The sequence below is a fragment of the Photinus pyralis genome, unplaced genomic scaffold (genome assembly GCF_008802855.1).
Source record: "Photinus pyralis isolate 1611_PpyrPB1 unplaced genomic scaffold, Ppyr1.3 Ppyr1.4_LG1, whole genome shotgun sequence".
Lineage (NCBI taxonomy): Eukaryota > Metazoa > Arthropoda > Insecta > Coleoptera > Lampyridae > Photinus > Photinus pyralis.
In genome coordinates, this window is record NW_022170249.1 from 43,826,725 (window position 1) to 43,898,813 (window position 72,089).

Consider the following 72,089-nt stretch of genomic DNA (forward strand, 5'->3'; position numbering starts at 1 on the left):
AATTGATGTTATAAGTCATCTTTACAAAATTAAAACTAAAGCTGTGGGACTAGACGGTGTTAGCTTAAAAATGATAATCCTATGTAGTTCCGTAATATTACCTCATATCACTTTCATAATAAACTTTTGCTTAAAGAATAACGTTTTTCCCAAGGTCTGGAAAAGTGCCAAGATAATACCCCTATCTAAAGTCAACCGACCACAATCATATACTGACCTTCGGTCAATAAGTATTCTGCCTGTACTATCAAAAGTCTTGGAGAAAATTATGGCGGAGCAAATAAAGCATCACCTGAAACATTTTGATATTCTACCACCAACACAATCCGGTTTTAGACAAGGTTATAGCTGTACGACATCTTTGTTAACCGATTACATTTTTAAGGCTTTAGATTCGAGGAACCTTTCGCTATTAGTTTTGTTGGATTTCTCCAAGGCTTTTGATACTATAAACCACCAAATTTTACTCAGCATTGTAAGCTACGTCTACGGGTCTTGATGATGAATCTTGTACCTTATTGGACGGGTAGATCGCAACGGGTAAGTCTAAATGGTCTAACATCTAATGCGGCGACAGTAACCTCTGGAGTACCACAAGGTTCAATACTGGGGCCATTGCTTTTCATTATTTATACGTGCAATTTTGGTAAGTCACTCAAGCATACTATATGTTCCATCAGTACGCAGATGATACTCATCTGCAATATAATTTTAGTTCAGGTGATGCAATAAATGCAAATATGCGTATAAATGAGGATGTTGAACGATTAGTTAAGACCTCCGAAGAGCATGGTTTGCGTATAAATCCTCTGAAGTCACCAACCATTCTTTTTGGAAGAACTAAAGCCAGAAACACTGTGGCTAATGACATTAAGATAACTGTGAAAGATGTTACACTTTCCCCAAGGCCATGTGTCAAAAATTTAGGTCTGCATATTGATGTAGATCTAAGATTTAGAACCCATGTAGCCCATATTGTTCAAAGAGCTTTCAGCAATCTAAAGATCATATATAATAATAGGCACATATTTAATAAAAGGATAAAAATAATGTTGTGTGAGGCTTTAGTTCTTTCACAATTTAGCTACTGTGATGTTATATACGGAGCTTGTATAGATAGTGTAGATATTCGGCGTATACAGAGAATACAAAACTCGTGTATGCGTTTAATTTTCGGAATTCGAAAGTACGAACATATATCTCACAAGCTAGAGGCATTGGGTTGGTTAAATATGGCAAATAGACGAAAGTTTCATTCATCTGTACTATTTCACAAAATAGTTGTAAGTAAAGAACCTGCATATCTATTTGACAAGATCCAATTTTGTACAAATTCAAGATAATATACCTCTCTAATAAAGCCTCCTTTTCACAGAAGTGCATTGTTTGAAAGATGTTTTTCCTATAACATTGCCAAGCTCTATAACGATTTACCTGGTGTCTTAAAAAATATGGCTATCAACATCTTAAAAAAAACTTGTACACTTTCCTGCTAAAATGTCAAAGTTCCTCGTAGCGTGTGATGAAGTCGTTATTTATTTCTTATCTAATACTTTACTTCTTTACTTCTACTATTACTCTTCCACTTACTTATTTACTTGTTATTTTCCTTTGTCGTTCTTCTTACATAAGATTAATAAGAATCCCAAATTGTTTCAAATTTTCTTCAGAATACATTTTATAAGTTTATATATACCTATAATGGTCAACACTATATAAGCAAGCACGCTTATACTAGTTATAATTGTAAATTCTTTTCTTTTTTTATATTCACATAATTAACTTCACGTATAATTTAATTTAATTTCTACAATGCAAAGGGTTAAGTGGAAGATTTCCCGTTAGCACCTGAACTTCGCCCTTTTAAATTGCGCACTTGTACATATTATTATTAAGATATTCTTGTTACCTTATATGATTAGCGTGATTTAATAAACGACATGATTATTATTATTGATTATTATTATAGAACAATTAAATACCAAAACGTTTCATGGCTGAAACCACTGCGATCTATTTTTCGATTATTATTGAAAAACTTATACAGGGTGACAATTTGAAAACTTACCACCCCCCATATCTTAGTAAATAAACGAGATATTTAAAAAAATCAAAATCCGTTTCGGTAATTCGGAGGGGGAATCACAATATTCACAATGACATAGTTGGCGACGCACCCCCTCCAACCCCCTGCGCCCCAGCCACCCCAACTTTTAAATCTTAAATAGTGACCCCCCATGTGTGATACGTCGTTGGAAAGCTCTGAAAAAATGCTTTCCAACCATACCAAATAGCATCACATTTAGGTTAGTAATTATCGTGCAAATCAAAAAATAAACTAATATGATACATTTGAAATCTGTCGTATTTTTAACGCAACCGGCAAACATAGACGAACTAAGACAGAGAATAATTCAAGAATGTCGAAATATTGCAAAACCAACATTTGAAAACCTAAATGTAATGCTATTTGGTTTAGTTGGAAAGCATTTTTTCAGAGCTTTCCAATGACGTATCACACATGGGGAGTCACTATTTAAGATTTAAAAGTTGGGGTGGCTAGGGCGCAGGGGGTGTGAGGGGGTGCGTCGCCAACTATGTCATTGTGATTCGCCCTCCGAATTACCGAAACGGATTTTGATTTTTTTAAATATCTCGTTTATTTACTAAGATATGGGGGGTGGTAAGTTTTCAAATTGTCACCCTGTATATGCCAATTTTGCTTTCTATCAAATGTAATAGAAAGAAAATGGTAATTTCATTTAAAAAAACTGAGTTTTTAATCTAAGCCAAGTGTCATAATTTTGAAAATACACATCGAAAAAAAATTTACATCGATTCGGCATTTAGAGTAACTTCTAAATACAAATATTTAAAAACCTACCTATTTCACTTTCCCAGGAACGTTTAATTAAAGTTCCCAAAAAACACCCTGTATAGGCAACAATGGGTTATTTGATTTTAGCGCTCAATCAACTTTATTTCGCGAAAACGAGTGCCTAGCATTGATGCCTATTAATATACATATACCTACGCCGAAAAAAAAACATAATTTTTACAGTACGTATGTGCTCTTATTAATGAGCTAAGTGAAAAAACAGTGTTTTTGGGTCTGTCAAGATGTCAAGAGGTTGTTATTGTATTATATTTTTGAAAGGACAATATTATAAGTGGACTATATATCGTGATTAAATAAAAATAACGTTTAGAAAATAAAAATAATTAAAAACTGCTAGGTGATGATTTACAATAGACGTTACTTGAAACCCTCTGTATATTTTAGTTCTAATCTACTTATATTTTGTACTGCCCTATGAAAACATATCGCGTGTGTCCAATTACTTGTGCTAGAACGAATCGATATTGTCTTGCAAGTTTTTAATATAGATGTCTACCGCCAATATTTGCACTTGCAGAAGGATACATAATAGTAAATTAAAAAAAAAGAGAGAATGCCGCGCGTCTGAATCTTTTGATATTCTCTGTCGGTCGGTGAGATCGCCTTGGGGTGTCGAAGGAACTCGAAATAAATGTGGAAGGTATATTGAAATCGATTGACTGGTGAATGCATCGCCGTTTTATATGTTTATATAAATTCTTGAGGACCCTCGCGCTATTGCTCTACACGTATTGCTTCCTGCCTTTGGGACCGCTTTACATAGCTGGAATTTTATATACGACGTGCACTCGAGTGTATTTTCTATTTAACTAACTACTACTTCAAGTATAAAGCGCTGACATTTACAAATTTTACCGTTTCGGTTTTGGAACGGCGTCATTGTTACCAAAGTTGTGTTTACTTTTCAGACGTGGGTGCGCTTCGATGGTTCACTCGTTATTAGAAGACACGATAATTTATTTCCGGTTATACTTAGCTTGGGAGTCATTATTTAGTTTGAAGGGGCTTATTTGCTTTACTCTTTACTAGTTCTCTGTGGTTAAATGATCAAACTTGTCGTGAAAGAATGTCCTTGTGACATTAGTTTCTTATTTCAAAACAGACGATTTGACGGCACATGATTCTGTGCACCTGAACAATACCTACCCTAGAAAAAAGCAGAATCTTCAAGTGTCTGCAGATAAGGTTAGACTGCCCATTAGCTTAATAGCGCCTATTTGGACCCTACAGTCATAAAATACAATAAACCTCATCAGAAGATGTATCTCACCTATGAAGTTGCTACCTGCAGTCTGCAGCTCGTCTCCGTCCACCGTTGCCAGAGTAAGTCCAAGTTAGACCAAAGTAATCATTTTAACCAGAAACTGAGAGAAGAAGGAAATATTGGAAGGGTTCGTTTTGCTAAGAAAGTGAGTAATTTCGAATCAAGCAAAGTCTTGATGCGAGGGGTTGTTACATTGAAGTTTCGGTGTACAAATGAATTCCGATGGCAATGACTTCCTATGAATACCTGTGATTTCCTGTGAATACCTACTGACTTCTTACTGAATACCGATTGCATGTACACAAGAATTCCTAATGTATTAACCCCTCGTCTTGATGTGATAATTAAAACGTGCCAATTGCTATCCGGTCGGTTGCCGTTGGTATTTGCAGCATGAGAAGATGTTAACTGACTGACTAGCGGAGGGCATGCACGATAGAAAGACTTGTTGGTTACCGAAACGTCGGTATAAAAAATAGGAACAAAAATGTGTACACAAGAATTCCATCAGACTTCCAAAAGACTTCTAAAACTGCATAATAATTTGAATTCCAAAAAATTACATTGACCTATAAAGAATTCCATTGCATTGCAGTAATTTCCAAAAAGAATTCCAATGAATTCCAGTGAGAATTTTAAGTTGTCAATAGTTACAAAGAATTGATATTTATCTCGATATTTATAATATGCGCCTACATTTTACGATGTATAATGTTTTAAGGAAAAAGCGAGGAAATTTTTATGATCGTGAAGGATGCAGTAATGTACTACAAACCTACTTCTTTAACTCTCACACTCCTTAGCTCCCTTCTTTTTGCAGAGATGTATTATAGAAATATGTGGATAAGTTACGTAAATTATACTTGAATCGTCTCGTGACCGATGAGATGAATTTAGTCGCATGCAAAACATACAGTCATACCAAGTAGAAGTAGTCATTTGACGTCCTCTGTGAAAGAATGGTTACAAGCTGAAAGAACTCGCCTCACAGCATTACAAACACTTCTTTTGTTTTGCTCGCAATGGTAAAAAAGCACCAAATTATTTTCGTGAAGTATTCCTAATAATTCCATGGATTTCAAAAAAATCCATGAATTCTAAAAGAGTTCCACGAAGAATTCCAAGAGGTGCCACAATGACTTACCCCCCGGCTTTACTTTGTACTCGCTGTGGATGTTTCATTCGTACGAGTACATGACATTTTTTTTATGTGACTTTCTCTAGGCCTTCTCAGACTAACTGCATTTTCTGCTTTCTCCTTGTCTACTCAGTTTTTGCCTGAGCTTGACGTCCTAACTACTTCGGTTCTCGTTCTCCACCTGATTTTCATCGCACGATTTATGACACTTACTGACCTACAATCTACGTAGGTTTCCATGGGATGACAATGTCGTGCAATATGACCCGATGTATCCCCCAAATTTGATTGCGATCTAGCATATAACGACCCAAAAACCATCTACATTCACCAGCGATTACTTTTCCAAATAAAAGAAGAAAGAAAATGGTAGTGGTGAGAAGGAAAGTCCACTAACTCCGTTATTTAAGATATTCGAGAAGAAATTTACACCGAAGGCATCCTCCCAAAATTTTAACATGGACTTTTCGGACTTGACGAAGGGTCTTCGACATGCAATGTGGGGAAAGGGCCATTATTGACATGCAAAAACGAACAATAATAATTCATTATACATCGTCTAGTATAAAAGCAGTCGCAGGTAGCCGCGCACTGCAAAACTTATATCTTTTTCTTCGCATGGGCTAGGTAGAGATGAAAATATAATAACATAATTTGTGTACACCTCACAGCGGACCAGTTTTAATACACAAAATCCTCGGCTCCGGAGCGAAATTCCTTGAAATTGTCCCGGAGACGCCTAGTGAGAACGATTTTCTAGACTTAGACTATGCGCTGTAGTGGAATGAAAAATCTTAAAGATAGTATAATTCTAGGAGGGAAATATTTACATTCTGCGCATCCAGTAATGGTTAAAATGAAGGGGTTCTTGGGACTTATCCTGACCAGAACGTTGAAAATATAGCTAAGAGACTATAATTTCTGTCTGCCTGTGTCTCTTTCCGGGACCTTTAACACGATAACTTGAGGAAGGAGAGAGATTGTTTAATTTTCTTTTCGGATACCGACAATTGGATTGAATCACATGTTTGCTTTCACCAAAATGGTGGGGAATCTGCCGGTAATGTAGAAACTCATCTATCGCGTGACGTTCGCCAATATCAATCCTAATAAGATGGCGGGTCCAAGTAAAAATTGCGATCTATTCACGTACTGCGTATCCAGGTAGATCATAACGTAAAAGGTAATCCAAAAGAGAACTTAAAAGAAACAATGAGTCAACGGTGTGGAAAAGCTTGAGAGAAGGTAAAACCCCAAAAAAAACTGTTAAGAAAAATACTGCGTAATAATCTAACATACCTGAATTTAATGCAAATACAGATCCGTAAAAACGTTTTAATGGAGCACACCCACAGACATCAAGAAGAGAATGGTTACAGTCAAAACAATAAGCCCTTGTACAGGTAATACACGAAGTGGAGTACCAAGAGAAAACTAATTTGCACGTAAACAATGAGACGGCAGAAACTTCCCTGAGGAGAAAAACTTTAAGAAGGGATAGAATTAGAAGTACCATGGAAAATATCTGCACGACCTCTGTCGGCAAAACAAAGAATTATTGTGATCTTCCTCTCAACCATTTTCATTTAATGAATAAATTAATATCAACGGAGAAACTAATTTCAAACTTGCGATTTAGTAAGCAATCAACAATCATGGTGGCAATTAGTCTATTTTTTTATTCGTGAGAGCAGGTGGTACCTCTAATCGCCATATTTACCCATTGTGTTTATGTGAAAAAAACAAACAATGTCAATGTTGCTAAATAATTTGAATTTAATTGAACTTTTAAACAGAAATTGGTACCTGTTAGGTTTCCCTCGCCATGCTTATGATCTTGACAAATAGAAAGTAGATGTATTAGCATAGGGTTAGATTTCAAATTCCGATCAAACTGGTTTTTGCAATGAACGTTATTGGTTGCCTATGCAATTGCATACTTAGGCGTAATGCAAATTTTGGCAAGCTGTCCATATTTTTAAATAAAATAAATTATTAAAATCTGTTTTAACAAAAAGCAAAATGGTGCGAAGTCGCATTTGCCTAAATATCCCAATATTTGTAAGCACAATCTAAATCCGTTTTAAAATTTCAGGTTTTTAATCCGTTCACGACGGCGACGGCTGCGAGGACAAGAAAAACCACTACAATCATCATTTAAATCCGCTGGAAAAACAGCCGAAAAGACTGGCGGTTTCAATTAAATCAGGAACATAATCTTCGGTACGGTTTTAAAATCGGGTGTCCAAATAAACATTTCCCTTTTCCTTGTGAAAATACCAGTTGAACCGCGATGCGGGCGTCCCCAGTAGCGTTCTCCGTTTTTATAGGGTTTTTGGTTATACTGTGCGATTTCGGCATTAACGGCGAAGCTCTAAATTCGGTCGGATTCATCGATTTGCACCATTCGAAATGTCCAAAGAGTTGTGCGTGTTCTGGATCGACCGTCGACTGTAGCCATCGAGGATTAACGCAGGTGCCGAGAAACCTTCCAACGGACACCGAAAAAATGTAAGTAATTTTTAATTAAATTTTTTTTAATGTTCGTGATTAACTTAAACGGTGCATGTGCCATTGCAGATGTTTAATTTAGAAACGTAAATTGGCGACTGGACGTGAGTTACTGTGTTCATTTATTCACATTGAGTTATGAGATTTTCTTTTGGATTTAAATGAACATTTCGTTATTTATATACCTTGTTAAACTTCTGTTAGAAAGCTACAAGGTGTATTCGTTTTAGGGTACCTACGTACATTTATTAATAATACAAGGTGGGCACGTGCTTTGTTTTTTTCATATGGAATTCTTTTGAACGTCAACAGGCATTATTAAAGAGTGACATGAATTATACTGTGTAATATGTACCCATTTATTAAAAAGACGTCTCCGTTAGTCCCCTGATTTATATACATATTAATGAGTCATATAACGAGAATATGGAGTTACAAAAGAGTGGATTAGTAATTATGAGAGAAACTAAAAAGTCGGGCTCCGACCCAAAAGTAAAATCAAATGGAATAAAATGCTAATTTTTAATACTAAAACATTTGCCTGCTGTGATTAATTTTGTTTCTTTACAAGGAATGCAATTCCTAATTTATTCATGAGTCGAAGGTATGTATAGTAGATATTTTAAAAAAGTAGATGACTTAATTCGAGGTTTGACGAAACAATTTGAGATAATGGATGCAATCCCACTCGATCTGGGGCAGACTGTATATGACAAAAGGATCGTTTGGCGCCCACCCTCCTGTATATTTCGTTTATGTCACCCAAAAATGTACCATAATTCATAAAATAATATTGTAACGTTTGTTATAATACAGTTTCTACTTAAAATAGAATTCAGTGTACAGGATGTTCATGTAAATAGAAAAGGAGCTAATTTTTTTTGCGTATTTTATGACTAAAAGTTCATATAAACATAGGTCCGCAAACACTTCGTTACTGATCTACAGGGTGTTATAGTCCTACCGTACACTTTACAATTTAAATCTTTAATTTACAAACATTACAAACACAAGACAAACAATTTTCAATGCCAACTGTTAAAACTAATAAAAACGAGAGATTATCCAAATAAAGGTAGGGCCTACTGGACCATTTTTTAAATTATATGTTCATTTAGCTAACCACCGAAAATTGATTTTTATCTTTTTTCTCGATAACGGTCACAGACACGTGAAAATTACGAGAGACCAAAAAAGATGTGGTTTTTTTCTGAAATCGTGAATTAACCGGCATTATAGCTCAGTGGTAGAGCGTTGGGGTATAAATCCGGAGGTCGGGTGTTCGAACCTGGTTTGAGGTGAATTTTTCATCTGTGGCAGAGATGGGAATTTCCTTAGATCAGTTTCGAGTATTCTGCCGGCTACTCCGAAATAGGTTTTCCTGCAGTTTTCCTAATTCGTAAGGTAAATACCGGAGTAGTATAGAACAACTTAAGACCTTCTGCAGGGGCACCTCTAAAACCCCAATTACGGAACAATAAAACATTTTTCGAAAAAATTAAAAACTACAGTAGATACAAAGTACAAAACTGTGAATTCAGAGCTGGGCAGTATTCGATTTTGTAAATACTTTTTAGTATTCAAATCTTTCAAAGTATTCAAATACTTTGTAATTAAATACTATTTATGGAAGCAGTATTTGTATTTGTAACTCAAATACTTTGACAAATATTTAGTATTCGAATACTTCGCAAGGTATTTGAATACTTTGAGAAGTATTCGAATACTTCGCATAGTATTTGAATACTTACCCTTCCTTTTTTTACCAAAAATCGACTACTCCAAAATTTCTCGGGAAAACCCTTTTTCTTATTAATTTTGGTGCGTAGAATCCAAAACAATTCGTACTTTTTCGATTAGACTTCTCAATCAAAAGTTATAGACTAGAAACCAATTTCGAAAGAAAATTCAAAGGGCTGTAACTTTTGAACTAGTAGCCCAATCTTGGAACTGTTTGAAATTATGGATTCTACAGACCACGTTCTATAAGAAAATTTCCGGGTCGATCTAAGACAATTTTTTTTCGGGGCAAAAAAAAGACAGTGTATAACCTTCCTTTTTTCCAAAAATCGACTACACCAAAATTTCTCGGGAAAACACTTTTTCTTATTAATTTTGGTGCGTAGAATCCAAAACAATTCGTTACTTTTTCGATCAGACTTCTCAATCAAAAGTTATAGACTAGAAACCAATTTCGAAAGAAAATTCAAAGGGCTGTAACTTTTGAACTAGTAGCCCAATCTTGGGAACTGTTTGAAATTATGGATTCTACAGGCCACATTCTATAAGAAAATTTTTTTCCGGGTCGATCTGAGACAATTTTTTTTTCGGGCTCAAAAAAAGGCAGTGTATAACCTTCCTTTTTTAGCAAAAATCGACTACACCAAAATTTCTCGGGAAAACACTTTTTCTTATTAATTTTGGTGCGTAGAATCCAAAACAATTCGTACGTTTTCGATTAGACCTCTCAATAAATAGTTATGGACAAAAAACAAATTTCGAAAAAAAATTCAAAGGGCTGTAACTCTTGATCTAGTAGCCCAATCTTCAAACTGTTTGAAATTATGGATTCTACGGGCCAAATTCTATAGGAAAATGTTTTTTCCCGGTCGATCTCAGACAATTTTTTTTCCGGCCTCAAAAAAAGGCAGTACTTTTAAGTTATTCAAATATTTGAGAACAATTTAGAAATGTTTAGGGAAAGTTTTCATTGTCACAAAATCAAATATAAAAATCCGATACATCTGAATACCGAACTCGATAGTCTACGTAACTTAAAAACAATAGGGACCTTTCTTATATCCTTAAAACCATGTGTACCAATTTTCAAAGCGATCGCACGTTTCTAAACAAGTTATCATGCACATGGACGTCGGACAAACGGATGGTCAAAAATGGATCTGTTCCAAAATCGCTAGGATTAATTTAAGAAAGGCGTACGTATCACGTGCACGACGTACGATCGCTTTGAAAACTGGTACGCGTATTCTTAAGGATGTAACTGGTATAAGAAAGGTCCTGGTAGGTACCTCCTATATAATAATAATAATACGCTTTTACTCCCCTTAAATTTGTATATAACAATAGAGATATAAAAAAAGCTAACCCCATACAAAGTATAACTTGATTTTTTAAGTAGTATTAAGCCTTTTATCTAGTATATTATTTTAAATTTTTAATGTACATATTTGAGTGACAAGTATTTGAATACTTTTTACTGTATTCGAATACTTTTCAAAGTATTCGAATACTTTTTATAGTATTCGAATACCTTTGATAGTATTAGAATACTTTTGAAAGTATTCGAATACATTCTAAAGTATTTGAATACTTATTTTTTAAAGTATTTGAATACTTTTCAATGTATCTGTATCTAGTATTCGCTTTTGCTGGACGTAAAAGTATTTAGTATTCAAATACCTTTGATTTGTGTAAAGTATTTACTATTTAGTATTCAAATACTTTTTGAAAGTATTCTGCCCAGCTCTGACTGTGATACCTATATGAAAAAAAATCAGATGTTTTCCAGAAGATACCTACTCCTGTAAATAAAGAATTCTCCTGTAAATAGAAACATTTAGAAAAAGAAGACACACCGTATCAGCTTTAATGTCAAAATATGAATAATATGTATATGGACCACACTATAGGTAGGTAGTAGAGGGATATTACAATACAACTGTTAAATGCTTATTGGTAATATGTTAACATGTCAGATCTAGGGCGCTATTGATGTTGAAAAGTGGGTATTTTTGTATAATGGCCTTTTAATATGATGTGTCGATCTAGGAGGGTGCACATTATAATTTTAAAATGATAAAATACTAAAACTAAGGTAAGCCTTCTATTAAACTTCCCATCCAGCTATCCAAATCGACGTGTTTTTTCAATGTTTGATTTTTTATTAAAATTACAATGGGTGAGCACTTGAGCAGTTCGTTTTGAAGTGAGAGTCCTGTATTGCGAAATGTGCATTTTATATTAAGTTTTGTTAACTACCCTACACAAGCTCTACTGTTAATTTTGATCAGTAAACCTGTAAGTTGCCTTAAGTTCTTCGTTTCCAATCTATGAGCCCTAACAAAGAAAGTGACACGACACACTATATGAAACTAAATTTTCTCTTGTTAATTAACTAATCTTCCCGTTCCTCTAAAGCGCCCACTAATAAAGTCAATCTATTTATAACCGATCTTCAATCATATTATACATGTTTACGTTAATTAAGCCGATTTGTTTTTGGTCTCGTTCGAGCTTGTTAATTAAATGAAAGTTCAACGAAATATGTATAAATCAGAACACAATTTTCGAAAATTACGGCATTAAACCGCCCAGCTAATTCGATTATATTAATTGATACAAGCGTTTGCGGTCATAATTAATTATCCGTTACTGGCTCCACGTTCGTTGGGCAAGCCAAAGAGAACCATTTTATTGTAGTAATATACCTACCGATTAGTTATCGGTTTGTTTACGGGGGGGTGTGAAGCAAAAAGACCAATTTTGGAATGAAGTCTTGATACAACGCATGCATTACTGAAAAAGCGTAAAACAGAAAAGTTCGGAATAACGAGCTCAAGAGAGAGAATTAAGTGTTTATCTTGTAGAGGTGCATGTTTCTGAGGGCTGTTACACAAGAGCTTACAGAAGTTCTCAGAGAAAGTGACAGGTTTATTATTTTTCGAGTGGATTTTCTATCTTGGCGCAATTTGTTTACAGCGTTGTACCTACTATTTATATTTTAATGACACACCATGGAGGCGCTTAAAAAATTAATCCATTAAAGTCTGCTTTCATATACCTACATTGCATGTAAAGTTTCGAGGCGACTACGCGAAAATTAAGCTTTTCTTTGATGTTTCTCGTTTGCATACCTTTTCAAAGTATCTTCTGCGGATATGAATTATATAGTATAGAGCGTCTTAATAGGATTTTATGTTTGGAAACAGTTACGCGAGTGCTCTATGTGGAACCCTGCCTTTGTACAACATAAAAGATACTATCGCTAGACCTCCTTGCATGTTATATAAATGAAGTATCAAGCAAATTCATAAAATGTAAATCGTCGATGTTAATCTTGTGTCTCTCGCGATTTTGTATCTCGTGAATCTAACCACGTTTACTGTTATTTGTCATTCTGAAATTGCGATGCATATTACAATTCTAGTTTCTTTCGGATTAATGAGATGACAGAAAGACAGGAGATTTAGTGTAGAGCATATGAATTAGTACCAGGTAAGTGATCCAAATCCCAGCCGAAGTATAATCTTTATTTATTGATAGCATGAAAAATTTAAATACATATACGAAACTTGATAGCAAATACAATTTAAAAGCCAGTTGCAAAACAAAGAACTGGTTGGGGTACCAGCAGGTGGCTTATCTTTGGTGCAATAAAAACCCTTTTGTTAAAGCAACATGGATAATTACTCGGCTTGGCTTGTCAAATCAAACTATAATGACACAATATGTGGAAATCAGTGAATCCTAACTCATATATCGCACATTTTAAACCGAAGAGTTTTTGTTAGCAGAAGCTTGCCCCCAAGATAGGTAACTCGCCCCTCGTCCGAACTATCCGAGCCTACAGTTGAGAGTCGAGGACAATTACTTCTGGTCAAGACCATGTAATCAAAACATGAACACGAATTAAGTAAAATCAAAAATGAAAATGAAATGAATGCAAAAATTACTACCTGCATTACATAACGTTAAACACAACTGCATGTTGCTTTCGTGACCACCATTAAAAACAAGATACCAAACGTAACCGACATTCGTGCTTTCCGAGACAGCGTAGTTTCCTCTTGTAAAAAATCGCGCGGGTGCCAGCACTCTAGAATGTGTGCATCGTCGTAGAGGGTATACAGGTTCATTCTTGACGAGCGTGAGTTAGAAAGATATGGAGAACCTTTGAAAATGAAACTAAACTGATAAGTCCTTTGGGTTTTGGCACATGAATTGAACTAAAATATTTTCAAGATGGCGCCACTTCCGCAAATACCGGAAGTAGCCATCAACTTTCTTATTTTAAATAGGGACCCCCTATTTTTTCTACATTTTTGGATTCTACGTCGAATTTGGAGTACAACGTACCATAGTGAATCCTTTACTCCAAGGGCTTCGTCGATATACAAGTTTTTATGTCAAAAATTAAATTTGCGGGGGTAATTTTAAAAGTTTATTATTCGAAAACGGTGAGAGATATTGTAAAACAGTTTTCACTGCTTTATTAAGGAAAGATCGAATTTTCTTATGGCGTGCGTAACCGTCTAAAAAAGGGAGACTACGTCACTTTTTCAAAGCTCTCAACTTTTAAATTTTTAAATATCCCCATTTTATTCTTCGCTGTTGTTTTCCTTTTTCCGAGACCTTTAATTTGATACAAAATGTCAAAGGCTACTTGTTTGTTTTGTGGTTTCCAGATCCCGAGTGAGTGAAATATAATTCTGTTGTCCAGTACGACAAAATACTCGGTTAAATTCAAATTCAGATGATGATCGGAACATGATTTTTATAACCGATGAGACGGGAATATTATTTGGTTACCCCACCCGAATCAATTTGATAGGGGTATGAAAGTTCGCACGTATCTTAAAAGTAAAAATAACTAGCAATCTACAATGGCACAAAATGTTCCTTTTTTTTTAACGTTTCGGTTAAAAAATGAATCCAAAGAAGGCTTCTTATCTCATCATCAATTGGCTATCGGCTATTAATTATAGAATTTGTGACATACAGCTGTTTCTGGGTGGTTTTTAATTTGACTTTTCCACTTTTTCATCTACCGATCTGGCATTAGAGAGGAGAATTGTAGAACAAACGGTTATACTGTTAGATGGTGCTTAAAAAATGTAACGTTTTATTCAAGTTGCTCTTAGGTACCGTGTGTGGATGAAGAATGAAGAGTTAGGTACTTAAAATTTAAATCATAGAGTGCTCGCATGAAAGCGTTCAATTAGAAAGTCATCAAATTATGCTAAAGGGCAAAGTTGAGTTACTCATAATTGAAGTATCTACGTTGATGAAACTAACAAATATAAATCAAACAGCAACTTAATCATAATAAACAATAGTAAATGGGCATCGTCCGTGTAGTGGTTCGGCACTTTAACTAAAATCGATAAATCTAGATCGACAGTAATATATTTATATTTATGCGTAAGTCCTATTCTTAGATCCCTCGATATTGCTAATAATCATACATCAGAGTTCGTATAGGTATACAACATTAAAGCCGATACATAAATCGTGATCATGATTAGGAATGAAGTAACAGTTTGCAAATGCTTCCATTGATTGCACTGAAATGTTTAGGGATGCCAAAACGGAAATGTTAATTTAAAATAAAATATGAGCGTATTTGGAGCGTGTCAATTTAAGTAGAAGAAATACCCTTACATGGAATGGATTAACAAGCAGATATTTAAGCAAATTAATTTTTATTACATTGTATGAAATCCAATCAAAATTCTCATTAGAGAAATACCAAAAAAATAAGTGACCATAAAATAAATGTGTAATAAAGTGGCATAAAATTACACTCACGCATACACGGCTTCTTCTAAAGTTTGGTAGATGATGACACAAGATGTCATGTACGTCGACTACTTTATGTACTCGTCGGTTTTTCAACAAGCAGATGCTACCACAAAACTGATAATTGGACTATAATAAGGCTTGGAACGTGTTTCGAACATTTCCTGTACAAACAAACGTCAAGAATAATTATCTTCGTATTTTTAAACATTCGACGACGCTGCGACCAAAATTCAATAATCCAAAACTGGTCAAACGCCCACGTAGACATCGAAATTTACATAAAACAATTATATACGCCAATAAAAAAATCGAACCGCTTAATGATACGCCACTGGTTTCGGTTTAAATTAAATTCTTATACGAAAAACAAGATTATAAACTTCAAAGGAACAAATATTTCGATAAATAACTTGCTTAAGGATTAACAACGTTGGCGTCCGAACAAACAAGATGGTCCAAATTTTTTTTTCAAATCTATTTATATAATCGGCGTTCGCTAATAATTTTAGTCTAATAACTTCGAAGAACTATAAATTTAATTTGCCATTCAAAAATAACCTCGCTAAGTTTCCGCTCATTAAGTAAATTCTTCTTGAAATTTTAAACGATGGAAATTATGTAAAATGGAGACGATTATGCAAATGCTCAGGAGGTAAATGCTGTGACTTTGTACTCGAGAGTTAGACGATTAAAAAATCAGTCGGTCATTAAATACATGTAATGTGTTGACAATATTTAGGTTTACCGTTTTGAAAATATGCGCCTTACTATGCCGTCACCCTCTACTATTCTTCTGAGCTCTTCTCCACTTATTATAGGCATCATCAGGGCTTTGGCTATTTTAATTTTCATCCATTTTTCTTGCATTATGCTACACAATATCTTCTTGAAGGCAATAAAATCTCGTTTGTCGCTTATATTTCTCCTGGTATTTTCGATTGTGATGCCTAGGTATTTCTCATCCCATTAAACCCATACCTTTCTATTTTTTTGGGTGCTATTTGTCCCATTCTCAAAACGTTAGTTTTTTCTACATTGAATCTCATCTCAACATCCATTTTCTGGTCCATTATTTCTTCTTTTCCAACTCTTCGTGGGGTATATCACAAGATTCAGTGATAAAATCGTGGCCACAGTATTTATGCCCTCACGGCACACTGATGATCCATGTTTTCGGGTCGACTGGACATATTCTGACTGATTCCAATGAATTGGCTTTATGTAAACGTCAATTCACTAGACTGGTCAGGTCAGCTACTGGAATCCAGTCAATGGGCTCGTGTAAACAGGGCAGTATGCTACATTTTTTAAAATTAAATTATACACGCATATTTGGAACTTTTCTCCCCAATATTTATAGAACTCCCTCATTATGCCATCGCTGCCGAAGTTTCTTCCATTTCTGATTGTATTGTTTATTCCTGGTATGGTTGGTGCCTCATGTTCCAGCTCTGGTTTTTCTCGCACCTCCTCTTCGTCTTCCAGCGGTTCTTTAAAGTGTTCTTCCTAAGCTTTAACCAATTGCTCCTTCTGCACTTTCTACTATTCTCCCCTTTTTGTTCTTTAAACGTACTAGTCTGATATCACCTTTGTGCCTTTATTTCCTGGTAGAATTTTCTTGGGTTGTGCGATCAGCATCAATTTCCTCCATCTTGTGTTTCTTTGTGTGCATTATTACTTTATTGCATTGTATTTTTTAAATTTCAGGTCTAGCTGTTTTGATCCATACCTTCCGCTTTTCTTTCCTATTGTTTTTTCTAACACGTTTCTTTTTTGTCAGATCAACAACGAATTGTTATGCATAACATATTTAGTACAGCCAAAGAGTCACAATAAATATCGTGACAAGACTATTGGTAACGTCTTGTGAATAGTACGGCACATAAATCTTGCGATAGCAATGCCTAACGTTTGACACTCGGGTACTCGAATACTACAAACTGTAATTAACACTAAATGGAATTTGGAAATTAGTAATTCGAATGACTTTAAACTGGGAAAAGCAAAATTTGGACAGACAACGAATTGTCCGTACAAATCGGCGATATATAAACGCATGTATCGTTTACTACATTACGATGCACAAATAACTAAATTTCCATACAACAGCAATAGTCTACTTGATTAGAAATGTAAATAAACTAACACGAACAAATTCTTCGTAATGACGCAAGTAGCGTAAACAAAGAATCGTAGATATCGGTTTCGGAATAGGTCTCGTAAATTCAAAAATTAATTTACAAAGCACATGTATCTAAATCTTCGTATACAAAAATGAACTAATATGAAAGATTTAAACGTAATTAATCTTCGAAACGACAATGAAATATGCATGGAAGTCTATACCAGTCAATTGTCAAATAAGTAGAAAAAGAATTTAAGAGGATTTCAATGGGCCTTATAGAATTTTACAGAATATCATAGATTTTGGAGGGATCTTTGGACGATGTCAAGAGATATCTTTCATAAAGAGGATGCGTCCAATTCGTTATATTAAAATTTAATAACCACCACACATGGATAAAAGATTGGAGGATAGTCTGGGAGAATGGCCACTTTAGGGAGGGATTCGAATTTATGTTTTAGCTGTCATGTTCAAGAGGTAAACGGTTGAGGAATAATGCGATAGTCTAGAATTACTGACATTCGTTTATTAGGCATCGCACACGTTTAGACGTTTCCCCACGAAATTGGTGTATAGGTAATGGTTTCAATAGAATATTTTCAGCTAATTCAGATCTAAATGTATGCAACTTTCTTAAAAAAATTTTGGCAAGCATTTTCTACCGAATAGGGAATTAATTTTAAGTTAAATGAAATTACGTGGGGAAACTTTCAATGTACGGAGCGTAGAAAAATATACTCAATACTCATGTAATTGCCACCAGCCCAAGATCCACCTAACTGCCTATGACTAATTAGGAACTGCTGCAAGGTAAAGGTACAATTTATTATTTTCTGGAGCCCTCTGAAAGATAAATTCATTTGCCTGAAGTTGATCGCCATTGTCTTTGCAGCAAATGACAGCGACGACCTAGAATACCTATAATAGGGACATGACCACCCTGTTCGCTCAAATTTATTCAGAGAATCCGAAACTGAAATATGTACTTCTATAAGATTCTCTCTCGGTACATGCGCTCACAAGAAGAACCCCGTGTGATTTTCCCTCAAAGGGTACAGCTTTAAGGGCTAATTAGCGTTAAAAAGCCACCCCAAGTTCATTCGCATTAGAGTGGCAATGGTGAGCGTTACTTAAGGCTATTTTAGCGGAATTTTTCGAAAAGTTATGGTTTTGTTCGTCCGTCTGTCTCTTGTCTAACTCGAGAACGAAAAGAGACGGCGATGACAAACCTTCTCCAATCCATTTTTTCGAGTTCAAGGATCATTGCTATGAATATGACCCGGATTAAAAGTGATGGTTTCTCAATACGAGCTGCTAGTGGCAAAAACTTCCCTTATTCAAAGTTGTATGCCATTCCTCTTGTATTCTTTCCATTATTAGAAAAAACTTTCTTTACTGAAACATCTACAGGTTAAATATACAAAAAGAAAACAAAATTCGACACTCACTCTCGAAAACAGAAATGTTTTCATCGGGCCCAATTAGTCAATTAGCCAAATACCAATTCAAAAATTTCCATCGTTACTACTTTCTTTGGTGCGCTTAATTTTTGGGGTTGAATTTATGTTTTTGAAAAATTGAACTAACCATGCAGTTTGGTATTTCTTAAATTATGCTCCATTTACAAACCAGAATTATTTGTTAGAATTGGTTAATCTTTAATTTTAAGGGGATGGAATATGTGAGGCGGAATTCAGCCTTCCTTCAATTTAACATTGGACGCTATTTTTCGGAAGCTGGTGTGGTAAAGGGTGCAAATTTTTATAGCACCACTACCTGTGAACATGGTAATTGACTCCAATATTCAAAATAGTTTGGGAAGTTTTTGATTTGTATTTGTATTGAACGGATTTAAACTTAAATGCGATAACGTTATGGCAAGTCTCTGGCGATAACGCTTGATAAGCAGGTGCAATTAATTGAACATATGTCAAAAGCGGTTTCGCCAGGTATGGTTTTGACTGGTAAGAGTGGGGAATTTGAGTTAATTTTACGGTGCGTCGTATCAGTATCGCGAAAGTGTTGGTGTTTGTGGGCATTTGTTATTTTGAAATAATAATAATTACAGACTCCTCGTTAAAATATAGTGGCCCTCCGTAGGACGTCAGAGCAAGTTTTGAAAAAGGACAAAGAAAATAAGGTAGGAGTTTGAAATTTTGGTTTCTGAAAACCGTTTTTTGCTTTGAAGATTAACTTCTAGTCCAGTTAGTCTGCAGTCTAGATAGTGCGTGACGAATAAACCAGATGTCTTTTTCAATCTTTCTTATCTAATTTTATGCAAAAGTTTTTCTATCAATAAGACAGTTGATGAGTCGTTTTCTTTAGTCTAGCCTAGATTTTACACTACAAAATTTCCACTTCCATTTCATTGATTCGGAAAGATTTTCTGTACCGATGAAATCAGTAGAAAATATTTAATAAAGCGCAAATAGCGTTTCATATCACGAAAAGTCCAGTGTTTCCACGTTATTAAATTTACGGTTTAATTTAAGACGACCTTTTGGAAAGTAGCCACTGTGAACTTGTGATGCCTTTAGTGTTAATGATTAAAAAACGAGCTTTCCATGATACTTTTCAGAGTCGCTTGTTACGTGGCTCCACTTCAAAGATGTACCTACTATACGTACGTATTCGATTCAATTTTGGCCTCTAAAGGGAAATGTATGTTGCATCTATTCAAATGACCTCCCACATACAACAAACATATTGCCTTTCAGGGCCCGGTAACGGAAAGGAAAATGTGTATCGTTTTTTCGTCTACCTTAATAAAAAAAAACCACCCGTTTCATTGTACGAAATCTAGCCAAATATTGCGATGCGTTTGCGATAAACTGGATCCGGAAATCGCGTCTCGTCCATTTCACTCCCGAAGAGGGAATATTTGTCCCCTTAAAAATTAGGCACTTTAGATTATTTATATTCTATCCAAACAATTCGTTCCAGTACTTACACTTAATCGCAATAAGATCTCTGATTTATCTACTCCAAGTAAACTCGTCCTAGGAAATTTGTGATGTGGTGGTAGGAAAATTTTCTTGTTGTTTTTACATTCACATTAACTTAGCCCAAGAGCCCAAGGCTCCACTTTCGTTCGTGAACAAATCCTTTTCTGGAGCGAGTTTTCTTAGGGGCGAATGCTTTGGAGCGGTTTTTTACTGAATACTTTAGGGAAACGAATATACCGAGTATTGTAGAGACAAATGTTTTGGTATCAAATTAGTGGTGGTGAATATCGTAATGTCATTGAATAAAAAATTAAGTTTTACTCAATGATTTTGTTGAGAAAACGGCATAAGCCATGTAGGTATTCATTGATCAAGAATTAAGTATTGTACTATTGTACTTTTCAGCAATCGTTTCGAACGAATGAGTCCTTACAGTAACCTACTCTTTCTTTTTGTAAATGCTAACGTTGCTTCGGGTTTCGGATCTGTCATAGTTTTGTAAAAATGTTTGTTTGAAAATTTATTACACGACAATGAAAATTATCAAATTAGGGGGGGGGGGGGGGGTGTTAGTTACAAAATGGAAGAACAATTTTTAAATTCGATTTAAAAAAAATGTTCATCTTGTCGGGGTCGCCTGTGATGGGATTCTATTTGATTATAGATCCCAAATATCAATATTTTAATGGTGTACCATCTTGGGGAGAGTTTTTCATAAACTCAGAAAGGGCATACCGAAAACTAGGTAAAGCAGTAGTATCCTGTTGGGAGTCGCAGTAGTAGAGCGAGGCCGGTTACCCCCACAATTTTTTTTGGCGTGCTACGTTCTGCGCTGTGATTAACTGTATCATTTTGTTGCGATAAATTTGAATTTGTGCAGGGAATTTGAATTTTTTAATTGCCAGATGTCTGCCATTTTGTGTCGATTTTGTTTCTAGGGGCAATAAGTTCCTAGTTGGGCGGCCATTTTGACATTTATTTATTTATTTATTTATTATCCCTCTCTTGTGATTGGCCGTGTCATTTTAAATATACAGGGTGTAATGATTGTTGTACACGGAGTATTTGCGGTCGGCCATTTTGTTCCGGGAGAGAGAAAGAGAGAAAGAGGGCACAATTTTCTAAATATAAATTCAATGCAAATTGCTTCTGTCTGTGATAGTCATAAGTTGCCTAAGTATTTCTGGAATACAGCTCTTGAACGTGTACTGCGTTTATTATTTGAACTCAATTATGCTTTAAAACGTCAATGACGAAATAATGTCTAAATAAACTCATTTCTCTTATGCGATTTGCGGTACAAAATGCAAATATTTTTTGAAACATGTTTTATAACAGACCCCTGTATACAGGGTGGTGACTAGCGTAACGCATCATAGTGATTTCAATGTAAAATTCATAACATGCGATTATTGGCTCTCCAAATTATTTTAGAGCAAAAATGTATTAAAGTTTTTTGTAGAAAAATTTTTTTTACGCCAATCAACCGTATTAGTTTTCAATTTTTTTCATAATAAGGACGGAAAATTGGAAAAATAAAACCCGCATGTTTTTCAATATAATCTGCGATGCCATGGAATTTTCTAAAACAAAAAGATATCCAGTTATCAATTAGCAGCAGTTCGAAATGGATTTTATGATCGACTTTGTTACTGTTTTGCAGTTACTTATTCGAACATTTATTGTAAATTTTTATATTAGGAAACCGTTTTTAGTTCTTCGATCTTTCTTTATGTTGAATTCGCTGTTCTAAATATAATACTTTTTGATAGAATTTGATTTGTTTTATAGAAGACATTCCATGGCATGACGGATATTGGCGTAGTTTTTGTATTATAAAATTCCATGGCATCACAGATTATTCAAAAAGATGGGGGTTTTATTTTTCCAATTTTCTGTCTTTATTATGAAAAAAATTGAAAACTAATACGGTTGATAGGCGTAACAAATTTTTTTCTACAATAAACTTTAATACATTTTTGCTCTAAAATAATTTGAAGAGCCAATAATCGCATGTTATGAATTTTACGTTGAAATCCCTATGATGCGTTACGCAAGCACCCTGTATATTTAAAATGGCAGGAAAAAAATCGACACAACATGGCAAACATCCGGAAATTCAAAAATTCAAGTTCACGGCATAAATTCAAATTTAGATTACTGCAACAAAACAGAACAGTCAATCACAGCGCAGTACGTGTGACGTCAGAAAAAAGTGGTGGGGATAACTGGCCTCGCTCTACTCATACTTAAAATTAGTTTGAAACAACAACAACAAGCAAAAACCATAGCGAATGTAATTTAAAAATACGCTAAAAAATTGGGTTTTGACACAAAATTAGTCAACATTTGTTGTTGTTCAAATAGTTTCTTTTGAACAAGTATGTACAGGGTAATGCAATAATATATAAGCATATATAATACGTACAACATTCCTCGATTATTCTGAGAATACGCCTACAAACAATATACAGGGTCGCTATTAAAGTTGGAACAAAAGCTCTCACGCTCAAAGCGTATTAGATATTGACATGCAAATTAGAACGCTTCCATTTGAAATTTTTTTTTGGCACATGGATTTTCAGTGCAACTGCCATCTTAATTTTTTGTAAATGGCAAAGTAAGTCATGTGATACGCCATTAGAAAGGTTATTTTTTTCTCTTTCTTACTTCTTTAAACATGTATGGCATTATACATGGTGTTATATTAGAAAATAATGGAGAAAAAAAACTCTGGTCATGTTTTTTGTCAGTTATTAAACGGCTGATCTTTGCTTTGCTCTCTAATCACGTATCACATGCCCTATGTCGCCATTTAACAAATTCAACATGGCCGTCGCAATGTGCCAAAAAAAATTGTTTAACCTCAAAATATGCCTCGCCGTATTAAGAGTAGTTTCGTACTCTTCTACACTCCAATTCGTCTCGCTTATGCAGATGCAGTTAAACTTCAGTAAATCATCCCCATGGATGAATCGTATATGTATTCCATGTATTTGTTATAGTCGCACAAAAACGAAATGTACTCTTTATTAAACTAATAATTCTAATTAGTTCGCGATACATTCTCCCGTAAATACCTCGAGACGGGCCCCACGTTGTTGCGACTTTATTTGTGTTTATTAATAATAATTTATTTAATGTCTACAGTAAAGCAGCGTTGCTTCCGGTCAATAAACCTAATAAAATTGTAGGTTGCGGCGCGCGAAAATTTTTTTTCAAAAAACTGTCCCGTTATTTTTCGTTTCCGTCTGCCTAATATACATATCCAAAATATCAACAAAATTCGTCGTCCGTACGTACAAACGGAAGACATGTTATTGTTCACGCCTAAAATTCTAAAACGTCTAAATTTTAACATGTCCAAAAAGGATGATCGCAGAGTAAACTAGTTCGAGCTAGGAAGCTAAAAATATGAAAAGTTCACATTTTTCACATCAGGACTGCTTCGCGCTTCAAAAACAACTTTTCTGAAAACTCCCCTCGTACTTTCAAATCTTTCCCCCCCAAAACCCAAATTTAGGTAGGTTGTGAATCTTCTGACGCCAGCAGTTGTATAGTTCGTTACCATTTTTCTTCGCATTATATCAGATCAGTTGACGATAGAAATTGTGCTTTTTCCATTGGTAGTAGGTAATTCGCAAGATACCTACACATTTGTCGAGATTACACATTTTTGAAATCAGAAATGAATGATCGATGAAAAGCGCTAATAACATACATTGGAAAAAATATTTCACTACCGCTACTGCGTTGGGTGTTAGTATGTCAGTTAGGAAATTGAAGGGAAATTGGTATGAATGGGAAAGAAATCTCTACTGACTTTGAGATGGATTGTTCGAACCTATTTTGGGCCTTGCCCGAAAAATTAAATAAAAAATACTTCGAATAAGGAAAATTGGTTCAACAAAAGCTCAACGCCAATTGATTGATCATTTGTGATTTTTTTGGCTTTTTATCGCTTATTTTAGGATATTGTAACGTACCAAAATTGTTTGCCATCTACCGATATTTCTCCACATATCTTGTACTTACTCCATTCCACATTTTTTTGGATTTCCAACTTTCATTTTATAATTTACCGCTGTCTGCTTTTATGCTGCCATTTACATACCTCTTTTCACGTTTTACTGACCAATTACCACAATACTGAAATAAACACCCGTGCTCTAACCATGTGTTGTAAAGTACATTCTTTCCACGTACGCAAATTAAATTATTATATCTGCTTTCAGGTTGGACAATATGCGCTAATTTCTGTAAAATTATGCCGTGTTTTCTTGGAGCGTTTAAGGAAATGCGGCCTGAAAACGTCCCTTTCAGTATGTAAAAGGATTAAGTATACTGACTATCGATTCTTTAACCACCCACTTGACCTACATAAATGTAATAACATTGTTTAAAATTCTCCGAAGGTTCATACGCTATATGTAAATCGCACAGGGATGGCTTTGAATTTCATCAAACCACCCCATTATTAATTATAATCGCAGCGGAAATTTCTCAAGTTAAAAAAGCTCCCAGCGTCTGCTTTAAATCCCGCACTTCTTCGTAATTATTTTACAGAAACTGAAATGTAACACTTTGATGTGAGATTAACAACGTAAGCATTTAGAATTTTATTTCATTTACAATTCAAGAAGTAAAACCATTTTAGTAAAGGAAACCAATATTCAAAGAGTTCCGACGTTTCGCCTCAAGGCATATTTCGCTGCTGCTGCTGCTGCTAATACTTTGTTCTCTTTCGCTCCTTTTACTAAGTACTTATAGACCGCTTCAGCTTTTAATTAAATGCATATATTTTATGTACTGTGAATGTACCCCCTTCATACACGCCATTTTCATTTAAATATTTAATCCAATCGCTACTATTGTTTGCAGAAAGTTTTCAAATTTAATTATAATTTCGTTAAGAACGATGATGTTAAACATCCGTCGGACTTTTTTTTTGTAAATTATACGATCGATGTGTAAAATTGTTTTAATTGAATCTGTAAAAAACGTTGGATAATTTAATCATCCGGTTGAGGAAACATAAATTAATCAGTGGATTTAGCTACAGGCAGTCCGAGAAAGCAAAGGGTACCTACTATAATATCGGTTGTAAAGCAAAAGCGTGGTTTGTTTTAATTTTTTAAACTTTGCATTTAATTCGTTATTGATCCATTTAACATTGAACTTGAAGTAGGTAGTATGTGGATAGCAGTCAAAATATTATGGTTCAACGCTCTATGATTTATTAATTTGCTTAAATACATAACCTTAATGGCGGTATTAATAAATAATAACTAATGTGATTGTAAATTTACTTCACCAGAACATAAAAAACTATCAATGATTTGCTATTAATAAAAATTTTATGGTTATTACACATACACATGTGTGGGTTCCAACTGTTTATTATTTCGTACCTACCCATACCTATCGCTTTCGATATTGGTAAATTTGAAGGTGTGAGAATGTTTAACATTATTCATAATTGATAAAATTTGTGTGACTGTTCTTAGGCATTTAAAGGTTGTTGACTTTCTAGGTGTTGCCCGTACAGATTATCTGAATGGTACTGTTTGTTTTAGAAGTTTGCAAAACTTCCATTGTTTCTTATCTTGCGTTTGTTACACACACTTTGCTAGAAAAAAGTATTACCGTTATCTTATTAGTAAACGATATAGTATCGGTTAGTCATTCATTAAGGAAGTATCGGTGGTAGTTTTTTTGAGCTAAAATATAATAATACCTTTATAATTCGGTTGCCTCGTTAGATCTTTAGTACCTCAACATCTTTTGGATAATAAGAAAGCAAATAAAAACATACATCAATGCAAATATTTCGTTAATAACTTCAACAGTTAACGAAAAACAATTTCTGTTTTCGGGGGTGGATTTACGCTCAGTAGGGTAAAGCATAGGGAGGCAAATTGATCACGATTGAGCAATATAAAAAACTCGAATATTCTTTTGCCTCGGAAAGAATTGGTTTAATCTTTGGTTGTGTTCGAGTGGTCAAAATGAATGGATAAGTCATTGCTACATGTTCTGCACATTCACAGATTCAGATTTGAACTGATTTATTAGTTAATTAAACGTTCACCTTACTTTAAAATCCTTTTACCTTTAAATGAAAGAAACTTCCCCTTTTTATGTAGACTCCGTGCTCGGATCCCAAACCCTATATTTTCATAAATACGTTAACAAATTTAGTAGCCAAGTTTCAGAATATCATATTTCAAATCTTCCAAAAACCAACTTAGAATCTCCGGATCTTACTACATTGTTTTTACAGTCCTTTCAAAATCTTCAAATCCCCAAAATCATTAACATATTCTCAAATCTTAGTAGAATCTCATAGAATCATTCTTACAATGTGTTGAAAAAATTTAAAAGGTACAAAGACCCTGAAGGGGAAAAAGTCCTAGACAAGTTAGGGCTTCAGGGCTATAGACCCTTAACTTTTTCCCCTTCGGGGTTTTTGTACCTTTTAAATTCTATGGGTTACGACCATGTACCGTTTTCGGTCGATCTTTATGTTGTAATTAAGTTTCGTCGCTACAGGTGAACTCAAATTTGTTAAAGCATTACATTCTAGGGCCTGATGATGACATTTGCCGAAACATGTCGCCATTGATTATTTATATCTTTGTATAATAAATTGAAATTTATGGGGAAGGTTTTGTGATCTTTATTCCGGAGTATCACATTTTCCCAGTAAAATGCTTAACTAAATAGATTAAAATGAAATCATACTCACTGACAAAAAATATTTTCGAAAAACAAAATTAAAATGAACGCGCAAAACAGTTTAATGAATTTAATTAACAATGCATTTACAAAAACTCACTTTGAATTCGATATTTTCATCTTATGGATACGTTCAAAGGTTTCCTCTTTTCTTACCCTATCGATGGGGTTAGTCAAATCCTTATGTGTGGTTGTTTAGAGAAAAATTAAAGAAGAATTTTTGAGGAAAATATTGGAAACTTATACAATATTTGGAACTTACCAACCTATTGGACTCCTTGGATATGGACGTACGGTATAATGTTGTATGTTAAGAATGTCATTACCATACTGGAAGCATTTGATTTTTTTTTAAAAAGGCAAGGTTGGTGTTATTAGTCTAATTCATTTATTGATTTTTTATTTAGTGACGACTTCCAAGTCATACAATTTTTTTTTCGAAAAATTCGGGTGCCAGCAATCGCATCTGGATCCGTCGAAATTTTCCATTTCCAGGAAATTAGTCCGATAAAGTATTCTCGCACGATTAGGGCGTCGTGCGCGGTTGCCCCCATCCTGTGAACCAACAGTTTTCCAATTTTTGTGTGTGCCTCTTACATCGTTGTATTCGTAATCTACGCAATTCTTGTCGAATACAGTACAGGAATGCTATTAAGAAGGCAAAAATCTATGCAAGTGATCAGATAATAAAAAAATCAACAAACCACTGCAAAACTATGTGGACGCTCATAAACGCGCAGAGAAAGACAATCAAAAAGACAATACCATCGAACATTAGTGCAAACAAGCTTAATGAGTACTTTATTAATATGGCAGAAGATAACTTGAAAGAAATTCCCATGAGTAACCTTGATCCTATTGCTATTGCAAACAATAAACTCGAGTATGTTCCCTTCTCCTTAAAAGAAGTATCGCCCTGTAAAGTAAGAGATGCGATTCTCTCTATAAGAAAAAGCCCAAGTAAAGACTTTTATGGATTCTCATCGGTCATTATTAAAAATAATATCGACCAGTTAATCACCCCAATAACTAAATTAATTAACCTTTCCATAACGTCGGGATGTTTCCCCCGAGAGTTGAAAGTAGCATTAGTTATTCCCGTTTTTAAATCAGGAGATGCTCAAGATCACAGAAACTACAGGCCAATATCAATGCTACCTATTTTTTCAAAAATTTTTGAAAAAATAGTTCATAGTCAAATAGCAGATCACTTTGAATTTAACAATATACTAGATAATGACCAATACGGGTTCAGGAAAGGACGAAGCACAATCCAAGCTTTGAGTAAATTTGTAAACAACACCCTCGCTTGTTTTGAAGAAGGTCTCTATTCACTCGCAATATTTTTAGACTTATCAAAAGCATTTGATAGTGTCTCGCATAATATATTACTTAGTAAACTGGAACGGATTTATAATTTCGACCAAAACAGTTTAAAACTTATTGAATCATATCTTTCGGATAGATCTCAATGTTATAAATGAAAATATCATGTCCGATAAGCTACATACGAAACGAGGGGTTCCTCAGGGATCCATATTAGGACCATTGCTCTTTTTAATCTACTTTAACGATTTTCCCCAATATATGAAGCCACATGCCGACTGCATTCTGTATGCAGATGACTCCAATATTTTCTCAAAACGGCAAAATTTTGATGAAGTTTTAGCGACCAAAGAAGAAATAACATCTCTGGCCTCTACATGGTGTATAACCAATGACTTGATCCTAAATAAAGGAAAAACAGAAGTGTTACTAACTACGTTAAGGCATCACACCTTTGATAACCCTAGTTTTGTAAAATTTTTAGGGCTAGTCATTGATGAAAAGCTAAGTCTGGCGGCACATACTAATAGTATATGTAAAAAAATCAGTACCAACATATATGTTTTACGAAGACTGACCGACAATGTGTCAAAGCCAATTTTATTAACAGCATATTATTCGCTGATACACATGTTAATAAACTACGGCTTATTCATATGGGGTAACTGCGCCACAGCCAAAGATGTCTTCGCCCTGCAGAGAAGAGCGATACGTATAGTTGACTCATTAGGTTATCAGGAAGAATGCAGAGACTCCTTTAGACAATTGCAAATACTAACCCTGCCGAGCATGTATATACTAGAATGCATACTGTATGCCAGAATTAATACAGATAATTTTAAAACCCATGCAGACATACATTGTCATGATACCAGAAACAAACACAATATTAGGGCAGCTCACGCTCGACTATCTAAGACGCAATGTAATCACCAGTTCCAAGCTAAAAAATTCTTTAACCTTCTACCAAAGAGTATCCAATCATATGATACAAAAAAACTAAAAGTAACTCTTAAACGATACCTAACATTAAAAGCATATTTTTCCACACAAGAATTTGTAAGTGAAGGCTTTAGAGAATCAGAGTGATTGTAAATTTAAATTGACTATTGTATTAAGTAAATAAATATAAGTACATTACATATGTTATTTAACTAGATAAAACTTGACGAATGTAAGCGCTACTGTGCAAAACATGAAAAATATATTATTATTATTATTATTATTATTATTACTTTTTCGAATCCCTAAGCTTCAACAGATTCAAAAATTCCCGTACGTGAAATATCGCGGGGTGCTTTGTCTTCAACAGAGTTCGTTAAAGCGTTATAGGGAACGTTTCTTTTCTTCAAAATTATTTTTTTTAAACAAATATAAATTGGAACAGCCATGTCAGACTTGGTTGAGTGAAAAGGAGATTATGATAAGAATTGGAATGGCGAAGACAGCGTATATGAGAAAGAGAGTGGTGCTTCAGTAAGATGGCTTTAGAATTGAGAAAAAGACTGGTGACGTGTTTAGTTTGGAATGTTCTGTAGTATGGGTGAGCTATGAATATTAAACAACAGACAATTAGAAAGACTGGAAGCATTCAAGATGTAGATTTGGGGGAGGTTGTTCAAAATAAAATGGAGTGATATGCTTAGAAATGAGGAAGTATTAAGAAGAGCAGGAGAAGAAAGACAACTGTTATGCAGTATTACAAATAGAAAGAGAAATTTGGTGGGTCACGTGTTGAGGGGTAATGGAATGTTTAGAGAATATTGGAAGGGTCGGTAGTAATACTGAATATAACCACGCTAAATGGAAAACCCCAATATTCTACATAGTGTTACATGGACGTCTTTGACAAAAGTAAATCCTGCGAACCAACAAATTAACGTATCTCCTCCGTGAAGGAACCGATGGATCCCGATGTGATAGACTGGTTGCTTACGCTGCAGAGTTTACCTATTATGCGATCATTACTTTTGTCATTGACCGTACATGGTGAAACAAATTAATTGAGAAAAAGTTGAATGATGTGATTGAGGGATGTGTAAGGGTTAGATTTAAACTTCTTGTGTATTTCTTTCATTTCCGTCGAACTCAACGTTGGATACCCAACAAGATACTGTGCCATGTTGGAAAAACTTTAATTCCATAACTATTTGGACATGGCAAACCGTGTTATCCCAGGCGATTAACGGACCTGTCGCATATACAAATGCGTCGTTGGCAAATTTAGGAGCTAATTCTCAGTAATACCGCAATTTGTAAAATGCGTTTGCCCAAAAGAGTGCTAGAGTTGATGGGAGGGCTTCTAACCATGCACCCGACTCATGCTCAGATTCGGCATGTAGAACGGCTTTTGGAGTGACTGGCAGCTACACAAAAGTTACTGATATTTTTTATTTACAAGTGTTTTCCAATAATTTAAAGCTTCCATATGGTATTCAATACCAAACTCTTCCAAAGACTGATTGTTAAGGATAGTTCCAACTATATTCGATTGATAGATTGAAGCGAGGAAGGCAGGTAACGATATATTCGATTTCTTAGGCATTCTGCAGATACAGAGAGGGATGCCTGAATCCATAAATTTGTTAAAAATTTGATGTTCCAAATTTTGTATATTTCCTCGCTTTTCTTGAAAATCATACACTTTTCGACAAAAGCTTTTCTTTAAAACTATGCTTGGGTCTCGACAATCCGAACAGCCTTTCCCGAGTTACCGGATACAAAGATGACGGCAACAGATATAAAATTATGACGTCATCACGGGTGACCTAATCACTTCTCCCGATAGAAATTTGATGGTACGTGCATGAAGAAACAGGAAAAATCTAATGCTGGTATCACAAACTGGAACTTTTTCCATTGTACACCATCAAATTGTTAAAACATTTAAGTATGTGATAATATTTTGCAGATGTTTTCTTTGTGTACAATTTCATTATATTTAGAGTTTATTTGTTAAGCATTATTCTTTTGTATAAAATGAACAGGTTTGTTAAAAGTTAAGGGATTTGGATAAGACAATAATTGATACCATTTTGTTTACGTGATAAGATAATAACAGTTGGAACGTTTTATTATATGGAAGAAGAGGAGATAGAAATTGGTGTTACCGAAGAATGTTAAAGATCCCCTGGATAAACAGGGTGAGAAATGCAACGGTCAAAACATTAAAGAGTTTTAAAACATTAAAGAGTTTTAGGGCAGCTATAAAAGCAATTCTTTTAATTCAAGCACCATATACTGTGGATGAGTTTTTAACTTTTGTTTTCGAAACTAGTTTCTTTGTAATTATTTTAACGTGTTCTAGTATTTTAAATTGTGAAGTTATATGTTTACTGTGTACATTTGACGTATCTCATGCAATGGCTCACATTGTCAGAAATAATAAATAAATATTGAATATTGAATATTGAATATTGGTGCCTTGTCTGTGAACTACTCTGAAAAAGAAAAGAGACTACTAAAGACAACACTGGAAGGGGCCGTGGAAGGTACCAATGCTAGGGGCAGATCCGGGTTGGAATACAAGGATCAAATAATTATAGCCATGGGCTGTACCTCCTACGTGGCACTGAAAAGGTGGGCTGAAGATCGACAAAAATGAAGAACTGCCACAGATCAACCCTTGGGTATATAAAAGCTGCAGAAAGAAACGCAGTTCAGGCTCTGAGACGTCTAGACATTTTTAATATTACCAGTATTTATTGGTTTTCCACCGTTTCTAATACTTCATAAAATCATTGAAATTATATAGTTCAATCTTTCATTCAGGCTTTCATTTGCTGTTTGAATACTGAGCTTTTGAAATCGTACGTTGTCGTCGTATGTGAAGTTAATAAGTAATAACCAGTATCCCGTTGTGCGTCAGTCAAGTTCTCGCAATACAATTTGAGGTCGATTTATATCGTTTTAGAAAATAAGTACACTAAAGATTATCATCATAATTAACAATTAGGAAGATAGCGTCTAAATTCAACAAAAAGAAATCCGCACGATGCGAAGATCACACAAGTGTTTAAAAAGTAAGTGACATTTTTTAGAAACACTTTATTTCTTTGATAGCTGAGGAACGCCCGTATATTCCTCCCTGATTCCGCTACGTCTAAGGCCACAAATGAGAAAATTCTTTTTGCCTTTTTAATAACAGAATAGAAACTTTAAAAAACTTGTTATAGTTTTGTTATAGTGTTTTTTCTTTACAGTACATAGTAAAAAAAGTTTAAATAGAAATGAAATGATGAAAAGTACGTAAAATATTACAGTTTGTACATTTCAGCGTATTAATCAGTTTATTGAACATTTATTTAGTTGGTCTCAAACTGGACTTATTGATAGTGTAGCGAATATTCCAGAAATCTCGATAGACGTCGAGGCCCCATGAAGGACTGGTCATCGGCGATGGTACGCAATCTATCCCGGAAATATAACGTGTTTTGTTCTAGAACATTCGAGAAGACTCGCGACCGCTCGGGAACACTCGACTACACTATACAAGCAAATCGCATTGCGTTTCAGGACAGTTCCAATTTCCACGCCTAAGTAATAAATAGTTTCCGCTGCTGGACGATAAATAATATTTTAATCAATTAATTTCAATACTGGTAAAATTGATTGTTAATTAATTGTAAATAAATAATTAATTCACGTAGGTAATTAAATTTAGGTTAATTTAATTTAGTGTTAATTTCCGCTGTTCTCGGTTTTTTGCTTTTTTTCTGATTTGACCACCTGAAGTTTAATTGACTGCCATCCGTTTCATAGTAGCTAAGAAGAACTGACACATTTTCTTCTAATTTTCTGCTTACCTCGTTAGACTTTCGTTCGCCTGCGAGGTATTTGTATTTGACGCCTTCTTAATGAAATCGTTAATTTCTGGGATTATCTTTACTATCTCTACCATAACATTTGTATCTTTTATCCAGGTATAGCTAGCTGCAGCTTTCAATTAGATGTCGCTTTCTACGGGAGTGACCCTTTCGCGCTAGCGATCATAAGCCAATCTGAAACTCTTTATTTAATGGATCATCCCAGCGACATTTTACGTTTATTATAAGGGTTTCAGTTCTTTGAGATGTTTCGTAGAGAAACACCGATACCGATTCTAAATTTAGCGGTTCCGGTTCCGTACTCGATTCTCAGGTCTCTAAATTCAAATAATTTGACATTATGCTATACACCACTGCAGGGTCTAAAAAAATGGAATTTTGCTTTGGTACCAAGCTACGTGTGGTAAAGTTTATGACGTAGTTCTGCAACATTTCTCATGCCAAATGATGTAATAGAAATCCACTGTAGTCTACTTAGAGTATTTAAAGATCACGAATGCCAAGCCTATTGCTGCTAAACTGGGCCAGTTCGAATGTAAGTATACCATTTATTTCAAGAGATCACGCCTTCTATTGGCTCGAATCAAAAAATTTTATTTTCATTGTAACAGTAAAGCTCAATTTAAAATAAGCACACTTCAATGTGAACATTTGATTCGGGAAAAAGACACTTCAACAGATCCCTTTAAAATTAGGGGGTAGCTTTTCTCAGTTGTGCTTGAGCGGCAGTTGTCATGTGTCTTGTTAACATTTTTGGCGCTAGTGTCGGTGTCCGGTTGCGCGTCCAAGCCACCGTCGCACGGGTGGTCCTCTCCTGATTTATAACACCGCCAACATTATTTAAATACAAATACTTGACACCGACACATCGCTACATCTCTTACCAACCCAGAAACTGGTTGAAGTCGAACTAAGAAGGAAAATTCTAACGCGAAGCCGATTACTAAAATAACTGCTAGTTAGGGCTCGCGCCTGCGACAAGTTTAATTGCTTGAAATTATCGCTTTGATGATATTCACTCCGGGTACATGCGGTGCGTGTATCTTTTTCTATCTGCTGCGGTATTATCACCATTAAAATAAGAGGGACAAAGCTGAAGATATCGATTTCAGCGGTAAAAAGTAGGCGGCTTAGTTTGCACAGTGAAAGACTATAATTAAAAAGCCTTTTTAGTAACATTTTTTAATTACCACCGCAAATGAATAAAACCGTTTCCACCTTCACCTCAACACCGCTTGCAAAAATCTTAGTAAGATAATAAACTCACAGTGCATGTGAAATTCACGCACTTTAAGCGCACATTAATAGTTTTACGCACATAAACAAATTGCACTTAAACTACCGTCACGTTTGTTAACCATTGTTACAGGAACTTCTCGCTTAGTTTCAGATTTGACATCAAGAAGTACGTATTGTACCAAAATTTTCATATAAAAATAATGGCAAGCAGAGAAGGCGTAACTAATAATCTACTTTAGTATAAGATTAGATTAAATAAATATATTCTCGGTCTCCCCATTCAGCTGCAGTTGCAAAAGTATTGCTAATCATTTTAATTAATTACGAGCAGGTGCAAGATGTAAGTATGCTCATTAACGCGAAAACACAAATCGTCCTGAAAATTAGCTACCATTTAATTTAAATGAGCTTTCATAATAGTCATCGGATAGCTAGAGAGTGCATAAAAATTTAAGTTTATAAAGTTGTTTTGTTAGATGCACTAATTTTAATGAAACCGAGCTGTTTTCAATTCAATTAAGGCGCTATAATTGTTTAACAAGTCATTACGCATATGTTACTCGGGGGCATCTGGGATGATCAGTTTTAATGGCCAATTTATTGACAATATAAAGGAATTGCCATTTTGAAGAGATTTAATTGCGGCTTTATTTATGCGCATATCGCTTGCCATACATGTAACAATTAACCATGTTTAGATATTCTTTGAGGTTAATTAACATTTATAATGTGTATCTACTCTCTGAAAATATTATGTTCTTCTTGACGTAATATTCTTTTCCTAGCAATTATTTTGGAACGCTTTCCATCTTAGTATTTCTTCATTCTAATTGGAAATCTGCCTGTTTGAAATGTGCGACGAATGATTCTATCTGACATTTAATAATCGTCCGAAATCATCACTATTTGCACTTTTATCATGAATAATACAGCTCTATTCTTCTTCCACACACAAAAGAGACATGTGAATATGAAGGGATTTCTATGTGCCTAAGAAGCCAGTAAAAATTTACATTGCATCATAAGTACCTAACTCATTGTTACAACAATTTTAAATTGTCGAAGAAAACTTCACCCTATAACCTGATATTTACTTGAATCGTTAGTTGAAATCCAAATCTCATAATTTCTTGGATAGTTTAGCCCATTGTTTAAAAATATAGGTGATCCGTGGGCACATGCCCTCACATTCTACGATATTTGCGACACATTAGTTGACAAAAATTGTTCTATTGCTCCAAAGTTGCAGTTTGGTTACAATTAGTGCAAACCATTGGGATATGTCATCCATTTTTAGCAGCCATCAAGCATAAAAAGTGGCAAACTAGTAATAACCATTTTGGTTACCATCGGAGTTATGGATAAAATATACTGAAGTCTATACATTATTTACTTATGTACATTCAAATATATGCATTAATGCACAGTCCATCGTAATATATCTCTACAACATTTACGTTTCACGCCAATAAGTTTTAAGTATGTGATAAAATTAATTAATTAAGCTTTATTTTTATAGATGGAATGTTTTATCTTTAATTACAACCCTATATTTAAAAGTGAACGAGTTTTGTAGGCAATATTCTTTGAACTATATTGTGACATTTTTAGTTATAAATTGGCTTTGATTAACAATAATAATAATAATTAAATGGAAATATTAGGATTAAGGGGGAAATGAAGAGAAGGGAAGCAGTAGGATAAGGAAAAAGAAGAACTTATAGAAAGGATAACGAAACTAGAAGAGCAAAATTCGAATAAATAAAGAACAACATAAAGATAAAGGGAGTCGAGATGGAAAAAAGGCAAGAGAGATAGAAAGGGGACGGAAGAATGGCTAAAAGAAAACCTACAAGTAGAGGCGAATGTAAAAGATGCGATAACATTTGAAGCAAGAGGAAATAAGGTAGGTAAGTTTTTTTCAAAGTTTGGCGATCATGCGCGACAGAAAGATATATAGAAAGTTATTTCTTCTTGTCTAATACCAATGGCAACTCTTGCCCATTAAGGTGAAGGTTAGTAGGACCCATTAAATTCTCCCCCAGTCCCTTCTCATGTTTCCATCAAACTCTCCTGAAGTTGATCTCATATCCTTCTGTTCTCAAATTCCCCTTAAGCTTCTCTAAATGTTCTTGTAAGTTGCTTAAAGTTCCATCATGTATCCGTAATTGTTCCTGTTGAAATATTCCTTGAGCTCGTCCTCGTTTATGCCTCAAACTTCCATTACGGCCCTTATAGCTCAGTTTAGAATACTGGAGTACCGCGTCGGCATCGTTCTAAAGGCTTTATATTAACCAATTTGAATTATTTTGAAAGGTAGTTCACATATTTCCTGGTGACAATAAACTCTAAATATATAATTCTCCACTATTATATTAACGCAATAATTAATTCTACTATATACTGTTTTAATAAATTTTATTTACGTTCGTCCTATAAAAGGAATCATTTTTACCCCCCAACAAAACTACTTGTAGGTTACGACACTGGCAGGCGTGCTACCTGTCCTCTTTCTTTCCTTGTCTAAAGATCTTTAAGCAACTATAATAATGATTTTTTTAATTTCCTAACGTCATAAATGCTCACATTTTTCAGTATAGTAGGATTCATTATGACAAGGACTTTGCGGCTATTTCTTTTGGTTAAGGAAACTTTGTTGTAGGTGAAAAGCGACAGTTCTAATTCTAATCGCTAATCTTTGTCTTGAGTGTTGGACTGCTACCTTTAAAAGTGCCATAAATAATGCACTTTCGAATCTCATTGTTATTTAACCCAAGTACATCGTTAGATACAATTTAGTGCTGCAGGCTGGACACTTTCAAATAGTAATCTAGTGACGCTAAATTAATAGGTACATACTAATATTAAATTATAATTGTTAACGTAGATCAAAGACCATCAATCACGCGCAGGTCAAAATCTGGAACGTATTGCATAATCGTAATAATTTAAAGGGAACATTTTTGACAAATTCATCTGGTAACCCGAAGTGCCGACTAAAAATAGTTCACGCTCATTTCATGTACAAACTTCATAGAGTAGGTATGTAAGTAAATATTGTAAATACAGATCGTCATCTGCCAACTTTCTACTCGTAACTGTTATAATTGGACAGTAGTGAATTACTATTTCATTTCCGAGACCCCTAAATAACGAGCAGGGCATTACCTTGGATGACATATTGTAGGTTTCAAAGATTTCGTTACAAAATTAATCATTCTTTGTTAAACCAAAAAATCTCTTAACAAGATTATTGTTTCATACGAAGATAATATCATTATGTGTGGTTTTAGAGGCGAACCCACTCGAAAAAATTATCAAAAAAGAAGAAATAACGCGCTTTCACATGAACTTCTTGGCGGACAAGATTAATTTTTTTAGCCAACGCAGTTTCGTGAATCATACCAACGCATCTGAAATACCTTTTTTTATACCTAGAACGCCGAGATGGAAAATAACAATCAATTAGGAAATAATCATCTCATCATTCACTTTCTGATATATATTATTTGCATATTTTTACTGACACAAAATTAGTTATAACAAGCAAATATATGATGAAACATTAATATTGTCTACTATGTTACAATATTAATAGTAGTTAGTTTAAAACGGCCTTTTGATTAATACGAACAAATTAATAAAATCCTTACAGGAAATGTTTCTACGACCACAAGTCAAATATTTACATAAAATGAACAATTGGGTATCCGGGTATCCATATAGTCAAATTGCTTTCATTAATCAAGTTCAGTAATTTTTCATTTTTTCCCTCATTAATACGTGCGCGAAAAAACGATTAGGTTTTGAATTTAAAATTTGACATTTTATGAATTATTTTGTCTGGTAGGGCAAGGATCCACTCGTACTGATTAATCCATCGACGTTTCTATTTTCGCGTTTGAGTTTTGGTAAATAAGAGGCTGTTACGATTTTATTATTGGATTCTTAAGCAATTTCTAATTAATCACAAATTTGTGAATTATAAAAATTTCATCTCACGAATGCAACCTCTTTACCTACTGAAGGCTAGGTACAATTTAAAAATTTGATAACGTGTGTAATTCTAAATTCCATCAATTGGGTAGATTAGTAGGTATGCGAATAACGTATACCCTTACTAGTATTCGGTTTACCCCGAAGTGGCCATAAGTTTTAATGTAGGTGGGTATATTAGGATCGATAGACACTTTTATACCTGTTTCGTTGTTTTCGATCATTTATCCGAAGTTAGTCAGTAAAATAAATAATAAATTTAACGTCAACATACAATTGAATGTTTTTATTCAACCGAAACTATTGTAGTAAAAATATATACCCTGGTGAGCCACTATGGTCACATTTTGAAAAAATTGATTCAACGATAATAAATTTGAATTTTGATCATTTCAAAATTGTAAAAATAAGCAAAATTTTGTTGTAATGAGAATAAATTTAAAAAAATGTTGGTCAACTAGATTAAATAATTAAATTGAATTGTTTTTCGACCAACCTCATATAAACAAACAACGTATCGGATGTAAACTTTTTTGTAGAATCCAGAAATGTAAAAATATACGAAAATACACTTAGTATACCTAAATTTTGGGTTATTTAGGAAAATTTAGGAATTCAATTCTTTGTTTCTTAAACATCGTTAAAAATGTTTATATGTATAGCGCCACTTACTGTAGTGAAACTAGTTCGGTTTACGCAAGGTGATAGCATGTAAGATATTTGTAATTATTTAATAATATTTCTGATAAATATGATTAATATGCCATGAAGAGAACAAAAACAAAAATTTCCAAAGATGCGGAGAATCACACGGTGCCAATTTAAATTGCAGTGGTTGGTTAGCAACTTTGGTTTTCCATTGGGACCGTGAAGTCAATAAACAGAATAGTGCTAATTTGTTGCCTAGGATTAAATTCTGGGATGTCGACCGAAGTTAAGACCAGCTTTGACGATTACCAATACTATCGGGTTTTGTACAATTAATTAAACATTATGTAGTAACAAATTAAGGAACATTTTTCTTTTAAACAGGGAGCCTGATGATAACGTTTTAAACTCAGGTGGTATGTTATTATAAATTTAAAAATTTGATAGGTTCGTTTAAATAAACCCCTAAAGTGGATCTTAAAAAAATGGGCAGAGCACCTCGGTTTGACCCTACGGGATCATTGGATTTGATCCATTTTCAATAGGATTGTTACATGTGGTCAAAAGTGCAAAGTTTGAACTGAATAGGTTCAAGCGTTTGCAAGAGACAAAGAGGTGTGACCCCACGGGGTCATTGGATTTGACTCATTTTCAATAGGCTTGTTACATGTGGCATGTAGATCAACTGTGCAAAGTCTGAACCGAATCGGTCCAAGCGTTTGGTAGTTATCGTATTCACGGGACTGACAGACGGACACCAGCCTTTCGCTTTGCTCTGACACTTAATAAAGCAGTGGAGTGTTTAGGAGGAGAACCACAGAATCTTAAAATTAAATTGTGAACGTCCGTTCGAAAACGGATTTTGTTATACCTAGAGATACGCCGGTTGCTTATTTAAGAGCACTTCTTATGAATGACATAGTGTTTTCTTCTGTTATTCATGTATAGCCAGTTCAGATCGCCCAACTTTTGGGAGATGCGCTCAAACTTGCGTATGCCAAATATCAAGTGCATAATGCTTCTCTTATGTAAGTGTTAGTTTTGTGTACTATATCTGAACGACTTATCAATATAGGGGCCAAAGTTTTTACTTGAGTTTGAAAAGGTATGGTCGTCTCATGCAAAGTAAAGTTGATTTTATCTTTTATTTAATTAATTTTGTCTTCATTCCCAAAAACCATAATTGAAGATTTTGGTGGGTTTATGAATAATGAGTGCATAAGTGAAAATGATTCAATGGAGCGGAGGTCTTCATTTATTTTACGAGTAGCTGTGAAATACTCCCCTACGCGAAATGAATATACCATTTGTGTACCATCGGCAAACTTCTTCAATTTGCAATTTGTTAAACTGTCGAGTATATATTGTAACAAAGAGTACTCTTTGATTGTAAACATCAGGGGGCCCAAACTAGACCCCTGCGGGACCCCTTTTGAAGCTGATAAAAAAACTGATTGAGCCGCTTTAATTTTTACAGACTGACCCCGTCCAGTCAAGTAACTATGAGACAATTTCACTGCTTCACATGACAATACAAGGCTTTCCGGAATATAGAGAGAAGAATGCCGCAATTGACAATAGACAAGCTATACTCATATGGCATTAGAGGCGTGACGCTAAATTTATTGAGATCCTTTATTAGTGATAGGTCACAATATGTTGCAGTTGTGCAACTTTCTTCCTCGGGACAAATTATTGAAGTTGCATCCGAATTAAAACCAATCAAGTATGGTGTACCCCAAGGATCTATCCTTGGTCCTATATTATTTATAATCTGTATTAATGACCTATTTAACTGCTTCGATCCATCTTCATGTGATATCACCACATATGCAGATGACACTAGTGTGAGCGTGGCTTGTGTTGAAGAAGAGTTAGAAATTAATTTAAAACGTGCGTTATCAACTCTTATTAATTGGTTTAATGCAAATAAACTTTTACTCAATTTGGAAAAAACAAAAATTCTTCTTTATAAGAAAAATATGGGTTTGGATATCGCTCCACTGCGTTACCAGTCAGTTCAATTAGAAAGGTGTCAATCCTGTACCTTCTTAGGAGTTATTATAGACACAGAACTTAGTTGGAAAGATCACATTGACCATCTGAGAGCAAAATTACATTCATCGATTTTTGCATTGTCCCGTTGTAAAAATTTATGTGACCATAAAACCCTTTTGCAAATCTACTATTCAATATTTGAAAGTAAGGTGCGGTACGGTATCTCATTATGGGGAAATGCTACTAGTTATAGAATTGCTAGCATATTTAAGGTTCAAAAAAGAGCAATCAGGGTAATGTTTTCGCTACAGAAACGGGAATCCTGCAAACCGTATTTTAAAAACTTTCAGATTGCAACCGTCTATTCATTATATGTGCTTGAATGTTTATGTTTCGTGTTCAAAAACAAAAAATTATTTTCATTAAATTGTGATAACCACTCATATAATACGAGAACGAAAAATAACTTTTCTATAATGAGATCAAAAAGTAAGGTGCATAACTCGTCCTACCTACAGATGGGGGTGAGATTTTATAATGTCCTTCCGGCACATGTCAAATGTATTACAATGTTGGCTCCTTTTAAAAACCAAATTAGAAAAATTCTTCAATCAATGGTGCTATACACACTGGATGATTTCTTTACGAATATCAAAAATGCTAGTCATATTTAAAAAAAAAATATACATATATATAAATAAATTTTAATATATATACCTATTTACATTTCTTTTTTATAGATATATTTATATTATTTATTGTACTTTATTGTGTTTTTTATTTATGTTGTTATTGTGTGACAGTTACACCACATTCGTGGTTGAAATAAATTCTCTCTCTCTCTCTCTGATAGTGCCGAAGGCCTTGATATAGTCTTAACAGTGCCAAGACAGAGATAAGTTTGGAGTCAGTAGCAGTAATAATGTCATCGACAGTATTGAACAAAGCTGTGGCTATAATTCCCCCTAAAACCGGATTGGTGATCAGGAATTATATGTTTTGCGTCAACGTATGCTCATTAATTATTTTTTCTATTACTTTGGTTTGGGCGAGTCTTTGTCAATGGAGTTATGACCAGGCTTCCGTATAAATACTTGTCAAAAGTACCATATTTATAACGTGAGTAAGGTATGGGTTCGATAATAGGACAAAATAGTCTGAATGCTGATATTAATTCCATCGGAACTATAAGTTGTTGACTTGATACCACATATATATATATTCGCAACGGTACTTGTTTCAACAGTAGGGAATTTAAAATAACTCCTGCTAGGCTTTCTTTCGGCTAGCCAACATTTTCGAACAGAGGGCTCAGGTCCGAGAAAACACCATTCACCATTCACCATTGCTGGGTGAATGATTTTTCATTCGCATCCGCATGCCCCGTCCGCACGCACACCAAGGAGGGCCAGAAGGTTTATTTGGCTCAAAAACCAATCATGCTATATTTTCAACAAAAAGTATCATCAATTGCTAGTTAGTCATAGATTATAGCAATATAAGAACAAATTTAATAAATATTTTACGCCCCCACATACAACAAACCGAAATCTCCAATCCGCCGCACAAACCAAAAACCGAATCGTAATTGAATTCTATAAAAGGTTTCGAGTATCAAAAGGATAAATTTTATTCATTTTTAAATGTTTTCGGCACTATTTGCGCTGGCACCGTTGTTTTTTTAGAGACCTCAGTCGTCAATTGACAAGAATTCCTTCAAATAAAGTTACAATCGTCCGGATGTTCCCTTCCCGGACAATTTCCCGAAAGACAATTCCTCGAAAACAGTTGCCCGAAGAACAATTCCCGAAAGGAGAATTAACCGAAAATTGTATTTTATCACAACTTTATAAATTTAATAGTACATCCCATTAGTCTTAATACTATAATAATTAAGATTAACGTCATTTATTGAATCCAGTCAAGCGGTTTAAAAAGAAAGTACAAAACTGATGCTGATTTTGCTTTAAAGCTCCGATTATTGTCAGTCTTAGCATTCATTCCTACTGCAGACGTTGTGGAGGTATTTGAAACCATTATAGTATTAAGACTAATGGGATGTAGGGTCAATTCTCCTTTCGGGCAATTGTTCTTCGGGCAATTGTCCATTCGATCAATTGTGTTTCCGGAAATTGTCCATTCGGGCAATTGTCCATTCGGGAAACTGTTTTCGGGGAATTGTCTTTCGGGAAATTGTTTTCGGGCATTTGTCCTACGTTTACTATCTGGGCGCTTATTATACTAACTCTAAAGCTAAGGGCGAGTATAATTGAGCACGGTGTCCTCAAGATATTGCGTTCGGGCCGTTACTCTTCTGCATATTTTTACAACGTTGTGCCCTTTTTATGCAAGGTTTATTATTCGGTGGATGAATTCATGTTGCACGTATACCCTAATTATAATTGTATGACTTGTCTTATAACCGCATGACAAACTCTTTCGATCGAATTATTAAAAACGCGGCGGTTCGCGAACTTGGGAGGTCCTGCTTCGGTAGACTGGGACAACTGATCTACTTTCTAAATGTAAATTTTTGCTGCATGAATACCCGGTGTTTGTTCCAGTTAAACTAGGAACCCGGGTGGTTTAAACCCTTACTTAATCTATAAAAAGCGCGAATATCAAATTTTGATGTGATCGGCCGCCTTATTAATGTGTTATCTCACATACCTATAGATTGATGGATAACAATTCAAAATTATAAAGAATTTGAAGATAGCAAATAATGTGCATACGCTTAGCTACACCGGCATCCAATGTCCCAGAAGTCAGTTGTCTCGGCGCCCAGTTGCCCCGATCCGTACTTGTAGACCCTCAAACAAATATCGACAATAGGAACAAACACATTTGTGTATCACAAACGTCACAACTCCCGTGATTGAGAATTGTGATATACTTTCCCGAGCAGAATAAATGTTTATTTATAAAATGGGAAGCGAATTTGTTCTTCGGGGACAATTAGAGGGCTACTCGCAGATTCTTTAAACATTATCGACAACTGGAATAAAATAATTTCGTGTATGTATCTAGAATCTCAAATCTGAAACGCTAAATAAATACAGGGTGTTAGTGAATAAGTGCGACAAACTTCAAGGGGTGATTCTGCATGAAAAACTAACGACAGTTTCCTGTACAACTTTTGTCCGCAAATGCTTCGTTTTCCGAGATTTAGGGGGTTAAAGTTTGTCTTCTTTTTGGAATGGGGCGTGGATTTTATGCAAAACGATGAACATAAAAAACAACAAATGCGCTTATATATAAATTGTTTATTCATTCTTGAAAGATGCTGCAAAGAGTGTAGGATTGTTTGAGAGGCATTTCAGGAATTCTTTAAAACTTTCAACATTTATGTTTCCACAATCCCATTTTATACAAATATTTAATTATTAACAATGATTAGTTGGATAATATTTTCGCGAGGCTTTTAACTTGAACGTTTACTTGTCTTAGTTGTATAGTTCTGAGACTATTAGTTGAATGAACTGATGGAGTGATAACTGAAACAGCACGAAATAGAACTTTTTGTCGCTACATTTTCTTTCTTGTGCATCCAAGTGGTAGGTATGTTCCATTTTGTCCCAGTTGAGCTAGGAACCGGCGAGTAGTAACCGCCTTTTTTATGCTATAAACTGCACGAATGCTAAATTTTGATACGGCTCATGAGAGCGTTATCTCACATATGGACCGATGGACAACAATCCAAAACTATAACCGATTTGAATATAATTGATCAAATTACCCATATGCGCCGTTCCATCGTCCAGTTGTCCTGGCACCCAGTTGTCCCAGTGCCCAGTCGTCGACATTTGGGCGCACCCATCAATTGTCCGACTCCGCCAGTAAAGTACTACGTCTGTAAGACCGATTAATCGATTCCAATGTTACTTAACCAAATTCTTATAGAATGGAGGCAGTACAGCTCAATAATTTGATAATAAGGGGGTTGATAATAATTCTTTTTTTAACCAAATTAGTTATTGCATTATCAATACCATGTGACATTATTTTTTCAATTTTCATTTGCGAAGTGACAATTTAATAGAAATTCACAAACGGAACACGCGTGCGCTGAAAATCTGAAAATTGCTTTGGACACGTTCAGATCATACTTGTATGAACAACGTAAACGACAGTCGAAATTTTAACTCCAAAAGAGAAATTAACCTTTTCATTGCCTGTATTTTTAATTAAGAGATAAGGTTTCAATTATGAGTTATGGTACTTTAATGTATAACTTAAACGATCCACATAGAAAAAGAAAAACACATACATCAATTGTTTATTTAAATGCATCCTACCATTAACTATACAACGTAATTCGTTAATTGAACATTGCACATCATTCTACTAATATAAGGTCTATCAGTCTATTTAATTCCATAATTATTACTAAACATTAAAGGCTAGCTCGTATATGAACTACAATAAATAAGCTTAGTTCGTTGTACAAATACCAGAGTGAATCTCAACTAAATTGAAACTAAAGGAGCTTTGGTTTGTACGCACTCGTACAAATAGCAAAAATGGGAAGCTTTCGTCGTTCAGGGACTTAACGGCATTTCATCCTCGTCGCAGGGCACCGTGGAGTGGTTGTACAACCCTTGCGCCATAAGCTGCAAAGCGAGCGGATGTTTCTCCCCCGTCGACTTTTTAATTTTCGCCCTTTTATTTTGAAACCAAATCTTAATCTGCGCCTCATTAAGACCGAGCTCCTGACTTAACTGCTGCCGCCTTTTTTCGGTGAGGTAGCGATTCTCCGTAAACTCGTGCTTCAATCTCGCCAACTGCGCGCCGGAAAACGCGGTACGCGGCCGCTTTTCTTCCACCGCCTTTGTAACCTTTTTCGTGCGACGAGACCTCGGTCCTACAACGAAAAAGGTAATAATTATATTTGTTGGAGTCGTTTAACAAGTTCTATGACAAAGTAACAATTCTCTTTGCATTTCTCACCCGTTAACGTTCGGAAATGGGGTCGACATTTGTCACTAATTAGAGCAATTGTGGTTTAGTTTAGTGAACGGCAAAGGACATTAGGGAGGTAGTAACCCACGTGAAATATGGGTCCTGAAGGGATGTACGTTATTATGACCCTATTTAGTTTCGTGGACAATGAGTTGGTGTTCAGCGCCATAATTGAAGTTAGTTTTTCGAGCGTTTAAAAATAAGGCGCGTTTTAAAGATAGTTTAAAAAACACTTATCGGTGTGTTGACACGAGGACGGATAAATTTTAATACTTTGGTGGCAGATTTATTTTTAAATGTAAGTGCCGAATTGAGCGATAGATGTTGCATAAACTAAAAGCCTGAACATGATTTATCGCCATGTTTTAATATTAGGTGAGAGATTTATTCCTGGTTTGAGTTTTCCACCGAACCCTAATTATATTTCAGTTACCAATGTCAATATTTTTAAATTAGGTATCGTCAAAATACAATCTCGTCCACCCCCAATAAAAGATTTAGTATCTGCGTATGATTTGTACCAGAAATTTCCATTTAAACCCAAAAAAACATTATATCCTAAACTCTCATTTATTGTAATTAGCGGACTGGACTACTTCTATCAAAAGAAGGTGCAAACACATAGCGTGAAGATCAACTGAAATGGACGCTCGAGTAAATGCTCAATGAAGATCGCATCGAAATTATAAAATAGATCTTCTTCAAAAAGTCGTGATCGTATTTTAATTGACGTAGCGTGTTTGTACTTTAATTCTAGTTGAAATAGTGTAGGCATGTTGTGTGAACTTTCTGCTAATGTTACTAATCGCTTCCTTCGTTATTTAGAGACATCAAAATAATGAATCTACCTTAAAACAACAGATTTTGGATAGAAGACACAGAAACTCCTTGTGCGGTTAAGTTATCGAATTAATTGAAATTATATCTTAATCGTGTGGGTGTTAACGACATTCCTACGGGTGGATCTTTTAGCATTAGAACGTTTGCTTACTTTAAAAATATTGTACTAACATATAAAAAAGGTTCTTATCGATTATCGATTATTCGTTCTCATTGTTTTACAAGTATATTTAACATAGGTATAGTAGCTGCATTACTGTGGTCCATATATTTTGCGCGATGTGTTCTATATTTCCAGAAGAATAAGTTTTTGTGCCTTCAATTTCAAAGAAATTTGAAATTTATAATGAGGAATCCCAAATTAACATAACACCCTACTCAAAATGACTTGAATTTCTGCCTGTTTTGTACTGATTTCTTCACCTCACTATAGATCGTTTCTAAATTGAAATATTCACTATCCATTGTTACCTATATCACTGCATTTTGTAAGGAGAGAGATCTTATAAATGAGGTTCTCCATATTAGCCTGTTGTAACATGATAAACAAGCTCAAGACGACTGAGCTTATTATGATTCACTATTTTAGCTTGACCTGATGATGACTAAAAATAGTTGAAATCAGTCGTTTATAGAAAACATTTTAGTTAATTCCTTCTTAATGTTGTTTATTAGGAGAGGAAAATTAAAATTGGTCCAAAAGCACATCGAAAATGCGTAAAACGTATTCTAAACTCTTGAACGTTTATCCACCGAAATGAACCTGTTTAGTCTTAAGTAATTATTTGTTACAACGTTGTGAGTTAATGTTATAACAATAAAGATGTAGAGCCATTGTGTATTAATTGTACTGCACCCAGTAATATGGAATAAACAAGATATCTCAATGGATGTCAAGATGGATTCATCGAACATTACGTCCTTAAGAAAGTTTATGATCATCTAAATGTACATATACAGGGAGTCTATAAAAGAACTCCGGGGTTTAAAAAATTAATATTTTTTAAACTATAAAAGATAGCAAAATTTGATCAATTCCTTTGAAACAAGCAGCTCAAAGAGTTTTACTCATACGAATTGGGAATGTTTCTCTCAACAGTTGGCAGCGCTGCGGAGCGTTGACCGTGAAATGACGTAACGGCTGCGGCAGGCAGTCAGTGTCGTCTGGACTAACTAACTAACGGAGCTCACATTGAACTTTACTAAGTTGTTAAAAAATCTTGAAAATGTAAGCTTTCTAATCATGTATAAAACATGTATGTACGTTTTTTACTGTATTAAAATATTTTGTCTTAAAACCCCGGAGTTCTTTTATAGATACCCTGTATTTCAAAAAGTTAGTTTATAAGACCGTTAACAACAGTCATTTCCTCTAAGAGTCTTAATTTCTAGGCTTCTTTGAAATCTTATAAGGAAAAGCCTTTGATCCTTAAGGAGCATTAATGAGTATCCTGTGCCTAGTAGCTTTTAAGGGTTTCTAGGAGTCGCTAAGAGTATTATATATATTGTGGGACCTTTACGAAACGATTAGTTGAAAACCATAGGTTTGAGGCTTGAAGAAGTTACGTAGGCCTTAAGGTTCTTAAGAGTCGCACATAATCTCAAAGAGCATTCAAGTGTCTTCGGGGGCTTCCTAGAGTCTTTTAGATTGGATTTTACAAGCACTTAGAAGTTTTTGCAAGCCTCTAACAGTCTTTGGGGTAAACGGTTTCTTGCAAAACCTTTGAGAATCAAAAATGCGCAAAAAGTAAATCTCAGTTCACATTAAAGCTTATTTTTAAATTCATTATACAGGGCGCAATATACCATCATGTAAAACAAATGCATTTTTCAAATAAAACAAAAATTCATTCTTTCTTCTGTTATAGTTACGTAAAAAATTAAAGAAGAAACACAAATTTTAGGTCATATAGTCCCCAGAGGAAACATTTTGGACCACTGGTTTATTTAGGCAAAATGTAGGTATATGTTTTGGTTATACTTGTATGTGTGAGGCACTCTTTTTCTAGCAGCGGCGAACTTTAATTCCGCGATTGCTTTTCCTGATGTACTTAATCGAAAAATGATACTGCAGAACTAAAAGCAGTTGTTCACCTGTTCGACTGCATTTTTTCCCTTGAGTTAACTACTTTAAATGGGAGAGAAAGGCCTCCTATAGATATTTTCATTGGATTTAAAACGTATTTCCAGCAACTGAACTTTTGGTATGTTCATTACAGGGGCATAGAACTTGGGATTGGCGTGTAGATCAGCACAAAATGAAAAATACAGACATTTATGATGATAGGTGGGTAATCCATTTTGAGAATCGTATTGTTATATAACATCTCCGTTTTTGGAAATTATAAGTTTGGGCAACCTTTTTAGTTTTTATAATAATAATTTTTAAGAAAATGCCTTGGCAGCAAGTGACCAAAATGTTGTAATACTGCCAAAGTCTATTAAACCGCCCATTTCTACCAGAAAAATATGAAAACTTAAAGAGTTGACCCAAAGGTTCTTTCATTAGAAAATCCAAGAACATTTTTGATAATCAAAATAATAGAGAAACTCCTGGTTTATTTCTCAGATTTCATTTTACACCCCTGGAAACGGTGAGAGTACCTATGAATCTAAAAATAAGAGAGGAAAGGTAGAAGAAATCACGTAATCAGGAAATAATCACATAAGTTCTATAAATATCTGCCTCTAATAGAAATAATAAAAATACACTTCCCTGTTTTAAATACGTCATAATTCCTCAAATGCATCCTTCAATGTACATTACGCTCCGTGTTGATTAAATTAGTAAATGACAAGGAGTCAATGAAATCGATAAAAATTAGGTACATCATAATTCAGTTGCAATGCAAACTAGAAGCTCGCCTTTTTTGAAATTCTAATTTCGCTAATGCCATTTTAATTTTTCCCGTAGCAAATAAGGAAGCCGCGGCCGATTATCTATATTCAATAAATTATACTCTAGAATGTGCCGCCAAAAGGAAGTAATTTATTAATGAATATCTATTTAGGTTAATTGGCGATTTAAAACTCCAATGTATTACCTACCTACTTAAAAAATTATAAAGTACCTGTAACATTTATTGATTTAAACAAGGAAAATATCAATTACTTATACACAAAGAAAGGTATATAATTTTATTTAATGATTTTGTAAGCGGGTAAGAACTCATTTATTAGATCGTTTTTTATCCGCCAAAAAAGTTTTATCTATCACAAAAGAATTCCAAATAAGGGTGCAACTCCTTCATATAAAATGCGACATTAAACAAAAGAAATAGAAATAAAACTGCCGTCAGGTTTTATCAGATTATATCAGCATACAGTAGCCTGGTAACTAATTGCTTGGAAAAATGTCAACTCTTAAAACAATAGGGCCCTTTTGTGATTGATAAACGTCATTATTGTGAAAAATATGAGCTTTTAGTATTATATTTTCAAACGTGTAGTGTTGACGTGACTATATATTTTAGATTTTTGTGTTGACGTTTCGCTGATCCTTCACCGATTGTTAACCATTCCTTTTTCTTCGGTGTGTAAACGTAGTCTACCCATAGCTATGAATTGGTAACTGAGTATTCAATCTGACCAATTAATTCTGAACGGAAGAAATCGAATCAAAGTATGCAAATTAGGTATACTTTAAACTGCAAGTTTATTTCTTACTGCATGGGCTGTGATATTCTATCCCTAAATGTCTTTTACTTTAGAAGAAGACGGCGTCGAATTTTAAAGGTGGCAATGTAGTTTGATTTGAAGTTGCTATATTTTATAATATGAGAGGACCGGTCAATATTTAATTATCTCTCTGTGCATGGTACCTAGAACTTTAATATTATAATCATAGCAAAAGAGGTATATACAGAACATGTCCGGTTATGTAAAAATAAATTAGATTCCCTCTTCATTATTATGTGAAAAGAACGGTTCTCCTATCACCAACCACTTCAAATAATCACATAATAACATATCCAGTCAATTTTCAAAAGAAACCTACATAATTATCTATCAATTTTCAATGTAATGCTTACAATGTATATTTCATTAAACTGGATTTGATTTGAAATATTTGTTATTTTAAGTTATATAACGCAAACCTTTTTTCCCATTTCAACGTCATAACCTAAATTTCCCACTATAGGCATTGTTAAAATCTATGTAGAATTTGGTTCTTTAAAAACTTCATTTATCAGGATTTCAGAATCATATTTACTGCACCGTATTATGACGAAACACACTTCTGCCCTCCAATGTACTTTGTCTTCTATTTGAAAGTGTCTATTTTTATGCCGGAAGGATTAAACGATAAATGATTAAATGAGAGAACAAAAGTGAGAGTCAACAATGAAATGTCAAACACAATTAAATAAATTGTCACCTTCAAATGCACATTCTATACTTCCTTGAACAGCCATTGTGCCGTTTTTCGTATATTTTTGTGGAAAGGTTTCCTCTTCCGTTTCGGTTCCATTTCTACACCAGTCGTTTTGCACAAAAATCTTATATAACATCTGACCATAAATAGCATATTTCATCTAATTACCATGTTAATTGTGCCCTTGTTTAAAAATTATAAATGTTACAGGCCAATTTGTGGAGAAGTTGGCATGTTTTGATTCTTAGACCTACTTAAAAACCGCATGAAGCGTTTTTTAGTATTGCAGATGTGCACGTCTTATAAGTCTTCCAAGATAGCGGGTCAAATTGGGTCGGTGGTTCGCTTCTATCGAGTCCGAGTATCAAAATGGGTACCTATAGTGGGCCCCCTCCTTCTCCATTATTGACATAGAGAAATTCATTTACATACTTTTATTGAAATGAAGCCTAAAATATATGGATTAGGAAATATTCAGCCTGTGATGTACCAGAAACGTCAAACGACAAGGTTATTTGCAAAAAAAAACGATATTTTGCATTATTTAGTATGGGCAATACATATAACGTTTTCTACAGATAACCTGCACGTTAAGTTTAACGTTAGTGATACATCACAGGCTGCGGATCCAATCTGATCACGGATTAATTACAAAATTTGCTGGGGCCAACACCACATGCCCATATGCGTTTCTGTCTTCAGCTCTTCCTTTGTCTAAGAGTATGTATCTACCAAATTCGGTTCCAATCGGTTCAGCCGTTTAGACGGAAATGAGAGTACAGACCGACAGACAGACCGATATCATCGAGATTTTGTTTGATTCGCATCCTGGTGCTTTAAAACATGTATTTCTATCAAAAAGTGGGTGGTCATTTCTACCTTAATTCAATACCTCCCTTATTAACGTGCGAGTGGTAAAAAATTCAAGAGACAGTATTCCGACGCACGCTCATCTAAAGCAATGTCACCAGAAACTACGTTTTGGATAGAGCACGTTGAGAAACGAAAATATGGGCTTGGAAGGAAATCTCAAAAACCAAATTTGACACTCTAAGAAAAAAAAGTTATCTACTATAATTTTATACGTCCATAAAATATGGAAAGGGGGAAAGAACATCTATTGCTACTAGAAAAACTCAAAGCAACATAGCAGACCAGGAAAAGTGAAAGGAAGAAACACAAGAAGAGAATAAAAATACGTTTTAGAGACGAAGTAGTCTCAAGAATTTAAAGAAAGTTTGTTACATGTTTCAAACTTTTTAGATATGGCATCGGAAAGAAAAGCAAAATCACATATTTAATACTCGACTCAACAAGTGCAGTAATACTTAGCACCAGGACCAACAAGTTTAATGTACGGACCGGACCGAGGATCGGTTCGAAATCGGTCCGGTGTTCGGCTCGGTACGGTCCAAAGACCACCCACCGAGAAAAAAGTTCAGGGGTAGAAAATGGAACGTGTCCTGTAGATTTTCACTAGGTATATCATTGACATGACCAATGATGTTCAGCGTTAACTTATACCTAGTTTTAAATATCAGTAAAACTGCGGAGAAAAAACTTAAAAAAGCTTAAATTTAACACCTAGGTTAACACCCTATAAATTGGCAACGAAGCGTTTGCGGACCTATGTTTATATGAATTTTAGTGATTAAATAAGCCAAACAATTAGCCCCTTCCGTTTCCGTATTTACTATTTACATCATATTTAGAAACACCCTGTATAATTTTCGCAAATGTATTTTGGAGAAATAGGTACTGAGATTAGACATGATTATAATTAATAAGAAAATTCTCGCCACCCTCCGCTCTACGTAGGGCGTTTAAGAATGTACCTATATCTATACCTAGGTACTGATGCGGCATCTGATATTTGTGAGCTTTGTTTACCCCGCTAAAATCGACAAGGTAAAATAGCGGGTATTTCAATAAAATAAATTGAATGTGAGCTTCCTTTGTGTTAAACGGGTAGTGCGAATGGCGAATTAATACTTCACCATGATGAGTATCTTTTTCGAAGGAGAGTCATTGTGGAACACGTTTACGTTGTGCAGCTCTAGAAAAGATTCAATGAATTTGACACAAAATTATAACGTGCTTTTGGTTCATAGAGGCCTTTATACTAATGATGCCTTTGTTTTAGTAATTAGTCTAATCTTATATGTATATGTTATAGCATTGAATAAAGTTTTATTCAATGGTTTATAGTTTCAAGTAAAAGTAGGTATAATACTTTGAATAATTACCTGCACTTAATCTTCCAAACTATTAAGTCGAATGATCCGTATGAAACTCAAAACAGTTAAGTATTAGGTGATGGAGCGCAAGTACTTTCTTTTAGGTATATATAGGATCCAAAGGCCATCTCAGTCTCACGCGAGAACCGCAGTTATGGAACAAATTGAAAATGGAAGCATTCTATTTAACATAACAAATAAGGTATAACCTGTAAAATAAAACTAAGCATGAACACGTTCTACGTGCAATAAAGAGCATATAATTTTCATATCAATGACAATAGTTTAATAAGCGCTTCCGTAACCTGCGGTTTATAATGTACCTATACAAACAGTTCAGATCGTTCTCCTGCAATTAATTAATACACCATTTATTGGTAATTGTAACATATACGCATGAAATGTTAATGGATTTAATTATCGAAGCCAAAATTAAATAATCCTTGCCGGTTTGGATCGGATTTTAAACGTACTACCCGCGGACACGCAGAATGCATGACGTAGCGCCACCTCTTGGTACAATTGGCTAATTTTATTCAGAATTCAATTACGAATAAAATTAAATTTTTCAGTAATTAAGGATCGAAAATTATATACCAACCCTTTCATCTATCGCACAACCTCAAAATTACAATGCATTACCACCTAGTAATAAGGGCGCGAAGTTGTCCGACGGTATCCGTCCTTTTCGTACAATATCATCAACTGTTTCATTAGGGATAATGAGGAACCGTTTAATTAGACGTTATAGAAAATAATTTAATCGACAGGTGGAAGAGGTTATAAAAAAAGATTACCTGAGCTGGGTCTGTCCGAGTATCTGGTGCAATAAACCCAAGCCGGCCATAAGGTAGGCAACTTGCTGTCTTCGTGTTTGGTTTCATCTTGGCTTTGGCTCTTAGTTGGCGGCGGACTTTTGGGCTTGACGGGTATCTCGACCCGAGGGTGAGTTTTGCCGATTTGCGAGACCGTCTGACATAAGCTCCCCAATGGCGCGACTTTCCTTTCCGTTTTCTCGTAGGGTTTAAAGTGGATCTTGCCGGAGTTTGTTTTTTGTAGAGCGTTTCTGCCAAAATCCGGTTGGAGGATGTTTCGAATCGAGTATTTTAAATGCTGTATTGTGGGCTCGGGTTGTTCCTTTGTACGTTTTTCTGATTTTCGATTATAATCGTAGCTTGGACTAGATAAGGCGTAGGAAGTAATGCGAAAGAATGGTTTTTCGGTTTCGGCATTTTGATTTGTTGGTTTTAAACGTGCGTTATCGTTGATGTGAGGGATTGTTGTGCAGGTGTAAGGGGAAGTGCGTGTTGACTCCGGCGAATTAGGGGAGTTTAAGGAATTGTCGCTATTCGGACTGATTGCGGCTGCATTTGGACTGAATCGATCTTCTAAAGCCATTTTTCTTTTAGATCACTTACATGCGATGTCTCTATGAGGACGCAAATCAATGGAAAACACGCGCACTCACTATAATACCTTTACACACTCTATAAGCAAAACACTTCCATCAAGTGCTTTCTTGTCTAAGTACGCTGTCAAACTGAGTGAGTTTTCAAAATAGTCATCTTTATTACTTTAAGTCCAATGAAAGGCCCCGCCTTCATATACCTACATTTTCTTTCTCTTTCGTAGCACATGTAGCGGATAACATCCATCCTTTACGTATCCTTGGCATTATCCCTATGTAAACTTATTTTGCCTGTCCGAACTGTAATCATGTCAATCTTAACGCTTTTCAATTAAAAACCGGCCGACATTCCCGATCCGCTCAGAAATTAAAAAAGAAACTACGAATTAAATCAAGGGTTAATTAAAACAGAATTATGTAGGTACCTACAATTATACCCTTTTTTTCAAATCGATTTATTAAGGGTTGCCGTTGTCCTTTTCTCACTAACGGGTTTAGATACACTGTTGGGAACACTACATCTCACTTAGAGCTTTATTTTTTGCTGGAAGCTTTGTAGGCGGGCAAGCATTTTGTGATTGGACGTAAAAATTTGGAGGGGATTTAAGCGCCAGATTGAGACGTAAATATGTTTGTTTTTTCTTGATCCTAAGGCGGAGTCTGCATGTAAACGATGTAATTCAATATTCCTTTACACGTCGTATGTACCTACCTTTACATAATGGATTTATCAGTTTTAATTTGATTAGTTCTGATTTTGACTTTTTTCACATTTCAATTCGCAACAATTTTGGAACTGAATTGGTTTTTTTGCAGTCACTTTAATATTTTGATGTAAAAATACACCCACATGCAATTCAATTTATGTTACCTACTTACATTTAATCAATGGTAATCCTTTGATATGAATAACTAGCATTGTATCGACTAAGTAGTAGTTAATTTTATTAATACCATTGCATGAAAGGAGTTCTTTAATGACAGTTTTATGACTTGCAATGCATATTGTAGGTATATATGTAAATATTATTCTCGTACTTTAAAAGCACGGTAGGTATAAGGGGTAATTACCATATAAAGTTATGGCTCATGGAGCTAATCGGCAAAAACGAAAATCTTCCGACTGCAACTTGAGGGATTATTTTATTAGGCATAATCCAACATTTTATGCGTGTAACGACCTTTTCTATGATAGGTACCTAATTGCCGGAGATGTTTTTCCTTCTCGAAGACATCCGGCACCCAAAGTAACTGTATCATTTCAGGGAATGCCAAAATAAAAAGGAGCAATATCAAATAATATCTATACCTACCTAGCTACCTACCTATTCATTATCTTTATATTAAATGGAAAAGTGAAACAATTCGCAAGGAGATTCCATATAGGTATGTACGAAAGCTCGGCGTAATTGCTTCTTACTACTACTTGCAACTTATAGTAAAGGAGGTTTGTCTTATTTTTAGGGGAATTTTTCGAAAGACATTCTCCTTCTGTGATGGTTTTGTCCGTCCGTCTGTGGTCTGTCTGCCTGTTCCTTGTCTAACTCAAGAATGAAAAGAGATAGCGATGTCAACCTTCGCCAATCGATATCTAAGCTGAGTTGAAGGATCAGTGCTATTGAATATAAATTAGAAGTTGTTACCGAATACGAGCTGATGAGTATAAATAATTCCCGTAGAACCTATAGGTACCTACCTACTGAAAATTGTACCTAATGTGACCGCAGTAGGTACACTGAGAAAAATAATTTTTACTTTTAAGTAGGTACCTACCTTTTGCGATTTTTCCATTAATTTTAAAAATTTATACGTTTCATTGTATGCAATAATCCTAATTATCATATTTTTAACATTTTTGAATAATTGTTATCTTATACAAGAAGGTAATTTTACCAAGGTTGATTTTTTTCAGTGTGTGTACTACCTACCGACTGTATACCGACCTAGGTTTTAGTTGGGCTTAATTCCATCACACACATACCTAACTTCGGAATTGTAATTGTGTAAATGGAAACCTTGTAGATTATTTTATTTTTATTTTATAGTGATCGGAGTGTTAGCAATTGGCTACTCTTCCCACTCAACCCACTATACAATCACAAACAGCCATGTCTTATCTGGGAAACGAACCCAGGATATAAGTACAGATATATAGGTAAACTGTGTGGCGCGATCATAAGCGTTTGCTATATACCTAGGCATGACTCATATAAACGCAGGACTTATTCAAATAAGGGAAATTAATAACATTTTACCTATTTTACACTAGATTTGTTGAATTAAAAATTTTGGTTTAGTAGGTATAGGTACCTATACTAGGTACGGTATTTTAACAATTAAAAAAATTACAAAAATAAAAACTCTTCCGATAGAAACAATGTTTCCCTGCATCCGATTCGAGACCAACCTACATACTTCATGGGTATATATCGTTGGATACGTCTGGCTTATTCAAGAAAACCTTGTGGTTCGATTGGAAACACTTTCGCCACTTATAAAAGTACTGATATTGGTGTTGGAATAAAGACCTAAGGAGAAGACTTATAAAAAGGAACAATACCATAACAAAGCACCAACTTTATTCATCGGCAAGCTAAAGCCATATGGTAAATACAACCAAGAAAAAATCAGGGGCCAAATCAGTGGTCTCTACAAAACAATCGCGTATGTATATCTTTTCTTAGTGCAACATTATACGATGCCAGTAGAGAGCAGTGGTGTATTAGGGTCGGAACAACGTTTCGGTACCTTTTTGCATACGGAACGCAATTCCAGTAAAAATTATACTGACCATCCACTGGCGCCACTATCTTTGATGATGAACTCCCATGCCTGCAACCAAAATATTTATGCCATACTTCCATAAAAATTACCTAATCGCGGTTAGGTGATTGCTTTGATGTTGGACGTGTTGGAAGAAATGGCGATGCTATCGGAAGCGGTACAAACAAGTTCAAAAAGCAGGTAATCGTAAACGAAAAGCGCATTTCCACATTAACAGTCTTTGTCCGAAAAAATTAGTTACTTCGGCCAAATTCGTTTTCAGCAATTTAACCAAAAAATCCGTCCACAAGAAAGTTAGCACTGCGCATGCAGAACCTATTCTTTGGCATGCCATTTCAAGTTGATTTTATAAGAATCATCTTAGCGTATAGAATTTATAAATACAAAAATCTGATACAACTGAATAGGTACTGAACGATAATCGAGTACCTATACTTCATGCATCCATTAATTTTGCAACACACCTTCTTAAGGGGTTGATTCTGTCCCCTCAGATCAGCATAGCGTGTAAAACAAATTTTTTAATTTGGTATTAGTTTTACGTTTATTCGAGGTGCGTATATAGTCTCTTAACAAATAAAAAAATTGGATTGCGCAAATGCCAAAGCTTGGTTGCGCAAATTTTTTCGTTCGTCTGCATAGCTGCTCGAGGTTTAAGGGATATGCAGTTGAAAAACAATAGCAATAGCGTACAAATGAAAAAGACAAACTGAATTTTGATTTTATTTTACCGTACTCACTATACCTACCGTCACTAAACAAGTTAAAAATCACATGTTATTGAACAAATTTGTCCTATCTTCAAATACCTTGTTGGAAATAAAATCGATATTTATTGAACTACGTAGGTACAACTTTATAAGAAGGAGCCCGAATTGGCTAAAATTTTCTCTCTAATGGCCCTGAAAGTGAAAAGATTTTGGAAACGATTAGAAAATGGGAAATGTCCTTTTAGCTATATTTATTTAACAAGGTATGAGCAACAAAATTTTGATTGAGAGAAGGTCGTGGAAATTATAGGTTACTTCTAATATTAATTAGTTTGACGAAGATAGCACGTACCCATTGAGATGAATGTGTGATTGGTGAGGTTCCAACCGCCCAACAGGCGTTTCAACCATCAATAATTATGATTCTGCATATGAGCGTTCCGGAATCTTTTCATTCTCTTTAACAATTATGTCAGGTAGAAACATCAACGCTCAGATGTTAAGACTACTGAACGATAGTGCTCAAGGACTAAAACACTGTGAACAGGTCATATCTGAAAAGATGTCCCTTACACCGATATTTCACTAGCATTGTTACACCCACTCGTTTACAGATTTCACTCTGGGGATAAACAGGTAATCAGCAGATAGAGTGAAAGATTAGTTAATGCCTATTGTAGAATATGTCTCTTCCAGTACTTACCAGTATCATGTCATTTAATATTTCCAGATTTCTGACGGCACAGGGAGAGGAACTAAATGACTAGTGGACAATTATAGGTAATGTAGTAGAAGATGTTATTCTGGCAACTTTAAGGGTATAATTACGACAGCGCTCAGGATTTCCCTATGGATTGCGGTGTGTTAAAAGTAGATACCTATTTGTCTAGGTATACCATAAGTAGATTTGACATGTCAATAAGTACCTACATAAAGGTAATAGATTAATCCAGTAAGATAGAGGTTTTACCAATTACCAATTACCAACAGTTTATTAAATGTTTGAAACTGTCCGACGTCTATCTGTTCCATCGAGATCTCGGCTCCTGGGCTTCTCGAGATTTCGCTAATTGATAGCTGCTATGGTCTATATTTGCCCCTTACGCATTATTTATACAGTTGCGCTAGCCGGCAACACCCACTAGTACTTTTTTTTTAAACATTTTTATAAATGGTTCTGTTATTTGAACCCTTACTACTAAAAATATTCCTTTTCTGTATCTTAGTGTCGTCGCCAAATTGCGACAAACACAAAGAGGAAAGCTAAGCCACAGAATATCAGGTACCCATTATTTATGATTAAACATTTTACATTCAGGAAGCCAGCAGAATAAGGTTCCGCAAAGATCCTGTTACTAGTGGTAGGGTATACAAAGATCTCGAAAAACGTAATAAACCAAAAGTAAGACCAAAAGTCATAAGCACCTATTAAGAATTTAAAGCATATCAAAGTATATTAGATTTTCAACAAGAAATTCAAACGAAAAATGGTTAATTTCAAATTAAGAAGAGTTAGTGGTAGGTATAGGTCGTCACTACTACTTTGTGTGTCATTTAGTTTATTCGAATTCGTGCACTTTACTATGCAATCTCATAATTCTGTGCATTCCAACTTTCTATATACGATAGTGAGATGCTGGTACAGATTGGACTACTGAAGGTGGTAACAAAATAATGATCAAATCTCTCTTAAGAGTAAAAGTAGTCGATGGTAAATTTTCCACTTGGCAAAGCTTTGCATGAGACCCCCATACGAAGTTAGTAATTTTTCGAGGATATCCTAAACCTTTCGTTTGTTTGTATATTTTGCCCGAGTTCCTATGCCCGTTTTCTGAGCAGCACAAGTCTACAGAGGTATGTAAACCATTAGGTATATCAAATGTAGTGATGAAAAAGTGAAACCTGAACCTGAAATGTTTTTACTTATCTACAAATTACACCAATTTAATTGACGGTTTCCGGACTGAAATTATTGAATAAATGAAGATTTTTCACTACCAATTTAGGTAAAATGAGAGTGTGACAGGAAAAGTACAAAATTTAATTCCTGTGCAGCAAGGCAAGCCTATGTGTTTGTCGATTTCCCAACAAAGTAGGTGAATTATTGCAAATTTAAATTGCTCTACCAACTTAACCAAAGAAATCTAGGAAAGGTGAAATTTCTTCTAAGTACGCAATCGTCAATTTATTTCAGAGGCTAGCCGTAAGTCATTCTACAAAATATTTCAAAATCTCTATTTTAGTTCACAGAAGCGAGGGTTAACCTCCTTGTATACAACGAAGCTTGTTGAAGAATATGCATAACACCCACTTCCACATAGTATCAAACAAGCTTACATACCTACTTCAGGTACTATATGTATTATGTATGGACATAGAAATTTGGGTCATTCGTATAATCCTATGGAGGTCCATATTCTACCAATCTATTCTGTAGCTGAAAACGGGCATTCAGAGGATTTACATCCTTATATCCATGAAGTATTCCCAAAACGATGTCCACTGGAACTTGACTTTGTTACGACCACCCTATCCCACAGAAAAATTGATACTCGTCTAACAACTCCATCACTGGAAAGAATTCTGGAATATCAGACCTGTACAAAGCAAGGTATGATGAAGTGAAAGCAATTCGTCTTGTTATCTTGTACTTATGCATACAAATAACTAATTGTTAACAACATTTTTCTGCGCTTCTGATATCCATAGAGAGCAACATCATATTTTTAAAATGACTACTATCGCTGTGAAATATTACGATTTTATTAAATAAATGGTGAATACTGAACATTGAAAAACTCCTAACAGTAGCTAATCACTGCTGGGTGTACCTAAAAAATGTTTCTTATCGGATCGTGCACATCCGTTTGGTCGGCAATTTCTTTATTTTTCACATTTCTCGTAAAGTGCACCAAAAATAAATAAGTATCATTCGCCTCAAAGAATAAGCGTTTTACGTGGAAGCATCTCTCGAAATGAGTTGCCCGTTTATAACGCTTACGTGTCAATTACAATTGTCATATAATCAGCCTTCCGTGCTATGTTCACGTGCCATTTCATAAAGACTTAACACAATCTTCAGCCGAGATCAAGGTTTCGAGCAATAAAACTGCATAGCATAAATATGCATTTTCAATTTGAATGACAAAGGGTATTGTAATAAAACCGTTGCAGTCTCTAAAAACAATCCACGACGGAGGTAAACAATTAAACAAGAGGCAATAAACCATCCCTGACAGCGCACGTAGACCTTCAGTTCCCTCCTGAAAACAGTATACAAGATTGCTACATCACTCTGAACTTTTTTTCGATTACAAATTCTTTTAATCAATTCCAATTTCAGAGTAGCGGTTTCGCATCTTATTTATAGGAATCGTGTTGGGAAATACTTTCAGGTATCATTGCAAATTGCAATTTCTTTCAACATTACAACAATATTAAAAATCAAACTAATCGAGGAGTTGAACACTTTATTTATGTAGCGTAATTGTTTAAATACAGAACTCCAGCTTCGGCCAAAAGCATAAGGTTTCGTCACGGATCTAAACAAACTTAAACATAGCTGTCAAAATAAGGCAAAATATTTCACTTTAGACATAAACACGGGGCGAGACAGGTAAACTAAACGAAGCAGGTGTTTGCTCTTATGACTGTAACTTACCTGTCTTACTACACCCCATTCGAACCATGCAAAATATTTAATTTACGTATTTTTTGACTTACACTTGAAAACTATTAGCTTGACATGATAAAGTTTCAATGGGAAAGCATTCCAGTCTTCGAAATGTGTTTGTTACGCATATACGACCTACTCTTTTGACAGGTAAAAGTCTCACATCTAAAAGTACAAAATATAATGGTTGATTAAAAATTTTCGACATAAAATGTATTCGTCTATTTAAAAGAGCTGTACAGCATAAAGTTTGCGCTCGTCTCAGAAGACGATCGATGTTTTCCCAACCCCGGTATATATATACACACTTTGATTTTATTTACAAGTGATGTAGAAAATTGAATTCCGCACCCTCGACTACAAGGTGTAAGATTCCACCCCACCAATCAATCGATAACAATATCACCCTAAATCGAGACCCAATAAAGTTCAAACTCCCTTATCCTTAACTGAAATAATACACTTGAATGGCCCTGCGGATGCTAAAGCAAAAACAGAATTCGCTTAAAACTGAAAGGGATGAGTATGTACTCTTTAATTCAATGTTCGGGTGATATTAAGGGCGAAGCTTGGTTACTTGAGGGTTAATTTCGTGAGTGCATAACAGCTTATTTCCTTCTCTCCATCCCGTAAACGTTTTCGTGAGATTACCAAATTTATGTATAGTCGTCTCAAAACCAATTAGAATACTAACAATGTTCTAATAAAAAACTTACTCTCATTTCTAAAAGAGAAACTAAATCCGGACATTTAATAACAAACCAATCATATAAACAAATTACTGGCAGGTGTTATGTCTATCACATACCCACCAACTAATTATTTATATGCTATTCCTTTTTCGTGACCGGATATGCTACTCGTCCCACTCCATTCAGTAGGTGTCTTTAAGATTATTTTTGAGATCCATAGCAAATTGTCCCTCTTTTACTGCTAATGATTTCCTTTTTTAACCGGTGGATTAGCTATATAGCGCCATAAAATCCGTTAAATTGTTTATAGAAATACTTTATTAATTAATGCGCTCCTTTTCATTTCATTTATGCCAACATATTTTTAGGTTGTGGGTTGGACATTTCAATATTTAATTTTGAAATGTCTTGATAACGTTTTTTATATAACATAAAATTTCATTACGAAGTGCGCGATATCATGTACCTACAAGTATTCAACATAAATATAAATTCTTTCACAACTAAAAAAAATAAAAAAAAAGTATTCAACATATCCCAAAAAAATTCATTTTTTTCCGATTACAACGCTAGGAAGATGTGCGAAATTCTGATATTTCGTCTTGGAAGCGACATATGTATTGTTTTTATAAGTGGGAAAGAAAATGCACAAATTCCTATGACAGGACAAATACTCATCCAGATTCGTCCCTGAAGGGGATGATGAATTTCTTTTCCTATCGGCTGACAACACGGAAAAGGGTCGAGAGTTCAATGGTTAAACAGTTAATTATTGTTAGGTGAGCACGTATTAGTTTGAAGATGTTAGTTACATTTTGGTTTTCGCGCAATTGAGCTTCTTCTCCTTTAATTATAATTTCCGGTTTAAGATCTTTGCTCGCGATAAACAGAATTATCTATTCCCCCCATGCTTAAGTAGTCACGAGAGTATTCATTAGAGAGAAAATCACGGATTAAATGCTGATATGGCTATTCTTTAGGTCCTCTACAAGAACCAGAAGTCTTAAGTGTCACCATGGTTATTCGTGGAGAGTGTAAGCCTACATTTCTGTAAAATATAAAATTGCGAAAGATTTGAGACCTACAAGGAACCTGAAAGTTCAAACTCTGAGGAATCTGAACAAACCCAAAGTGTGGTGGTAACCCAAAAGTATACAAAATTAAATGCTTATTTTCTATGTCACACTTCCTGTCTGTACTGTGAACCTAGAGAGTTCAATGGATAATATTGCATAGTTGCATACAGAAAGGTGGCATGGATTATTGCTTATGATTAGTTAGTAGCTACAAGTGGAAGACTAGGGTTGAACCTGTTGATATCGTCAAAATGTAGCTTTATTATTATATTTAAACAAAGTACTTAAATAAAACCCAAGATAAATCATTAAGAAAGAAATAACAAATAAGAAAGTTCAGATGAACGAAATAATCTGAAGAAACTAAAGGGCATGGGAAATTTGCATAAGCAGAAAAATTCCAAGCAATCAAAGTATTTGGGTGATCTAAAGAACCTAAAGAAACTAAACAATGTAAACAGTCAGACAGATTTGGAGGATCCGAAGAACAAAAATAGTTCGAAGAAAACCAAAGCAGACGGGATGGATTCGAAGAATTTGAGTTACCATATGAAACATCCAAACATGCCGAATTCACAACGAAGCAAAGTTACTTTTTAGTTTTTTAATCAGTTACATAAATTGAAAAAAAAATTGGAACAGCTGTTTATGGAAGTGTATCTAATCCAATTTAAATATAACAAGAAAATGCAATTTGATAAAAAGCCACTCTGCTAAAAACAACTCATAAGTATTTATATTTTTGCAAGAAGTAATGTAATGATTCAGCCAATAAATTAGTAAATCCAGTTTTTTGCAGTATTAATTAATAATTCCTTTGCATTTTAGTAAATAAATTTTACCATCTTTGTTATAATTGCAATTGGGATTTTCATATGTTAGGCTACGTTAATTTGTTTCTTTTACATAGAATTGAATTAACCAACTACACATATCAGGTAGTAGCTAGTGTTAGAAAATTAGTAAACAAGGGTTTATGCCAGGGTTTATGCACAACATGAAATACTATTTGTATATAAATAATTTCCATACATACCAGTTTTAGTAATTAGTACTGTAGCGAACATTTATACCACAATTTCCATATGTAAAAGGTTAGAGTTTAAGCATTTGCACCTCGAGTAGTATAAAGAAATAAACGAAAATAGCTTTCAGTCTTTGTTACGTATACGTTCTAACTTAGGCAAAATTTTTATGCACTCATAAATTAATTGTCTCTGACAATATACGCTGTGATGAGTAAAATATTTTCACCCTACACCACAAATCTACTTTGCCAATTGCGCAATTAATAAAAGCGAATTGTGATTGTATGTTGTCCAATTCAGGGAAACGTAAACGTCTTCCCACGTCAATACTTTAGATAAAGTAATATTAGCATTAAGATTACTATCGAAGCCGTCATGTTGTACCTTTTGTGGTCTTTCAGATATAGGTATACGCCAAAGTAAAACCGCCGCCTTTGGAAAATTTATTAATTTCCAATATCTGTAAGTAAAATTTATTTAACCAAAAAGTCGGTTGTCTTTCAAATTATACCGGCATTAAATAACAAGGGTGTTAAGAGATACGCCGGCCGCCTATAAGTACCCAGATAATTTGTTCACACACAAACCACAAATATGTGCCTAATCTGCGATTACATTCCACAATTTTCTCACGTCCTTCATCTTTCAATCTAAACAGAAAAAAATCATTATAAAGCTATGAGTAACGAAGAAATTTACGTATCTTTAGAATGCGTTGCGCTATACCAACTTTCTTCGGCTTGATTTTTATAGGTCATAAATCTGTACGACTCAGGTGGGCTTTCAGTCTATTGTTTTGTATTGTACCTTGTGTATAGTTATTTACAGAATTAAAGGTGACAGTCATTCAGCACGGTCATTCAAAATTGTCGTTTCGTCTGTCACTGAACAATCAAGGCATAGTTTACAATCGCCACAAGGTCAAAAACCTTTCGATTGAAGATAGGAAATATTCTTTGATTGAGTAGAAATTGGAAAGCTTTCGGACACGATTTGACGATTGGCAAGCATGCCAAATTACGCATCTTGCGCTATTAAAACTTTTCACTTTAAGTATACCTAAGCATGCACTCAAGCAATATTTATATATATCATAATTTTGCCCCTAATTTCCGGCAAAATGTAAATTTTGTAGGCAAACAAACAGAAGTATCAGATATTTACCTAAATACCTATGATAGCAAATTTTGAGAACGCTTCAAAAATCACCACCACATGATTTTTATCGGCCCATAAAATAACCAGTTGGCTCAAACACACAATGCGGAATTCACATAAATATTTTTGCTATATTGATGAGACTGCACATTAATATTACGTACACAAAAATACACGCTATCAGGCTTCAGAAAATTGCCACGACTTACATGGACATACTCACTTAATTTCAGCAGAAGATTAGCATTTCGACTGTAATTATTACGTGGATCTTAAATATTGGGACCTTATAGGTATCTTTTCTCTGTTTATCTGTCAAAATTAATGTTTTTCGAACTCTTTGCTGGTTATTAGAAGTTACAAATAATTTTTAAAAAATACTTAAAAAACAACGTAACTAGGGGCAACTATACCACACTATTTTTGGGGGCAAGAGGGCGCTAGGTAAAACTGTACCTGTGTTTAAAACGGAAAATAATCTCTCACCCTCGTCCGAAAAAGGTATAAAACATATTGACACATGCCACATATAGAATAATACATAAATAACGTGAAAATTCATTAAAAAACAAATAATTAACAAAATATTAAAGAAAAATAATTTAAAGCGTTAAATGGCGTGATGGAGATGGAGAATTTGCAATGATTTAAACTCGGATGGAGAATTAAAGTTATTGCGACAGTCCCCCCTGTAACCAGCATTTACTATATTCCTTTACATGCCCAGCGTTCTTTTTATTGCTGCGGATGCATATTGATGCCATGCTTTCCTGCATAAAAATAAAGTTTGTGCAAAATTGGCATCTTTTTTTCAATTTTTTTCAGAATTTTGTATAACGAATTATATTTCTGTACATTTTTTTCCGGGGCCCCTTTTAAGTCGGGGCCCGTCCTCATTGCGTACCTTTGAGACATTGTAGTTACGCCACTGGGTTTATAGCCGGCAGGTGTATATGAATATCTTCCTTTTTGTAAAGGGGAATAACGCATGCTATTTTTAGGACATCGGGGAACGTACTGCATTGAGAACATTGATTTAATAAGTGGAGTAAGTTAGCACCCCACTTTGATGCATCTCCAAAATATTGTGCTCATTTTGTGCCAATCTGTTCACCAATCCACAAGTTTTGTGCGTCTTTCGTTTCGGAGAAAATAAAAATTTTCCGTTGGGGGTGCAACTTAATGTTGGCACACCATCATCCTTGTACCTCCTCAAAATAGCATCGACTTGAAACCTACGCCATAATTTTTTCCCTTTTTGTGATGATTTGTGCGCGAATCCCCAAGTTTTCAGCGCCTTTCGTTTCGGAAAAAGTCACAATTTTCCTTTGGTGGTTCAACTTAATGTTGAACACCAACATCCTCGTATCTACATGACACTAATATCATAGGTTTTTGCTTGTTTTGCTCTGATATGTGCGGCGAACAGCGATACTATAAGGTTTTGGGCGCCTTTGTTTTGAAGCAAATTAAAATTGGTGTAGTACCCGCGCCATAGAAACTTATTATCATATTCACGCCTTCCCTAACTAATTTTAATTTATACTGCGTCCTTTCACTTCGTCAGTTGTGCGCCGTCCATATACCCCTTTGTACGTTTTCTACGGTTTATGATATACACTCTGCCATTATTTCCTTGTATGTGCATTTTCCCCGTAAGCGAGTCGAGTGTCTTACAACAAATACATGAAGTGAGGGCGAATTGTTTCCAAAATGTGCTATTGTTTGTTTGTTGTATAGGTAGCCTATACCTTTAAGATGTGCGGCAAATGTTGTTTTAAGAAGGGGCTTCCTCGTGAATTATTTCCCGAGAAGGAAACTTTTCCTACTAATTACCGCCATTCTCTCTTACCCTTTACCAAAATCGTGGGGTTGGAAGGGCGGGGGGAGAACTGATTTCATCCTTCATGGTACTTTAATACAAGGTCTCAACAAAAGGATTTAATTTCCATTAACCACGTCTTCTTCCTCGTCCCTTTTGTGATCGGTTATAATTCCTCTTATCTCAAGAGGGGAGTCTCGAGGGAAAGGTACTTACAAGGGGCATTTGGAACGTCTGAAAGAAACATATTCATTGGTAACGTTAAAACTTTTGAGTGGAAAGATCTCGAAAACGATATGTCGGAGAACGGTACTCCCGAAGAGAAAATGAACAAATTAAATATCTTATAGGTAGGTGAAGTCGAAACGAATATCTCGAAAAGGAAGTGGAGGAAGGGAGTACTCTCAAGGGGCAGTCGGCACGTCTAGACGAGACATATCCACTGGCAATGTGAAAACTTTGTCTTTAATTTACAAAGTCTTTGTTTATGGTGGTATGATAACCACAATGTGTTTGTGCTAAAATAGTAGTTCTCGTTATCCGTTAAAACTAAGAAATGGTGACGTTAAGTGCAATATTAATCTCCTCCGGAGCTGCCAACGTAGGTACATACGCCATGATACTACATTGTAGTATCATGTACATACGCTACAATTATAATATTTAAGTGTGTAAACTGCACCAGGTCGACGAAATTGTGTACGATCCCTCTATATAAAGACCAAATTTTTTCCCTAACTAAAAACTTCTTCAAAGAATGTTCCTGCAATCTCGTTTATTCAAAACCGTCTCACCTGATAGGTGGTCAATGAACAATTCTGCAATCCGTCAGCGGTAATATCTCAGAGACGTTATTAACTCCTCTTCGCCACCGAGATGAACTTAATGAATTTGACGAAGCCAAAGATACAATTTTTTGTCTAAAAAAGGGCAATTGCCGAACAGCACATTGCAATTAAATCACTTTGATTTAACGCCAGTTTCAAAATTTCGTTTTGCGCATGCGCATTGTAAACTTTCTTATTTATGGAGGGATTTAAATGAAATTTGATACATAGCCACTTGGAGGAAAAGCAAATGTAGCGCCATTTTCTAAATTTGCTTTTCCGCATACGCAGTGCCAACTTTCTTATTTATGGAAGAAATTTCGTAGGGGTGTTTAAAAAAATGCGTTTTACCTGCACAAGAGTTGTGCACAATTTGTACTTGTTTTGTTTACTCTGCGTTTTATGGAACCAACAAAGCCAGACAATTCACTGGTATCTTGTGAATACCCACGCGCTCTAAATCAGATTGCTTATCGTTTTTAAATAGACTCGTACCTACTATACCTATGAAGCGATACATTATGCAATTTGACCCATATATAAAATTCCAAAAAATTTATACGGCCCAGCGTGCTCCCGTTACAAAGCCGTTTGAAATAAATTATACGCTGGAAGCTTATTCATAAATAGTATAGAGCCTTGTGAGACTCCAGTTAGTAACGGCATACACGTAAGTACTTCGCCCCCACGAATTCCATAAAATTTAATTTCTCTACCAATAGGTTTGATTTACTGTGTCAAAAGCAGATGAGAGGTGTACAAATAAGTCAACTGTAGCTGTGCCTTTATCAACGGCAGAGACTACATTAGATACAGATTCCCATAAATGAAGCTGTTCCAGTGGACATATTTATCCCTAAACTTTGCTTAATTTTACCACGCCTACTGCTTTACAATGAATAAAACAGACTACAAGGTTCAATTACCACTAACGGACCCTCAATCTCAAAAAATTCTTGAACGCATTGCTTCTATCACATGGGACACAGACCTACCATAATTTGCATCAAAACGTGCTTCACATACGCTAAATTCTTATTTATTGTTTTCTTACAACTGATAAATATTATACAGGGTGACAATTTGAAAACTTACCACCCCCCATATCTTAGTAAATAAACGAGATATTTAAAAAAATCAAAATCCGTTTCGGTAAGTCGAAGGGGGAATCACAATGACATAGTTGGCGACGCACCCCCTCCAACCCCCTGCGCCCCAGCCACCCCAACTTTTAAATCTTAAATAGTGACCCCCCATGTGTGATACGTCGTTCGAAAGCTCTGAAAAAATGCTTTTCAACCACACCAAATAGCAACATTTAGGTTAGTAATTATCGTGCAAATCAAAAAATAAACTAATATGATACATTTGAAATCTGTCATTTTTACAACGCAACCGGCGAACATAGACGAACTAAGACAGAGAATAATTCAAGAATGTCGAAATATTGCAAAACCAACATTGGAAAGGTTCGACAAGAGTTTGAGAATAGATTATAACTGGCGATCAAAAATGAGTTGCTGTCGAGTCGGCTTTGGAAGTTCAAGTTAAATACGATTTTCCATGTTTATTTTTTGATTTGCACGATCATTACTAACCTAAATGTAATGCTATTTGGTATGGTTGGAAAGCATTTTTTCAGAGCTTTCCAACGACGTATCACACATGGGGAGTCACTATTTAAGATTTAAAAGTTGGGGTGGCTAGGGCGCAGGGGGTGTGCGTCGCCAACTATGTCATTGTGATTCCCCCTTCCGAATTACCGAAACGGATTTTGATTTTTTTAAATATCTCGTTTATTTACTAAGATATGGGGGGTGGTAAGTTTTCAAATTGTCACCCTGTATATAGGAAAACTAAAAATACAATCTATCGACCTAACTTCTAACATCTAAATTATCTACAAAAGCCAAACAAAAGAAAACGGCTGCTATTAGAGCAAAATTATTTGCCCCAAATAAAAATTAAATAAAAGGTTAAATCTAGACGTGTGGGAATCCTGATGTTTCATTGAAATAAATTTCGGAACTTGACTATAATTGATTTCTTAGGCATAGTGTATATACCTATGTGGACAAAGGATAGTTTCTCAAACGTTTCCATTATAACTTTTCAAATTAACACACTGTGTATACATTTTACGTAAGACAAAACCAGGGCGGTTTATTAAACAAACAAAAGCATACAACAGGAACCACCAAAGGACGAAAAGCTCAATATTAATTCGGGGAACACCGTAGGTGTAATTACTACGTTTCATTCCTAAAACCCGTCTATAAGCACAAGAAAATCTATGCTAAGTAGGTAGTACAGTTACACTTTTTGCGGCACTTTTTTATCATCTATAAGAAAGTGTTACAACTATATTTTTGTTCTTCTGCCCTATACACGCACCTAAGCTTTAGTCATAGTAGGATATATACTTACCACCGTAATGATAGCTACACAAGATTTATGCGGATAAATTCCTACGTTAGTGTTTCACGGACAAGCTGAAGCCTGCATATATTTTGCAAAGGTAAAAAATGTCAATATCTTAACATTTTCAACAATTTTACTATCAGTCTCGAGGTCTGTTAGAAAACCGCAATAAAATCATCAAAAGCATTCCGCGCAGAAAGATCCGCATTTTTCTCTTGTTACAAATACAATTTGAATTTAAATTGGCCGTTTGAGATTATAGTTGGACACGTTCGTTTTAAAAGAACACACTGCGGCATCTCTGGCCCAACAGCTTCAACTACGCAATCCATTAGAGGGGGATGGAAGAGCGAGGAAAGATTTCGACGTGTGTGGTCCGCGAGGTGAGTGTCTCACCTGCTTGAGAGCGCCGCGTAACAAACTTCTTTTTCTATAATCAACCGACATTTTCTTTCTCCTTTCATCCGACGATAATGAGCCTTTTTGAAGGCCGCAAATAATATAATGCTGCAAGCTTCATTATTCCTTAATAAACTTCACTATATCGATGTTTTTCAGCGGTTTTATGTAGCTTCAATTGAGGGTTTCGGCTTGTATACGGCGGTTTTTCACGCTTTATTATTGACATTGGCATGTTGTAAGAATCAATTTACGTTTTTTTTTCTATTTTAAACTTTGTACATAGTCTGTATAACAATTAGTTAATAGAAAGTCATGGCGAAGAAGACTTCGATGCTAGATTAGTACGGATACCGAAAGTCATCCTGAATGGAATTTTAGGTATATGCAAATTTACACGTATGCATAGTCTGCAAGGTTAATGTGCATATTTTTTGTTAGAAATTCTTGATGAATTTCGGCTCATTAGGGCCTTTAGTTTT

At 34.9% G+C, this 72,089-nt stretch overlaps 1 protein-coding gene across 1 annotated transcript; it reads right to left on the minus strand.

Moving 5' to 3' along the window:
• Positions 1-45,460: 45,460 nt before the first annotated feature.
• LOC116160235 (homeobox protein engrailed-2b-like) lies at positions 45,461-55,417 on the minus strand. The gene is made up of 2 exons (XM_031473384.1): positions 54,407-55,417; positions 45,461-46,059 (listed from the first exon to the last, which is right to left on the minus strand). The coding sequence occupies exons 1-2, from the start codon at positions 55,005-55,007 to the stop codon at positions 45,737-45,739; spliced, it is 924 nt and encodes a 307-aa protein (XP_031329244.1). The 5' UTR covers positions 55,008-55,417; the 3' UTR covers positions 45,461-45,736.
• Positions 55,418-72,089: the final 16,672 nt, after the last annotated feature.

Coding starts and splice junctions, on each gene's coding strand:
- LOC116160235 (XM_031473384.1), bottom strand. CDS start 55,007: ATGGCTTTAGAAGATCGATTCAGTCCAAATGCAGCCGCAATCAGTCCG. Junction 46,060..54,406: donor CTCGGACAGACCCAGCTCAG/GTAATCTTTTTT, acceptor TTTTCGTTGTAG/GACCGAGGTCTCGTCGCACG.